The 70,976-nt window shown below is 37.8% G+C and overlaps 4 protein-coding genes and 2 pseudogenes across 11 annotated transcripts; 1 reads left to right on the forward strand and 5 right to left on the reverse strand.

Moving 5' to 3' along the window:
* Positions 1–23,069: 23,069 nt before the first annotated feature.
* Positions 23,070–23,765, reverse strand: LOC147512949 (F-box/kelch-repeat protein At1g55270 pseudogene; annotated as a pseudogene).
* Positions 23,766–26,767: 3,002 nt separating this feature from the next.
* On the forward strand, positions 26,768–28,786 carry LOC147512950 (WAT1-related protein At5g47470-like). Its single transcript, XM_086599506.1, has 6 exons — positions 26,768–26,835; positions 26,989–27,105; positions 27,540–27,754; positions 27,950–28,111; positions 28,198–28,349; positions 28,566–28,786. The coding sequence occupies exons 3-6, from the start codon at positions 27,683–27,685 to the stop codon at positions 28,693–28,695; spliced, it is 516 nt and encodes a 171-aa protein (XP_086455632.1). The 5' UTR covers positions 26,768–26,835; positions 26,989–27,105; positions 27,540–27,682; the 3' UTR covers positions 28,696–28,786.
* Positions 28,787–34,808: 6,022 nt separating this feature from the next.
* LOC147512951 (uncharacterized) lies at positions 34,809–35,528 on the reverse strand. Its single transcript, XM_086598831.1, has one exon. The coding sequence runs from the start codon at positions 35,526–35,528 to the stop codon at positions 34,809–34,811; it is 720 nt and encodes a 239-aa protein (XP_086454957.1).
* A 13,024-nt stretch (positions 35,529–48,552) lies between these two features.
* On the reverse strand, positions 48,553–49,334 carry LOC147512952 (uncharacterized; annotated as a pseudogene).
* Positions 49,160–52,605, reverse strand: LOC147512953 (asparagine--tRNA ligase, cytoplasmic 1-like). Of its 8 annotated transcripts, none has more exons than XM_086595939.1 (6): positions 52,478–52,605; positions 52,224–52,376; positions 52,054–52,115; positions 50,645–50,982; positions 49,804–50,015; positions 49,180–49,716 (listed from the first exon to the last, which is right to left on the reverse strand). In XM_086595939.1, exons 4-6 carry the CDS (start codon positions 50,678–50,680, stop codon positions 49,578–49,580), a joined length of 387 nt encoding a protein of 128 aa, XP_086452065.1. In that variant the 5' UTR covers positions 50,681–50,982; positions 52,054–52,115; positions 52,224–52,376; positions 52,478–52,605; the 3' UTR covers positions 49,180–49,577. The 8 variants fall into 8 exon arrangements, 5 of the variants coding, with proteins under 5 accessions (XP_086452065.1, XP_086452064.1, XP_086452067.1 ...); XM_086595938.1 differs by having other exon boundaries at positions 50,645–51,037; XR_015215142.1 differs by lacking the exons at positions 52,054–52,115; positions 52,224–52,376; positions 52,478–52,605 and having other exon boundaries at positions 49,160–49,298; positions 49,471–49,716; positions 50,645–52,032.
* A 2,185-nt stretch (positions 52,606–54,790) lies between these two features.
* On the reverse strand, positions 54,791–56,441 carry LOC147512954 (uncharacterized). The gene has a single exon (XM_086595936.1). The coding sequence runs from the start codon at positions 56,210–56,212 to the stop codon at positions 55,019–55,021; it is 1,194 nt and encodes a 397-aa protein (XP_086452062.1). The 5' UTR covers positions 56,213–56,441; the 3' UTR covers positions 54,791–55,018.
* Positions 56,442–70,976: the final 14,535 nt, after the last annotated feature.

Below are 70,976 nucleotides of genomic sequence, written 5' to 3' on the forward strand. Positions count from 1 at the left end.
TCATTACTATTTTAGGTATAACAAGTCTAGGGGTGTGCATAAAACTGGTCGAACCGGCAAAACCGATCGAACCGAATCAAACCGGTCGGTTTCGGGTTGGTTATGCTTATGAGTTGGTTTGGTTTGGCTAAGTATATTTGAAAACCAATAGAGTCAGTTCGGTTATCGATTTAGTTTCAAATCCAATCCAAACCAAACCGACCCGATATATATAATATATATTAGAATACATATATTTAATTGATTTAATTTAAAAATATGTAAAAACCGGTCGGTTCAGGTCAATTAATATCGGTTAAACCGTAACCCAGTCAGTTTGGTTCGGGTATCAATTCGGCTGGAAATTAGTTTGGCTCGGTTCGGTTCGGTTCCAAAAAAGTATAAACTGATAGGATCGGTTCGGTTGTCAATTTAGACCCAAACCCAACCCGGACCGACCCGTGCACACCCCTAAACGAGTCTACAACGTGACATTTTTTTTTTTTTTTTTTATAATACATGACATGTCCTAAGTGGAAGGGACCAACCAATCGTGTGGTGGGTTAAGAATATACACAGCATGCGTGGTGTAGCTAAAAATATGAACCGAAAGCACAAGCAAGCTTCCTCTGAGCCTTCCGTTTTGTTGTGAACACTAATTACAAGATATATGTTGGAGTCCACAATCTTGTCATGTGAATACAGGATAGTGTAGCATGTTCCTATGATCTGAGACATTCTCATTATCATCTACTCCATAGCTGTTGCTTCTTAATTTTTCTCCATGGTCAACTATTTGTAAATTTGAAGAGGGGTACCGAGTTTCCTAGACTGAAAAATCCAGGACGATTTTATTCATAGTTTCATACCGTACAGTTTAATAATTAATAGGTTAATTAATGAGCGCCCTAGTCCTTTGTATGGATTACTATAAATTTAATTTAGTAGATAAAATGTAATGTTAGTTGAGCATCAGAAGATTCATATCTTGATTGGTGATTGAAAAGATCTGATTTGAACGCAACATAATGATACTCAGATCTCAGGCCCGTGTGTGTTAGACATTCAGCCCATGAATACGCCAAACATTTTGGCCCAAGAAGACAAGAATCTATGGCAATTGGCATTTCATATATAGTCCAGCCAATTAGTCCAGCCCAACAACAAAACAATCTAAAATCGGGCCCAAAGAAAACCAACTAAGGCCCAAAGAAACTAATCTAAACTGGCCCAAAACAAAAGATTTATTTCGGCCCAACAACTAACAAACTAAGGCCCAAGCCCCAAGCCCAACCGACCAACAGGTCGTCTTCTCTATTAGGCTTCTTCCTCCACCGCACCAGCTCACGCCGGCCACCACCATCTCTCCTCTTCATCCCTTTTCAACCCAGCGGTTGGACTCCTAATGAAAACCCTTAAGACTTTAATACATGTAAAACTCGATTTCCTCTCCCCTACGCACGGACACGGTAGCGAATTAGGCCAAATCAGCGCCATTAACGTCTGTCAAAGCTTCATCCGCACCACTCTCCAGCATCCATACAAACATCACTAACCAACCTCAAACCAACAAATCTAACATCACAACAAAAAAGTTCGAACAAATCAAGCGGGGAGGATTTGGTTTTTTTTTTCAGGCGACGCCATTAACACCTTTTCAGCACTAAATCATCCCCCAACAACCAATAACCAACCCTTACTCCAACCACAATTCAATCCACCTCCAACCAACAAAACAATCAACAAAATAAAAAGCGATTAAGAGTTTATACCATTAACGACTGCTTCCGAAAATTCTAGCGATTTAAACCAGCGTTTCAATTATTAAGTAAAAATAACTATACTAACATCTAACCAATCCAATAATTCGAGCGGATGAGAAAAACAATAACAACATAGAAAAACAGAACAAACAAAAGAAAACCGAGCGGAAGAAAACTTTGACAGTAAAGCATTTCATTCGTAGCTGTAAACTCTAGTTTCGGTGAAAAAGAAAAACTAACTACTCACATATATTAAAAGCTCTACGAATCCATCATACTCCGAATCGTTGCGCTCCACTCTCTAGCAATCGAGTTTCCTTATCTCCGCCTCCATTTTATTTTATTTTTATCTAAAAATCATATTCTCTGAAAAAATATGAATATATACTTGGGTTTGAAACCTAAGCCCAACACAGACTCGGGCCTAGAAATCAGGCCCACATATTCCAAATCCAATCCAACAAATTTTAAATAAATAAACTAATTAATAAATAAATAAATAAATACATATTACAAATACGGGAGTTACACTTCTTGACATATATGAAACCATGATCGTGAATAAAACAGTTAGAAAACCAACAAAAAGTGGTGCTGATTGAAGAAAACCGTTATGATGATCCTTTGCCCTTGTTTTCGCCCTCACCTCGGCATCAATAATAAGTCCTTTCGTAGCAAGGCTGGTCACCACTTTTGTTACCCTTTCTCCGGCCCATTAGCTATAAAAGAAAACAATTAATAATTCTACAAAGTTGGACATACTATCAACATTATGCAAAATATATTCAACTGCAGAAGAACTTTTTTAATTTCGAATAATGGTTTTGCCCATATTTTGAATATTGTTGCCCATAAAGCATTTACAGTTGCTATTTGTGTTTGCTAAAATGCCACGAAAACACAGTGAAGGAGTAAATCGGTGAACTTTGAAGATGGAAATTAAAGGATTATCTTTTTGTATGATGTGAAGTCTACCGTTATGCTTTTCTCTAATTTCGCTTCTATTAAGTTGATCTAACTTCATCTTCCACTCAAATTTGTCTTACCGATCCATCTGCTTTATACTTAGTTTTATAAGCAGTGTTCAACTCAATGAACTCTCATGCCCTCTAAATCAAAGAAAATACCCATAATTGAAAGAGATTATGACAAAAAAAACATTTTGAAAGTTCGTTGTTTTTTTTTTAAATTTAAAAAAAAGTATGCTACTTTTTTTTTTGAAACCAAAGTGAAAGTTGGATGTTTTTTTTTGGTCATAAACTCTAATTGAATTAGAAAGGATTGCCGATTTTCCCGTAAACTCTCTCACCGGCCGAATAGTGTAGTTTTAAACTTTTAATCTCCCTATTTTCCTTTTTTAGAAACACCTCCCTACATATTTGTAAGCCCTTCTTTCTATTTAAATATTTTTTATACCTCCCTGAGCTCCTATTTCATTATTTTGTAGACATAATGATCTAAAAATATGTACTTTGCAGTTTTTTATATCAAATATAATGTATTATTTTTTTGGCCTAAAAATACAACATACTTTCAATTTATTACAATTGATACAGTCTGTTAAATTAGATTCGATGGAACTCGATTTAGCCATTAAAAAACAGTCCCGTGAGTTGCACCCACCTCCCATTTTCCATTTTTGTGTTTTGGAAAATTCAAAAAATACTTGTAGGTTGACTACACTACTTACGTGGCTAAATTCAAGCACGCACCAAAGCTTTCCCTCGTTCTATTGTTTTCCCTCGACATTCTCCCGAATATCTTGAGCCACCATTTTTTTTAAGACTGGATTTTTTTTATCATGTAACAACCACATCAAGTCCTGTGGGGTACTTCCTTGAACGCAGACTCTCCTTCCCGATAGTCAAAGAGTTACTTACAAAAAACTAGAAATTGAAGGGTGGGTTTGAGATAACCACTGACAAAAACCTGTTTTACTTCAACTTCTCTTGTGATGAAGATCGGTCTAAAGTCTTGGAAGATGGGATAGTTTTCATAGCTAGAAGAATTTTCATTCTTAAACCTTGGAATGTTGAGGTAGAAGTAGTCAAGAGGAATAGGTTAGTACAATTCCAATTTGGGTAAAACTAAATGAGGTGCCGAAAGAGCTTTGGACTTTGGATGGTCTCTCTTATGTTGCAAGCTTGGTGGGAGTTCCCGTGTTCATGGATGAGGCTACAGCCAAGAAGAAAAGGTTGTCTTTTGCCCGAATATGTGTGGAAATACCAATGAGTTTCAAGTTTCCTGATATGGTGAAGCTAAAAGTACAAGAGAGGAAAGTGGTCATTGGTGTTGAATATACATGGAAACCAAGCTCTTGTGAGAAGTGTGAAAATTTTGGGCATCAAACGGCTAAATGTTCTAGTGGTATAAGTCCTGCAGGGACTATGAGAAACCAAATTTGGAGGAGAACTCAAGGCAACGGAGCAAGGAGTGTCAATACTGAAGAGGCATAAGGTTCCAGTGAAATTTCACAGGTACAAGGACCTCAATCAGAAGTGGTGGGTGCCAATAGTAGAATCCAGGCCACCTCATGAGGGCAGTGAAAATGCAGGTAGAAGAACTGAAGTTGATAACCATGGGACGAGCATATTACAGAGAACTGGTGCCATCGTTGAACCTATCCTAACCGAAAAGTCGTGCAGCGCGAGGTCTAATATCGCATGGAGTCCACGAGCTGTGCCGATGTCAGTTTTGAGGCCTATCCCAGTACTTGAACGTGGAATGGAAGGAACTGGGAGTAGTAGTCTACAAATACTATCTAGTAGTGTAGTGGTCACTCGCTTGGAAGAAAATATTCCTCGTCAGTATGCAGAAGAGGAACCAGAACAGGAACTGATGGGTTTATGTAGTAGGACAAGGGGTATGTTTGAAGCTTTGGTAGCGGAAGGGGGTGAGTTGGAGGATGACCTCTCAGAAAACAATGTTGAATTCTTTGAGGATGAAATTACTCCAACCCCGTTGAACACTGAAATGCCATTGGCAATGGAAAAAAGGGTCTAGAATGAACAATAGAATCAGCAGCAATAGAATGGGAAACAGAAGAAGAAAAGAGGTAGACCCCCGGGGTTAAGGAATAAGAAAAAACACTAATCTCAATGAGTAGAATAAGCTTCTGGAATGTCAGAGGAATAAATGATGCCACTAAAGCTAAAGAGGTGGATAAATTTAGGAGAATGAATAAACTGGATTGCATTGCACTATTAGAAACAAAAGTTAAGTTGGATCAATTTGATGAGGTCAAAAAGGTTGTTTGCCCCAATTGGGACTCTATGAACAACTATTCTAGTGATGCTAATGGAAGAATACTAGTATTATGGAATCCACTTACAGTAAAGGTGGAGAAGGAGGTAGAAAATTCTCAATTTCTACATTGTAAGGTGTCCATGATGCAACTTCAGGAACCTTTTATGGTGACATTTATCTATGCTAGCAATAACAGTGTAGATAGATTACTCTTATGGGAAGAGTTAAAGAGTCTACATGGAAGCTCCATAGGCCCTTGGTGTGTTATGGGGGATTTAAACAATGTTCTATATACCCATGAAAGAATTGGTGATCGACCCGGTCTTTGCCTAGGGAGACCTCTCCTCCGGGTGATTGCCTTAATTTTTTGAATTAGCGTGATCACAATGCATCATCGATGCTTTTTACTTGGTCAAGTTGTGGTGAATTTGTTGGCGAAGTGGTCCAAAATCGATAGATGTCCTGATTAATCCACAAAGGGTCTTTTGCAAGTAGTGTTGAGTTCATGCCCCTAGGTATATCGACCACTCTCCTTGTGTGATGTCTTTTCTTTGAAGTGGTAAGGATGCCCCACCCGTTCAAATTTTGTAACTTCTGGAAGCTACATCCTTCCTTCTGGGACACCCTCATGGTAGCCCCTCGTTTATGTTGTTCAGAAAAATGAAGAACCTCAAAAATACTCTTAAAGGATGGGCTAGAGAACACTGTCATGGTATCAACAAGAGAATGGAAATAGCTAGACGTCACCTCAAAGATATACAGAGTAGACTAGCTCTGAATTGTCTAGATGCGTCTCTTAGTGCACTCGAATCAAAGGCGAGAGAGAACTTGTGCCTTCTGTTGAAAATGGAGGAAGTAGATCTAATCCAAAAATCTGATGTGGACTAGATGTACTTTGGAGAAAATGCAACTCTTATTTCTTTAATTCCATCAAAGAAAAAAATAGTAGAGGCAGAATATGGGCAATAAAAGATTCTTGTGATATTAGAAGGGAAGGTCAGGAAGTAGCAGATGCTTTCATCAAGCACTACAAAGATTTCTTGGGGGTCGCATCTAATGCTTGGTGTCAGCCTGAGTTACTTGATTCTCTAGACCTCAAAGAAATGAGTCCTCTATATAGTAAACTTCTTACAGCCCCTATCACTTCTGATGAGGTGAAAGTAGCACTATTTTCTATGAAGGACAACAAGTCCCCGAGGCCTGACGGCTTCAATGCGTTTTTATTTAAATCATGTTGGGAGATTGTTGGGGATGATTTCACTAGAGCTATCTTATACTCTTTTTAGCACTATCAGATACATCAAGGTACCAACTCAACACTTCTTTGTCTAATTCCAAAATGTAATATGCCAGAAAAAGTAGATGAGTTTCGACCTATTGCATGTTGTAATATAGTTTATAAGTGCATTACAAAGGTACTAACAAACAGGTTGAAAGGATGCATCTCATCTTTCATCTCTTGCACACAAGTTGCCTTTGTTCCTAGCAGGACCATTCAGGAGAACTTGCTACTGGCTCATAAACTCTTAAGGGGCTATAATAGAAAGAATGATCCTAAAAGATGTACCATCAAACTCGACATTAAAAAAGCCTATTATACAGTGAGCTGACAAGCTTTGGAGATGATCATGCAGAGATTTAGATTCCCAAGAAGATCGATTCATTGAGTGGACTATGACGTGCTTCACCACACCATCCTTTTCCATTATTGTAAATGGTACTCCAGAAGGATATTTCAAAGGCATGAGAGGTCTTCGGCAAGGTGATCCTCTATCACCATATCTGTTTGTTCTGATTATGGAGGTACTAAGTGGGTTTCTACAGATGGGTATCTCTTCCAAAGCTATTAAATCCCATACGAAGTGCAAATCTCTTGCCATTTCTCACTTAGCATTTGCAGATGATGTTCTGTAAGGGGGATATGAACTCCATCTTGGCTGTAAAAGAGGTTTTGAACAAGTTCTCTATGGCTACGGGGCTCCAACTCAATCAGAGTAAGTCAACTCTTATGATCGATAGTATAAGGACTGATGATAGTGTGGAACTTGCAGAAGCCTTAGGTGTTAGTCTTATCAACCCCCCTGTTACGTACTTGGGGCTCCCTCTGACTGCGTCTAGGTTGGGTATAAAAGATTGTCAGCCTCTCATTGAAAAAACTAACAGGGAGGATCTCGAGTTGGAAGAACAAATGTTTATCAAGAGCTGGCAGAGTACAACTGGTACAGTCAGTTCTATCTTCATTTCAAACTTACTGGTCTAAAACCTTTGTTCTACCAAAAATAGTCCTAGAAACAGTTTCAAAGCTTTGCAACAAATTTATATGGGCTGGAGCAGATATAACTAGAACTATGCATCATTTTAACCATGATACTATGAGATTTAGTAGGATGCAATGAGGTTTAGGATTACTTGACCCAATTATTTGGAACAAGGCCGCATATTGTGGTTTGGTTTTCAAGATTGCTCAAAAAGGTGATTCGATATGGGTAAGGTGGTCTTGGGAACACCAGATCAGAGGAAAAAAAATTTGGACTATGAAGATTCCAGCAGATTACTCTTGGGTCTGGAGAGGGATACTGAAGCATAGGGAAGATGCTAGAAAATTCATTCAACACAGCATTGCAAATGGAGAAAGCACAAGATTTGGCATGATCTGTGGTGTTGTGGGCAGATTCCTAGGGCTAGGTTGCTTTTAGCAAAGAAAGTGCCAGAAAATGAAAAAGTGGCATTTGTGATTGACAGAGGAAGATGGAACATGAACCTGTTGCATGCAAGATGGAGATTTGAAAGACATGATCCAAAGTACTGTTATAAATAATTACTTACAGGAAGACCAAGTAATTTGGATGTCTACATCTTCAAGGGAGTTTACCTTAAAATTTGCTTATCTTAGATTGAAAAAAATCAGGGCGTATGTGAAATGGTATAAGGTTGTTTGGGGGAAGTTGTGTATTCATAAGCATTCCTTTACTATGTGGATGCTTTTTGCAGGATGTCTCCCAACTTAGAATAGATTGGTTAAAAAAAAAGGTTCTGAGTCAATCTAAGTGTTGCTTATGTAGTCAACATGAAGAAAGCTCAAAACACTTGTTTTTCGATTGTCTTCTCTAAACAAGTGTGGAAGAAGGTGAAGGAAGTTTTGGGGATGAGAACAGATGTGCTGAATTCGAAGGAAGAGTGGTACTCCATTCTGAGGGCATGTAGAACAAACTCTTGCAGGTCAGAAATTTTAAAAACTTACACATGTGCTACGATACAAGGTATCTGGAGCGAGAGGAACATAAGAACAACAAAAGAGAGGTATGGTACTTCCTTGAAAGTTAGTAACATGATAACAAATAAGATGAAGTTGTACCTAGACATGTGCTTAGATCAAGTTTCTGATTCTCAGGAGTTGAGAAGTATGGTTAACAACTTGGGTATCAATGTCACATTTCGGCAAAATAACTCGACCTGGTGTGAATGGAACAGACCTGAACATGATGAACTGGTCCTGAATGCAGATGGATCGGTGAGAAATGGGAATGCAAAATATGGTGGGTTTATTAGAGATGTACAGGGAGATGTTAGATTGGCGTATCATGGGTCCTCCAAGAAGCAGTCTGTATTGTTCCAAGAACTCATGACCATCTCAACTGGAATGGAAGGAGCAGTTATGATTGGTTGCAAAAGACTTACATGTGTCTGACTCGTTGAGGGCAGTGAACATATTGAAAGGTACGAAGCTCATCCATGGCTATGCAGGAATCTGGTGATGAAGATAAATCAACAAAGCAAGTATTTTGAAAGACTTGGGATTGTGCACTCTTATAGAGAAGCAAACCAAGGCGCAGACTATATGTCTAAGTTAAGTGATTATGAATGTCATGAGACCGCGTAACCTCGACGCTAGATTGTTTGCTCTCGTGGAAGTGGGTAAAATTGGAACATTGTATAAAAGGTTATGTTTTCATTAATAAAAGGTTGGGTATCCTTAACCCCTAACTTAGGGGAAAAAAAAACCACATCAAGTATTTACAATATTTCACATATCATCATTAAACTAATTACTTGTGATAGTCTTGGTGCTGCCGATGAGGTACACAGCTAGTTTTTTGTTCTTTTCCCCACATTGATTATTGGTGATTGAACGCAAACAAATAACTCATTAGACATATAATTCTAGAGAAGAAAGCCAGTAATAATCAATTAATTGAAGCTGATCGATACGGAACAAGATATCACACATAAATAGTCAATTAAAATAATATATGCAATTTATATAGGGAGTTCATCTTCATAACAGGACAACATATAATTCTATTTAGTTTTGTGACTCGATGATGGATGCAAATCGCACTGGATATTCGTGCAACAGACCTTACTTGTCTTGTAATAAGATCAATTTTAGAAAAACTCGTCAATAACTAGCAACAAATACTCCTTCCTGGATTTGGACATTAGTGTTGGGAGATTACACCAATACCAATCGGTTCCCCCACTACACAGATAACTTGTATGAACACACTTCAACTCCAGATAAATTCTAAATATCAACTACAACCTATACTAACATGCCCAACTCGCTAAACAACTATTAACAACAGATAATAATGTAAAGCAGTAAAAGCAAACCACAAAACAAAGATTTACCGTGGTTCGGCCAATGATGCCTACTTCCACAAGAGCCAGTTCTTATTAAAGTGGGAAGGAAGATTACAATCTCTCCTTTTCAGTCTCTCACCTTACTAGATCACTCTTATCTCTTTACAGGGTTGTATCTCTGTAAAGGTTATCTCTCAATCTTGATAGTTTTCAAGATTGGGTTTCTCTCTCTTTGTTTTAGTCTGGATTCCAATCCTCTGATTTTTCTGGTTAGGTTTTCCAAAACCTTGATTTTGGTTTTTATCTCCAAAAACCAAATTTAGCGAATCTTGTAAGCGAAGCCCACGACCCAAAGACACTGGCCTTGGCGCCTCTATGTGGCCAGCGGGTCGCGCTAAGACAACGGAAAACCGCGGTGGTCGCTTCTTTTGAGCGCGAATTAAGCTAAGACATCGACACCGAGCGGTCGCCTCTCTTTGAGGCCGGGCGCATCTTTCCGAATCAACGCCGATTTTTCTCCGTTTCTCTCCAGCTCTGTTCTCTCTCCTCATGTGAGGGATAACTCCAACAATCTCCCCCACCCGAACAGTGAGGGGGGGCTTCCTCCATGCAATTTCCAAATCAACAGGAGGAGTGTGCTGCCATTCCGGCAATAGCACAACAGACATCAAACTTACCTTTCGGTAAGACTTTGGTCATCATATCCGACCCATTCTTGTCGGTATGGATCTTCTCGATACACAAATGCTTGTCCTCGAGTACTTCTCTAATCCAATGATAACGCACGTGTATGTGCTTGGACCTAGAATGAAAACTCGGATTCTTGCTCAAGTGGATGGCGCTCTGACTGTCACATAGAACTACAAACTGTTTCTGCTTTAGCCCCTTTAGTTCGTCGAAGAACCTCTTCATCCATAGCAACTCTTTGCAACCTTTCGGCTGGCTGCAACATACTCGGCTAGTAGTGGAGGGGCAACACACACTTTTGCAACTTTGATTGCCAAGAAACTCCCCCCCGCGCTAAGTAACCCGGATAACCGGAGGTGGACTTCATCGAGTCACATCACCCGCCGTATGCGCATCGGTGTAGCGCCCAAGTAAGGGCTTACTTCCACCAAAACACAAACCGATTTGGAAGTGCCTTTGAGATATCTCAATATCCACTTAACACCTTCCCAATGCTCTTTGCGGTTTGAAAATCGCTTACAACCCCAAACGGCGAAAGCAATATCCGGTCTAGTACACACCATGGCATACACCAAACGCCCATTTGCGGATGCATAAGGAATCTTTTCCATCTGACTCTGCTCATGCTCACCCTTTGGACACATCTCTTTGGTCATGCGGGCGGCCCACCAAAAGAACCGGATGGCCCGCTTCGCGATCCATGTTGAATCTCTTCAACACCTTTCAATGTAGCTTTCTTGAAAGCCACAACTTCCCACATCTTTGTCATGGGTGATCCGCGATCCCAAGTATCGCTTTGCTTGACCCAAATCCTTCATCTCAAAGGACTTACTCAAGTCTTTCTTTCAGCTTGGATATCTTGTTGATGTTTGGGCCAACTATCAACATATCATCCACATCAACAATAGCCGCAAATGAAATCCCCATCCGGAAATCTCACGAACAAACACACAATGATGTCGAAGCGGACTTCTTGTATTCTTGCTTCCGCCATAAAGGAATCAAACTTTATGTACCAATTTGTCGGTGCTTGTTTCAACCCATACAAGCTCTTTATCGACTTGCATACTAGGTGCTCCTTGCCTTTGACCTCAAACCCTCACGGGTGGTCCATGTAGACATCTTCTTCAAGGTCTCCATGAAGAAAAGGCGTCTTAACATCTAGTCTGCTTTCAACCTCTAGGTTCATACTTGCGGTCATACCAATACCACCCCCGGATAGAAGTCATCTTTACTACGAGGGAGAGAAAATCTCATCAAAGTCAATCCACTTTTCTTTGACCGAATCCCTTCCAACAAAGGCGAGCTTTGTGCCTTGGGTGAGGATTGTTCTCCTCATGCTTGACTTTGTATATCCACTTATTCTTGAGAACTTTTCTCCTGTGGGTTTCTCGACTAACTTCATAAGTGTGATTCTTATGCAAAGAATCCATCTTGTCATGCATGACCTTCAACCACTTTTCCTTGTGCGTACCTTCAAGTGCCTCTTGATAGTACATAGGTTCTCCACCATCCGATGGTAAGAAGATGCGTTATGTGGTGGATACCGGTTGAAGCTAGTCTCCTGCTGTCGGACCTCCTTGCCCCCATCTGGCGTTGCCTCGGGAGGATGCACTCTGCTTGCTTTCGGTGGTGGTTCATCCATCTCATCTGCATCTTCTATACCAATAGGTTCTATCCCATCATGAGCAATAGGATTCTCATCATGAGCTTCAAACTCATGGTTCTCTGCATTCTCGATGCCTTCTCAAAGACGCGTTCCGCGAAACTTACGGTTACGAATCAACAAGATCATTGGTGAAAGCCTGTAACTTCTCACCCTCCTCAAAGTCTGCTATGGTTTGGTCTTCTAAGAACACAACATCTCGACTTCGGATTACCTTCTTGTTAATCGGATCATAGAGTTTGTAACCAAACTTTTCATCTCCATAACCCGAAAAAATGCACCGCTTGGCTTTGTCATCAAGCTTGGATCTCTCATCCTTCGAATATGCACAAATGCCACGCACCCAAATACCCTCAAGTATCCATAATCAACATCTCGCCGACCATACTCTCTCCGGATAATCACTATTGAGGAGGCTTTGCGCTGACGAGGTTGATCACATGCACGGGCCAGCGCATTGCTTCTACCCGATGCTTCTAGGTAGCTTAGAGTGAGATAGCATGCATCTCATCCTCTCTACAATGGTTCATTCTCTCTCTGCTATTCCATTACGTTGCGGTGTCTTGGGAACGCGTGCGCTCATGACTAATCCCATGACTCGGCAATACTCTTCAAATGGCCCAATGTACTTTCACCCCCATTATCCGAAGCGAATACACTTCAACAACTTCCCGGTCTCTCTTTCCACCATCTTTGTGGAATTTCTCAAACACGCCAAGTACTTCATCCTTGGTCTTCGACTATATGCCCATATCTTTCTTGGCGCATCATCAATGAATGTCAAAAGTCACGAAAACTCCACGGTGGGACTTCACTCTCATAGGACCACATAAGTCTCATGCGTATTGCACTAGCTCGAGGGCGATGTCCTTTTCGTGAGGCGGGGAATCTTTGGAAAGACACCACAATGTTGCTTTCCTACCAAACATGAGTACATGTATTTAAATGTGTACCTTTAATGTCGGCATGGCCTTTTGCTTAGCAAGAACTTCCATCCCTTTTATGCCCATGTGACCGCGGTCTCTTGTGCCACCGATTCGGATGAAGCTTCTTCTTACGCGCGTTAAACCGCTTTACACAAACTAGCCTGTATGTTTTGTAAAGAGAGCAAGTTTTCTTTCCTCGTTCTGCTACAATGGAACCTCTCGCCGGTTTCCATACCCGTTACCAAACGAGTTAACAAAGCCGGCGTCGTCATCTAATTTCCCGGCCCGAAATTAGGCTTAACCGTATGTCGGGGACATGTCTTACATCCTTGAGTGTCAAGGTGTAGCCGACGCATTGGTTTCTACATGAACATCTCCAATGCCTATAATCTTGAGACTCCATCGTTTACCCATCCTCACTTCACCATATTCACCACAACCTAGGTAGTGGAGAATCCCTCTGTCGTGATGTGGGATAGGATGCTCCTATCTATCACCCACTCGTATCGACGTACCATACTAAGGCGGCCGCACACACCACAATCGACCTGATTCCACTAGGTCCCTCGACCGGTCGCGGTAGTATCTCGCCTGCGTGTTTCCGTTCCTCCGCACCATGTCTTCATGTACACGCTTATTCTTCTCATCCCTCTTCGTGTTTTGCACTCATATCCGAAGTGGCCTTTGGTGGCACAATAGTAACATTGCCTCTCTGCTTTAGGAGTTCTAGCTTCACCCCTAGATTTACTTCCCATCACCTCTAGAACGAGATGGTTTTCTGTTTTGACCTCTCCCCGTTTCTCGTGAAAGGACCTCTCGAGTGAGGAGTCCGCTTCTTGCACTCCTTCTAGTCTCTTCATTCAACAGAGACATGGTAGCCATCTCCATGGTAACAATTCCATCCTTGGTCGCTCCATGTAGAAAACCGCTAATGTCTCCCAACTTTTCGAAGAGCTGCCTAATAGAAACAAAGCCTCAACTTCGTCTCCCAAATCGATCTTCATCAAATGCATCGATTGATGATACTCGTACTTCATTAAGATGCTCGGACGATGAAGAACCTTCTTTTTGTGCCGTGGTTCGCAAACTTCTTAACGACTAGCACTTTGTTTCCACCCGACTTCCTTTCATATAGGTCTTCGAGTTTCTTCCACAGACTGAAGGCTGTAGTCTCTTGGGACACATGGTGAAAGACACTGTCGTCAATCCACTGTCAAATGTATCCAATCGCTTTTCTGTCAAGCTTTTTCCACTCAGCCTCATCAGTCTTTTCTGGTTTTACTCCCTCATTCTCAATGGGAAGTGCCAAGTCCTTGCAATATAGCAAGTCTTCCATCTTGGCTTTCCAGATGGTGTAGTTCTTCCTATTCAAATTTATCATACGAGTGTTCACGGAATGGTCCATTTCTACAAGTTATTTAACCTCAAATCTTCTCTCAGGAATTTCGTCAAACACCTTCTTACCAAGATTCGGATAACACCCTAGGCTATTCTAACCAAGGCTCTGATACCACTTGTTGGGAGATTACACCAATACCAATCGGTTCCCACACTACACAGATAACTTGTATGAACACACTTCAACTCCAGATAAATTCTAAATATCAACTACAACCTATACTAACATGCCCAACTCGCTAAACAACTATTAACAACAGATAATAATGTAAAGCAGTAAAAGCAAACCACAAAACAAAGATTTACCGTGGTTCGGCCAATGATGCCTACTTCCACAAGAGCCAGTTCTTATTAAAGTGGGAAGGAAGATTACAATCTCTCCTTTTCAGTCTCTCACCTTACTAGATCACTCTTATCTCTTTACAGGGTTGTATCTCTGTAAAGGTTATCTCTCAATCTTGATAGTTTTCAAGATTGGGTTTCTCTCTCTTTGTTTTAGTCTGGATTCCAATCCTCTGATTTTTCTGGTTAGGTTTTCCAAAACCTTGATTTTGGTTTTTATCTCCAAAAACCAAATTTAGCGAATCTTGTAAAGCCCAAAAAGACAGGCTTTGGCCACGGCCATGTGGTCGCGCTTAAGACAAGAAATCGAAGCGCGGGTCGCGCCCTCTTTGAGCGCGGGTCACGTTAAGACATCGATGGACGAAGTCGAAGTCGCTCTTTGAGCTGGCGCCGCCCCATTAATCCAACGCCGATTTTTCTCCGTTTCTCTCCAGCTCTGTTCTCTCTCCTCATGTGAGGGATAACTCCAACAATTAGAAACTAATATCTTTCCAATTGATCATGGAAGTCAGGGTGAAGCTGAGACAGCAAAAACCAATAACAACATAGACTCACATCTAACGAAACCGATTTCACCCGATATTGTTGTACTATATTTCCACGAAGCTGATACTCTAGACCAATCATTAGAAGATGGAGTTGATACTCTAGACCAATCATTAGAAGATGTTCTTGTATCCCCGTGATTGTTGTTAAAATTAGTAGGAGTTTGATTTTTGAAAAGAATAATAAATCGTGCATGCACATGCCATGACAGAATCTGCGCACTAAACAAAGATTATAAGCGAAGTTAGGTTATGTGCTAAGTGCTGGAATAAAAAAGAGTAATTAACGCCATAATTGAAATCTTGAATACAAAGATTCGATAAATTGGGGTTTTGGTGGAAGAAGTTGCATTGTGAGTGTAATGAGGTGAGGTGTTGCGTCCGGCCTTCTTTGAGAGAGGTTATGGCTGAATCCACTATTGGAATTTAGCTACGTAAGTAATACAGTCCATCATTCTTTGAATTTTCCAAAACACAATCGAGTTTCGTCCAATCTGATTTAACAAATAGTATCAATTGTAATAAATTGAAAGTATGTTGTATTTTTAGGGTAAGAAAAATAATATTTAATGTAAAAAACAGCAAAAGTTGTATTTTTAGGTCATTATGTCTATTTTGTAATACATACGTCATCGCCCACTATATGTTTTTATGTGGGATGAGTTTCTATAATTTGGGATTGTATAAATTTACAGGATTAGGGTTTTTCAAGCCTTTCATGGAGGTTTATCTAAAAAAAATGTCTCATGAATTTTTCAAGAAAGATTGCAGGATTAACATGACACATTTTACTTGTCGACTGTTGGGTTCTCACATATATATGCCCATACTCATTTTGTTTATAATGTTTTTTTAATATATCATGTTCTTCCCCAAATTCAATTGCATGAAATAATTACTAAAACAAACTTAACCCAATATTGGTCTTCCCCCAAAAAGAAAACCTTCAGTTATCATGTTCTCCTCCAACCAATTTCTTCCACAAATTTGATTATGTTCAATACCCAAATTAATCAAAACACTACTCACATATTGAAACCCATTATTTGAATCAAAACCAAAAAATAAAGAGGGGATAAGAAAAACATATGTAAATTCTAATATTTCCTTTTCCAATATTTTGCTATTGATGGAACCTTGAAAGCACCAAGTTTATTTCTTTGTTGAACATTTTTCAGTGAAAAAAGTGAGAGGAAGAAGATTAGAAAAGCACTAAAGAAAAAATGAAAGATAAGAGAGTTAATAGCAAATAGTAGAAAAGGAAGAAGACTACCCAACATCACTGTTCTAAAAATCGGTCTAGGTGGCCACTAGGCGGTAACCAACCGACTTGCCTAGGCCTAAGTCGTTTAAAAAATCGGTGGACCGACTAAGCGGGTCTAAGTGAACCGATTAGGCAGGCAGTCCAGTCAAGTTTTTTTTTTTTTTTAATGATGAAATGTCGAAAATTAAAGGCCCGTATAGGCTTAAGATTTGAATGAGTTTAAAAGACTAAAGTCTAATATAAATTATATGCCACTATAACAAAGAGTATATTTTTATATGAAGTTGATATTCTTCAACTATTACGTATTTTTGTAATAAGTATCTTTGTTTGTGTTTATTTTTTGAGTTATGGTAAATAATTTTCTTAATTTCTTGTACTATAGGTGTGCATTACTATATATATATTAAGAAAAAAAACTGCCTAGTGCTTAGCCCGTCTATTGAATTTGTTGATTAAAATCAGCTAGAAAAATCAAGCTGAGTGGAACCATTATTTTCTAGGTTTATCAAGGACAACGATTTTTCTCATGATCACGACTTAAGCGAAATACCATGTGTCCAATCTGATAAAGGAAAGTCCAATTGATCCAACATTCATATCTTCCAGAGAGGAAGTCCACCTGGAGCTGGAGGAGGTGCCCCAACTTCCGAAAAAAAAAAACAAATAAAAAATAAATAAAGAAGAAGTTAGTACTATTAAACAGGGCCTTTAAACAATACAACACAAACTTAAGAAATCAATATTAAGAGTCTTACCAGGCCACAATGTTCTTCATCCATGAAATATCCAAAAACAAAAGATAGGATTCAAGTCAAGACACAAAGCACCACTAGTTCAATAAAAGGGGGTAGCACCAATCTCCACCAAGATCTAATTGTTGAAAAAGAATCCCTCAACTGTTTGACTTCTTCCTTCAATCCCAAAATATCAAAGCCAGTAGTACCCGCCAATGCTAAGACTCCAACGAAGATCCCCCAAACCAACCAAGTTAACGTTTTGAGTGCATTACAAGGAATAGTAATGGTAAATAACACGGTTGGAACACCAACAAAAAGAGGAGCTGATTGAAGAAACTGGTTTATGTATTCCCTTGACCTCAAGGATGGAGCCAGGATTCTAAGCCAGGGGGTGCGAGATTATGTGTACGCCCCACCCCACAAAAAAAAAGTATTCAATTTTTTATTTTTATTTTTTTTTGTGAGAAGGTCTAAACAATAAAGATCAACAAAATTATGCATTTATTTCAATTCACAAAACTAGAGTGCGTTGACTACTAAGAATTGAATATGGACTGATGAAGTTAACTACTTAAGCACTTAAGCCATTAATTGATATTACTATGTCTATATATATCTACATAATCTAGTCTACAACAATTCAACAAATTGTTAACGTTCTATATATAATGTTATAAGTCTATATAATCCTACTATCATGTGGAGAAAACTATACAAAATTAACATTGAAAGTAAGAAATTATCTTGTTTTGTTTTTTGTTTTTTGTTTTTTTTAACACGTGGAAATTTTATTGATAATGATAACGAGTTTTACAAATAATTAGGATAAGCGTGCAACAAGCTACACCACAAGTCCTTTCTGATTTTTTTATTTTATTTTATTTTTTGTCTTTTTTTGGGTTGAGGTCTAACTAAGAATTGAAAGTGAAAGAAAGGAGGGAGAGCTTATGGGTTTGTTATGAGTGATTAGAATTATACAAACTGACCGGTTGGGCTTTAGGCCTTTGGTTTTGTTTTAGTCTCATTAACCCATCAAACATTCAAAGACACATTTGTCCCTCTTTAATGGTTTTGGACTCAAAATAAATGATAAATTATAATTTTGTAAAGTTAAAAAGAGAAGTAAAAAAAAATGTTGGTTTATTGGAATGTTTTATATTAGTTTTTTTTTCATACTATTTTTTTTGTTGATTATATTCCCACTATAGTTGTAAAAAATTTGGGGCTGCGGTAATAGAAATTTGTTAAAATAATTGGGGAGTGCGAGTCCTTATAGTTTGAAGATTTTTCTAGGCAATTAGTTATGTGGTAATGGAGCTTTGCTAATCTCAGGGGTGCGACCACCCCCACATGCACCCCTCTATATCCATCTATGCTTGACTTTGCCCTCACTCCTATCTCGGCTTCCAACAATTCCAGACCTTCTTTCTTGGCAAGGGCATCCTCCATCTTTGTTACTCTTTGTCCCATTAGTTGTAAAAAAAAAATGCAATTAATCAAGAATAAAAAAATAAAGATTAAAAGCATCTTAACAATACGTTTCACAATTTAACCTCATTTGATGGTTTTAGATGCCACAACAGTTTGTCCTCATATTATATGCTAGTATCTTTTACCAAATACACAATATTTCAAAGTTACAACTTACAACTCATTCAAACTCTGAAACTCAATCCATTATGTAGCTCATTCAAACTCCACACGACACAATCTCATATATCATCAAAAATGAATTCGATCCACAATAAACCAATTACAACATCAACCAGTGCATTCCATGATTACAAGATCCAAAACTGCCATTCAACAAGAAAACCTCAATCACAAAATGACCACTAGATCCAAAAATGGCATTTTCAACCCTAAACGTTTCATTGCTACCAAACACCCTATTCAAGCTCTACATATCCTTGGTGGGTGGTTTACAAATCTTGTTTGGACAAGAACTGATTTACAATATCACAGTATATGCACTCTCCTAGAATTCCACACTTTTCTACAGTTAAAAGGATTTTGAGATAAGTCGAGGGCACTCTAAATCAGGGTATTTGCTTCCCAAAAGGGATTATGTCTCTAACAACACACTCAGATGCAGACTGGGATGTCTCCCCATCTGATAGATGATATATTTCTAGACAATTGTCCTATAGCCTGGTCAGCTAACAAACAATCTACGGTTGCAAGGTCTTCAACGGAATCTAAATACAGATCTCATGCCCACACAGAAGTAGAGTTATATTGGTTAAGTTGTGTTTGATCTTATCAAGTCTAAAGGTCTATCTAAAGGATCCTCCAACACAGGTGTGATAATATAAGTGCTATATCACTTGCTCCCAATCCAATTTTCACGCTATGACTATGCATGTAGAGGTTAATTATCACTACATAAGAGAACTTGTTGTGAACAAAGCAATTAAGTGAAATATCTATGTAAACTAGATCAACTAGCTGGTAGTTTTACTAAGGGTCTCTCTGCATCAAGGTTTCAAACTCTACCGTACAAGTCCGCCATCAGACCATATCTAGTTGAGAAAGGGTAATGAAGATTATTCAAGTTTCTGACATTTCATATTAGGAGAGGGATAGTGCTTGAGAGAGGATAACATAGTGTAAGTACCCTCCGTCTTATATTCATATCACTACAGCACACGTGTCCACAACTCAGGTCGTATCTCTATCAGCTCGTACCACATGACCAGCACGTCATAACGACTAGAACATAGGTCGTCCCAAATATCAGTTACAACCATATATGGAAGGAAATCATCTAGCGCAATCCTAGAGCTCAGTCAACACACTAATCAAGGAGACATTTACTTTGTAACATCAGAGTAATGTCGAATCATCAAGGTAACACAAATGAGTTAGTGACGTGGTATATATAGAAGGGAATTGATGTCACACACGTGCATATTTGACATAATACCGCCATGACTCACATTAGTAATTTGTTTGATAATGATATTATGATAACCAAATTATGTAAAGGCATGAATTGGATATATTTTCAAAACGCAATCGCAATTATGTTGTTTTATATATTGTTAACCCACACGAGTTGTTTTACAAAATGTTTAATAAAATAAAATCACTATATAGTTTTGTCATATAGACCAAATGAGAGAATATAAGATATGATATAATAGTCCAAAGACCGCTATATCATATCCTCTATAAAGTGGTCAACAAGTCAAAACTTTATAGAGTTTCGGTTTCTAAATTGATGTGTGGTTTACTCCTTAAATAAATATCCTATTACTTATGCCTTAAATGCATTGGCTAATTAAGAGAAGAATGTTAAATGACTTACTCCACCAATTATGGGAAGGGGGAAGACTAAAGGACTTTCTTTATATAAGAGTGGAGAAACTAACCCCATATTTTTCGACTACTAAAACAATCAAGACATTAAAGCTTATAAAGACATTGGAAGAGAAACGGTGATTTGCTATTCATTATCGGATTCTACACATTAATTTTACTATGAATTAAGGTACAACATTTTATTAATTCATTATTTACATTCTTCATATTATGTGAAATAATACGTGATTCATGATCCTCTAAACACTATTAAATTTGTACTAACATGTTACCCTTTGGGAGAAGTGCACCTTTTTTAGCGCATGCGTCTGCTCCAAAGTTTACCTCTCTCCAGCAAGATGAAATCAATAACCAGTCTGCCTTGTCCTTGAATTCTAGGAATTCCATAGGATCCTTACCTTCCTGTGCACCTGACTTTAATTAGTTGAAGGCCTTCACTGCAGAACTTGAGTACGTCTGACACTATCCAGATCTTCTTCCATCCTAACTGAATTGCCTTGGTTAAGCTAAAAGCTATGGCCATGCACTCAGCTTCATATTTTGTCTCTACTCCCAGCCCACCTATATATGCTCCTAGTATAACACCATGGCTCTCTCTGAACAAAGATCCCCAATTCAACTTGCATCTCATGGATTTCCCCATGAAGATTCATCTGTGTTTATCTTGATGACTTCGAGTGGAGGTGGCAACCAATAGCATTCACTCATCTTTGGGGCTTTCCTATACTCCATCTGCAATCTCAACTTGTGTACGATAGCCAACTCATGAACCGAGTTGTCCATAAATCCTTTAGACATATTATAGGCTCTGTATATGGCTTTCCTAATCTGTATTCGGTAGAAGTGATAGCTGGACTGCCCCTTGTCATATAGGACTTTGTTCCTATTTTTCTAGATTGCCACAAAGCTAGATAGATATAGCAGCAGCTTTCCATAGATCCTGGAGTAGTGGGCTCATGCCGTTACTTCTTTGAATTAGATCGCCGTAGTGAAGAAATTCAAAGTATAGTTCCAACATTTAGCAGCGAAAGGGCAAGACAAGAGGATGTGATTCTGAGATTCACACTCCTTTAAGCAGATGCAACAACTCGAGGCCAACCTGAATTTCATACTTCGTAGTCTATCATCTCTATGCATGATTTTCCAACCGAAACCAGCTGTACTAGGGCGGACTTTAGCTGACCAAAGGAATTTTGACCATCTTTGTTGCTCATACTTTTTTCTTGTAGCTTCAAAGGCTGCTGCAACAGTAAATTCTCCAGTGGGAGAGGATCGACAACCAAATTCTTTGGTCTTCAGTTGCTGTGTCTGGTTGGGGCAGTGAGTTGCAATCGATTCCTGCAAGGTTTAATACTTCACTTACGGCAGAAGTAAACTGCCAAGCATTATCAACAATACAATTGCTTAGTTTAGATCTGCAAGTTTCAAAAAATTGCTATCAAGTACAAGTCTGTCACTTATAGCCATGTCACAACACCAATTATCTCTCCATATGTTGATAGATTTTCCATTGCCAATGACCCATCCTTGGTGTTCACCCATTTGCTTTATCGCCCACCTGATGCCATTCCACATAGAAGAGTATTTTGTGTCAAACCACATGGCAGCCGAGCTCGTATATTTGCCTCACATAAAGACTACCCAATCAGTGCAGTGTCTTCAGTTTCTAAGCTCCAAGCTAGCTTCCTGAGCATAGAGGTATTGATTTCTTTAAGCCTTCTCAAACAGCAAGGTTGTGTTTGAGTGGTAACACAGTGCTTTTAAGTTCTCTCTCTGAAACAATTAGTTAGATGGAAACCAGTTCTAACTTGATGCCATCTGATTACGTTACGGAGATCATTTCTTTGTTTAAAAGTACTTAACGCAAAATGTAGGATAACTCGTTAATATAAGTGTTATAAAGGAAAGAGACACGTACTTAACATCAATATCTTTTATATCGATTTAGAACATGGCATATAATCGTAGACGACACAGAAAGGGTTCGGTGGTTGAAAGGTAAGCGAGGGGTTTAAGTCTAGGTTCGGACGAGGAAGAGTGACTTCATGCAATTGGTTCTTGGTTCGCCCTTGGCAGTTCGTGAATTTTAGTGGTGGTCCGATCCGCTGCTTGTTTGGGTCGCCCGACGTACTTCATGCTCAAAATGTCGATGTACTTCATGCTGTTAGTTACCTGCTTGTACTGTTTTCTCAAGGTGAGCATCTTTTAACACCTTCCCTTACCCCCATTGGCTTGCTCCCTAACTAATATTTGATATACAAAAGGGAAAAACAAAAGACTGAGAAGCCAATTTACATACATTGAAATTTAAACACCAATGCCCCGAGCTAATAATACAAGAACCAGCAATTAGCCTTTTGCAACTGTTTTCTGTAGAGAGTACTTCAATTTTCTAAGACAGATTGGATATAAGCATCTTTCAAAATATATAGTGGGGAGTGTACACAACGCTGATCAAGTATCTGTTGAAGTGCAAAATTACAAGGCTTCGTATGAATGAAAAATTGCTAGTAGAGCAGGCGCTATTCCCATTTCACACTTAATATTGAGCTGATGTATGCCAACCGAACAAAATAACCTTTTATGTAGTGTGTCAGTAGGCCGTTTAAGCTTGAAGAACCTGACAATGAAGAATGTGACACTTCAAGCGGTTACGACCAGCAAAACTTGACAAGAGATTCGCGACAAAATTTTTGAACTGCCCCTTTCCAGCAATAGTCTCCCACAGCTGGTCAGCTATGACCTCCCCTGCATTATCAGACTTAGAGACATCCACCATTGTTATCCTCATGTTATTACGAATGATACAAAGCTTCCCATTCAAAGGGAGAAATGCTGTTGCCTCCAATGCCCGGGAACTACCCATGTGCAGCTTGCTATCAATGTGCTTGCTCCAAGAATCAGTATCCGAGTTGTAGATCCTCAGCTTGCACCCATCCTTGCAGTCCAACGCATATAGATGACCATCCAAGAAAGCACTTGAATTCCGCCACCCAGACACCATTCCGTTAGACACAGGATACCAGATGTCATTCTCCGGGTGGTACACTTCACTCGGGACCTGATGGTGAGAACCAAGGCCTTTCAAGAACCACCTCCCATTATAGACAACCCCAATGAATGATACCATTGAAGGTTTGAACATAGCCTTCCATAGAAAGAATGATCATTCCAGACGTTAATAACAGCTTCCAGGCAAATTTTTCACAAGTAAACAAAGATCGCGCAACCAGTTTTTTCATGTAACCAAGATGTTGTGACAAACTGTTTAAACATTTGCTGAGTAGAAGTTGTGATGGTAATTAGATGCGAGTCAAACTTATGGACATTTCCCAATCTACATTTTTGTTGACATGTTATTTACGATTTGAAGATATACAATGAACATTGCTTAACTACTTTTTGATAAAATGTTGGTTAACTGTAGTAATGCATACATAAACGAAAAACATATAATAACTTGAAAAAAATTAATCATAGAAAAAAATCTAATATCTTATTCTTCAATCAACAAAACATTGAACCCATTCATGTTATAATATAAACATGTTTTTGTACATTTCCTTGTTACAAGTAAACAGCGATTAGGAAAAATTTGGCATCAACACACCGTGTAATAATGTCGAATCAACGTTGCTGTTGCCACCAAGCATATTAACAGGTTGAGGATCCTCTTCGAACAGAAATTCACTGAAGTCCGTAAGCATATTAACAGGTTGAGGATCCTGTTCGAGCGCTGGAAGTTCACCGAGGTGCATAGAATTCCAATCAAGGTCTTCACAAAATATTGAAGGATCATAGGCATTATCTAGCATATCACTGGGCTCAGGAGCCTCGTGAGACGCAAAATTTTCATCGCCAGCTTGTTGCATAAGTCCGCCATCCAATGGCACTGCGACCACTCCTGAAGTTGCTTTCAAGTAGACAGACTCCCAATCGATGTCATTATCAAATAATGAATCAAGGTTATTAGACGTATCATTGGGCTGAGGAGCCTCTTGAGACGTGTTCTTTCCAAGGCCGGGTTGTTGCATAGGCATACCGGACATACATGACGCTGAGTACTGATTATGGTCTTGCTGCAACAAATTCCCATAACTGTTTGTCGGATTTGTCGTTACTCCCTCATTGAAAGCTGATGTTGTTGAAGGGGACATTGGTACGGACGCCAATGCTGTAGTTGTCCTGGGACGTTTTTCTCTTGGTTGGTATTCATCATTCTCCTCTAGTCCATCAGAAGAAACAGAGGCACATGAACTTGAAGATGCGCGGTTATCGCTCCTTCCCTTGCTGATCCTACAAAGAGCGAAAACGTCTTTGCCAGGTGGATATTCTTTCAAAGTGTACTCATGCATTACCCAACTTTCTTTCTTACCATTCACTACGAACCTTGCTTTCTCACCTTTTGGCGTAAAACTCAGATTTTTCCGATATCCTATTTCTACAGATTTATCATTAGGGTCATAAATGGCCGGGATTTTGCATCCTCCCTCTGATTTGCCATTGTACTGTGCCGTCCACGTTCCTTTTCCACGGACGGTTCTATCCATTCTCACTCCATGACCAAATTTCTTCTTGAGGACTGTCAAAAAATATAACTCTGTCGCCGTAGTCCCATTAAATATTTCCGTTGGCGATTCGCTTCCATAAAGATCACGCTCCACAATGATGTTCTTCATTATCCCTTGTGGACCTTCTCCATAGACTTTCTCCCATAGGTAATATATGAGATCGATGTCGCTAGGAAGAAAACGTATTCCCACGGGGAACATCTTTACTTGTAAATAAAATATCACTTTTTTTCTATACTAGCAAACAACTCTGACTTCTTCTCCTATAATCTGCCTTCAACCTAATGAGTTATGCACTTATGCTTGTACTTAAACCTAGCTATAGCTTGTAGAGGTTTTTGTGAGAAAGGATATAAGGTGGTCGTATATTTATAGACGTACGTACACTTGGTGGGGTGGTGATGTCGGCATTTCTACATGTCCTAGTTAGAAGAGGTATTGGAGAAGAGTACGCTAGTTTGTACTTCTGTAAGCTACTGTTTTCTCCAAGCAATTACCATTGGCCGTTTGATCTCCATGTCAATCGGTGACTAATCTTTTCTGGAGATTCGGAAATGTGTTGGTGTCCTTTTATCCATCCGATTAGTTTCTCATCATTATATTGATGTCCTCTTCATCCATTTGATCAAGTCTCTCAACACTAATATTGATCGAACTCCTAATCAAAATCATATAACGCGTATTTTCCCAACAAACTCTTATTCTCCAAGCGAAAAATAAGGATTGTTCTGCTTAATTTCTATGCAACATCCATTTCACGTACTTCTCCAATTCGTACTCAAAACTTAATTTCTTTGCTGCCAAGTTACCTTGGAAAATCGGCAGAGTGAGTTCTCCATGGACGGCATGGTGAGTTAAAGTTACTACTTTCTAGTCCGCATTCCGATTTCTTACGACTTTTTCTCTGTTTCTTTCTTTTGTATCATCGTTTATCCTTTGATAGAATTTTGTGCAGCTATCTATATGATTTCATTCTTGCAGTCTGAATATGGTTTAAACTACAAGATTCTGAACCAAACTTGTTTTATGAACTGATCAAAATGGTTCAAAAACATAATAATTAAATCGACGAAAAGTAAAAGGAACCTTTATCATTGAAGATACGTTCCTTGTAGGCTGTAGCCCCGTGGTAGCTTATATAGCCGAGACTACTAATCTTAAGTGAATTTAGAACTGTTCGATAAAAGTAAATGACAGTCATATTGCCCTCATTCTTTTCAGGTTTGATTGAGTTGCATCTCTTATTCAAAAGTGCAAGATCAAGAAGAAGAAGAGGTGGAAGAAGCATTTGTAGAGATGTTCCGGTCATTCACGATGGAGTTCCTTGAGGAATTTGCGATCGTGTTGGCCCTAGTAAGCACACAATTTGTATATGTTGTTTATGCTGTGTTTACAAGTCATTTAATGTCTATAGGTCTCACCCCTCTTTTTCTCACCATCTATGGAAGTCTTGCCATCTCCTTCAATTCTTCCTTTTTCCTCTCTCCATTTGTTTCGAAAGGTTTGCTCCACCATTTTCTCTTACATTCATTTCATTGTTTTGATATTTGTTTATCGTAGAAACATGTACATTTTGCACCTACCCTTCTTTGATTCTGTTTCTTTGTGCCCTGCATCCCATACTAGACGGGGTCCAAGGCATAATGTTATTTGATGTAATATAATGCAGGACACGCTTTTATACCAAATTGTGAGAATTGATGTTGACATGATTTAATTTTGTGTGTTACAGGAAACTTTGGCCTATGGAATTCAGTTTAAAGTTGATGGCACAGTTTAAACTTTGTTATCGTTTGGAGGGTAAGAATTTTACAGAATTATGTTAATTATGAAAATCGTTCCTTTAAAATAATTATCGTGTTGAATGTATTTTTATTTTTTGATGGACTGAAATGGTTTATCACTCCTTAGAGCAGATTTAATGGGAGGATTATGGCCCCTTGTTTTTTTTAGGGTCACATTGTTTCAAGTCCTGTTGCTAAATGGTGTTAAGAAAACCTCTCCTACACTTGCTACTGCCATGCCCAACCTTGCTCCAGGTTTCATCTTCATCATTGCTTGGGTGCTCAGGTAATTAGTTAATTTAATTACAAGACAGCCTCGATTGGTGTGTATTCGAGTTCAAAGTAGCTCTAACACAACCTAATTCTTTCTTTTTGTACAAGTTGAATAGCAAGTTAAATATTTAATTTGTTTAAAGACAAACTTACGAAAATATACATTCTTTTATCAGTATAAGTATGAGAGGTAAGGAGTTCAGTTGGGTGTTTAGAGACAATTCTTTCAAGATGTATATGTTCCTTGGCATTATTACTCAAGAAGTATATCATCTAACCTACAAAAATGTTTGATTATATAAGAATGGGATACCCATAAGAATGTATCACATTAGACAAAAATGTATTCCACACTCATGGTGGGTACCAACTAAGTCAGCAGTACCCTTGGTGCCTAATAAGCAAATTATACAATTATGATTCAGTGCTATCATTTTTTTCTTGTAGGTTTGAAAGGGTCAATGTGAAGTGTATGTATGGTGTAGTCAAGATTACGGGTACTCTAATCTGCACTGTTGGAGCCATTTCAATGAGCTTATTGCACTCTACTACTGCTAAAGCAATAAAAGCTCAATCAGATCTTGTTGATCATGGCAAAGTCATTGGGACTATATATCTCATGGGCGCCATCTTTGTTTTATCTTGTACCGTTTGTTTTACAGGTACAGCAATTTTTCAAACTTATTAGATATTGCTCAACAGTTTAGGGGCTCCCTGTTACAGTGACTAGAGGATTTTTCGCAATATTAACCTCTCTAGCATAATTAGGTTTTCTAATTTCAAGTTAACATAAATATACTGTTTATTTAATATATTATATTCTGATCAGTATGTGTGAATATGTGTTTTATTCACAGGCTGCAACTTTGGGCGATTTTCCAGCACCAATTTCCCTTAGTGCAGTAACAGCGTTTGTAGGTGCAATTATAACTGCAGTTGTACAATTGGTTCAAAAGCACAACTTGGAAATCGGTACACCACTTGTGAGTGGAAAAGATCTCGTTGGCTATGCTCTAATGGTAAGAACAAACCTTTTTTATTCATGATTCTCTCCTTATATATTGTAGTACATTAGTGAGAATTCACTGAAGTTTTTGATACGCAGGGAGGTGCAGTGAGTGGAGCATGCACTACTTTTCAGACATGGGCAATGAAGAAGAAAGGCCCTGTTTTTGTCTCAACCTTCAGCCCAATTGTAACTGTTTTCTCTGTCATTCTTTCTGCCATCACATTAGGAGAATCTATCTCCCCGGGAAGGTAGTCAATGCAAAACTGTAATCTGAAAATTTTCTAACAATCTAACACACACATATGACTTAACCTTGACAAAAGGATTAATTAGGATTTAGGCTCAACCGATGTACGTCTTTTTTTGTCTGTGGAAATATATAGCGTTTATGGGACTAGGTTTTTTTGACAGATTCTAATACATTGGTTCTTTCTAGCAATCAAAATTTTTCATTTTTATTGCAGCTTGTTTGGAATGTTCCTAATGTTCAGTGGCCTCTATTGTTTGCTATGGGCTAAAAGAAGGGAGTATTTTGTTTTGGAGGATGAAGAATCACTAAAAGTTCACGATGAAAAAAAGCCACTTCTAAGTTAGATGAAATACCAAATTGTTGTAGAACATGAAAGAAAACAAAATCGTGTTATGTAGAGAAGCCTCTTGTAAACTATTCATTTTGTTTTCCTTATGTAGCTGATTTTCTTAACTTTTTTACTTGTATCCTACTTCTTCAAAGTCCACATTTCCTTCGTACAAAAAGACTTTTTTTTTTTTGAAACGGTTATGAGTTAAGGGCTTAATGCAGACCCCCACCTGTTTTATTAAAAGTTGATCAAACTTACAAACCTTCGTAAGAGTTAGATCATTAAAAAGAGGCAAACAAACACTTAGCATAATCATTGACTCTAGCCTTATGCAGTTACGCCCTTAATGCCTAAATTTGGAAAATCCATCCTTGTGATGGGGTTCAATATGAATATGTGATATTTTAGTTAGTTAGAACTCTAATTTCTGAAACCTTACGACCTTAATACAATAAATTTCTCCACGGGAAGAAAAAAATTTAGGAAGGGAAAACAGATGACTGCCTGAAAAAACATGTATGATAGATGTATCAAAAAGAGTTTAGACGACAAGACCAATTTCGTGCTATGCAAACAGAAAGGACGTGGACAGTTAAAGCTTCCAGGCATTTTGTGCTGGTGAATTGGCCGGTTTGGTCAGGCCCAATTTGTTGAACCAATCATACTGTACAGCTCCCACCAGCAGATAACAAACAAACAGCAAAGATAACTTGCTAGCAAAGTGACAAACAAACAGAGTTTGAACAGAGGAAATTACTTGTGAGTTGCATACATGCCACTTCACTAAAAGACACTTTTTGTCTTGAGATTTTAGATATCAATTACAATTTTACAATCTCAAGATCTAAATTCGTGAAGGACCCAAAGTTTTCCTCTAAAAGAATGATAGGGGGCAGTGTTATGTGGAATCCTCATTCAATTCAATCATCTATGTGGCACCCAGTTTTCAACAATTGAGTATAAATTGAGTATAGATATCTGAGTCGTATCTGAGTCATATAATATATGTGCACACCAAAATACAATTACTTTCACTAAATTTTGTGTATCTAACTAAAGAGAGAGATTCTGGAACATATTTTATAAAAACATATAAACAAATTCAAATTCGTTAGGACATTTATAAATTTTTACTTATAAAATGTTCCTAGAACCCGTCCCCTAAGTAAATACTCTGTTGGCGGATAAATGGACCTGGCATATTTATCTGTTTATCGTTGATAATCCATGGATACGCACTTGGCAGGCTGTGTGAGGGTTGCACCACATTTATAAGTTTTTACTTGTAAGATGTCCCTAGAACCCTCCCCTAACTGGCTAACTAAATACTCTGTTGGCGGACAAATGGACCTGGCGTATTTATCTGTTTATTGTTGATAAATCCATGGGTACGCACTTGGCAGGCTATGTGTGAGGGTTGCACCATACAACTCTGTTCCTTACCATTTTTTTTGGGGAAAAAACTGCCTATATGTAGACAATTGGCAAAATTTGAAGGAGCAAGGTGATGAAAGTCAGGAGTCGAGTTGAGAAAACCAGCGTTGATTGCAAAGCCAAAGAAAATGTATGCATCCTTAAACAACAAAAATAAAGAAAACTTGGTGGTGTTCGGGGGCACAGTTAGTGTGCAATTCATCTACGCTGTACATGCATTATATATATTTAATTTATTGTCCAAAGGCATTACTCCTGTCTTCAACGTCATCTATGCAAACTTGGGCAGTTCATTATTTTTCTTGCCGTTCTCCATTTATCTTGAAAGGTATGGGTTTCATATTCGGATATTCCCTATATCAAAATTTTCATATTTATTTTATAGGATACAATGAGATCGACTTCGAGACTTCACAATGTTTTGTTGTATGTCGAAGGAAACAATGGCCTAGCAATTCAGTATAAAGTTGTTGGGTCAGTTTCTGTTGATTTCCATCGGAGGGTAAGTTTTTCTGATGCCTCTTTGAAAACAATTAAGGTTGCACAACACGATATATATTGAGATGGCAGAAAATGGAATCTCAAATCTAAATTCAGATGGCTGTTTGCAAGGGGGGGTTGGGCAGCAGTAGCTAGAGATGGAAATGGGCAGGTCATAGTGGCGAGCAAGGGAAGATCGAATAAGCACTCTATTGAACTGATCGAATTGAATGGGGTAGAGCAAGGATTGAAAATGGTAGTAAGGCATGACATCAAGAAGGTACGAGTGCAAACTGATTCCAGCACAGTGATTTCGTTCTTTAGAAATAAAGGGCAGCACCCATGGCAGACCGAAAAGATGATGAGGAGTATTAATCAGTTGAGGGAGCAACTAGAAGACTTCTCCATCACTCATGTGTACAGAGAAGCAAACAAGCTAGCCGATGCTTTAGCTAGTAATATTCCGACAGTTAGCTACATAGAGTTAATTCCCAGTTCTTTTACAGAGGATGTAAAAAAAATTATTTATGATGATGCCATAGGTAAAGAATATGTAAGAATGTAACAAGCTATGATCTTTATTATTTAATGAAAAGGGGTAGGGGACCTCTATAACAACTTCGCTTTTCCACCAAAAAATAAAAATAAATATATATTGAGATTTGTATTGCTATGCTTCTTTTTTTTCCGATAAAGACTCTTCTTCTTATATTAAACGGAAATCAAGTTGTTTACACCATTCAGAGTCCAACAAAGAGGGGGACATATGGCTGCATAATTTAAAGCCCACTTGCTTAATTCATCTGCCTCCTTGTTATGAGCTATCCTAAACCAATAGAACAACAAATTACAACTAAACATCAAATAAGACTGTTTAAATAAAACATCAATTCGTGACATGAAGTCATCTTGCTCCAATCCAACTCGATTGTTTCTAAGAATCTGCATCAAGTCTCTGCAATCCCCCACTATCAACACTTTGTTAAGTTTCAATTTGTACAACAGGATTGCAGCTAGCTCCGCACCATGGCACTCTACTTCATAAGGAGTTTCTGCGCGAAACCTTCTACACACTGACCCTAACAACTTGCCATCTGCATCTCTACAAATTGCTGCTACTCCTCCTTTTCTAGTCATCCTTTCAAAAGCCCCATCAAAACTTATCTTAGGCCTGGAACTATAGAAATCAATGCCTAGGTTGTTCAAAGCTATATGGTATTCAATGGGATTATTTTTGTTCCTACTAGCTTGAGCATTGCTAATTACTTCCTTCTTATATGCTTCCAAAATACTTCCTACTTTCCTTGCAACAGTCCTAATCATTTGCTCCATGTTAGGTTTAATTTTCTCAAATCACAACTGATTTCTGCACCTCCATATCTCATTTATCATCACTAGAAAGTAGGTACTCGCAAATCTTTGTACCTCTATTTCAGCAAAATCTTCTAAACTATTCCAACATACTGCCTCTCCAATCCATTCATGTAGAGTCTTCCCTTCATGTTCCTCCATACGTATACTAAGAGAAGATCCAAACCATAAACATCTTATCCAGGCACATTGGAGAAATAGATGCTCATCTGTTTCTATCGCTTTCTGGCAAAAAGCACAAGATATGTCCCCTTTAAATTTTTGTCTTCTTAATCTATCTCCAGTTAGCAGACCTCCATTATAAAGTTTCCATACAAGCAACTGAATACTAGCTTCCACCTTAGTCTTCCACATCTTTTTGACAGCTTGCTCATTAGCAGTAGAAGTCTCTCCCTGACAGTCTGTCATGCTCAGAAAATGATAAACAGATTTCACAGTGATAATGCTTTTAGTACTACCTGACCAAATAATTTTATTAGCTATATTAGGATTGATGACAACTTGGTTAATGCTATTGACAACAGGTGAATTAATTTTTTGTCTTCTTAATCTATCTCCAGTTAGCAGACCTCCATTATGAAGTTTCCATACAAGCAACTGAATACTAGCTTCCACCTTAGTCTTCCACATCTTTTTGACAGCTTGCTCATTAGCAGTAGAAGTCTCTCCCTGACAGTCTATCATGCCCAGAAAATGATAAACAGATTTCACAGTGATAATGCCTTTAGTACTACCTGACCAAATAATTTTATTAGCTATATTAGGATTGATGACAACTTGGTTAATGCTACTGACAACAGGTGAAGGAAACAACTCTCCTAACCTATTTTGATTCCAACTATGGTGATCCTGATTTATAAGGTGACTGACAACAATATACTTGGGATTTGTATTGTAAATAGGAGGTACCAAATCTTTAAGACACACAGTTTTATTCATAAAGGATAACCAAGGGTGAGTATAAATATCAATTGTAGAACCATCCCCGACCTTCCATATGAATCCTACTCTTATACCATCCATAGTTATGTTGATCCCTCGCCAAAAATAAGAACAAGGGGCACTCCTTTTCTTATTCACCACCTCTAACCTATACCATTTGTATATACTTGTAAAAGTTTTCAACCATATAGACTCTTCTTCCTGTAATAATCTCCAACAATGCTTAGAGATCATAACTTGATTAATTTCTTTAGCCTTTCGGAAACCCAATCCACCAGCACTCTTAGGCTTACACAATTTCTCCCAACTTATTGTATAATTAGTGTTGGAATCTGAGATCCCATACTACCAAAAATTCCTATTCAGCTGATCCAATTTATCTGTAATGTTATTCGGTAGTAGATAAGTACTCATAGCATAAATAGGGACAACTTTCCCTACAGTCTTGACTAGGGTAGTTCTAGCTGCCTGAGATAGGATTTTGGCCTTCCACCCAGTCACCTTCCTGTGTAAACTATCTACTAGGTAATCAAAATTTTCACTCTTTTTCCGAGTGAGAAGTATCGCACCCCCAAAATACTTATCCCTCTCATTGAACTTCCTTACTCCCCAAATTTTTTGCTAACATCTTTTGGTGTCTATGACGGACATTACTGCTAAAAAGCACTTGATTTCCCACACCGACTTCTTGCCCAGATGCCTTACAAGATAAAGTCCACAATGCCTTTCATATTAACTGCTTCCACCAAACTGGCCTTGCTAAATATTATTAGATCATCAGCATACAATATATAGATGACTAATTGGTGGGGATTTTCTCCTAACTTTGATACCACTAATATTATTGTCTCTTTCCCCCTTGTGTAGCATCTTTGAAAGTGCTTTTGTAACCAGAATAAAGAGGTAGGGAGATAATGGGTCCCCCTGTCTCAACCCTCTCCGTGGTGTAAAATTATCCAAAGGAACCCCATTCAATAAAACTCGAAAAGAGACAGTTTCTAAGCATTGTTTGATAAGTTCGATCCACTTATTACCAAAACCCAACTTGCTCATAATCTTATACAAAAAATCTCATTCAACTTGATCAATTGCCTTCTTCATATCCAGCTTCACTGCTATCCAACCTTTTTTTTCTCTTTTTCATCTTTTTCATATTATAGAATATTTCACTTGTAAGTCCTATATTATCACCAATACAACGACCCTTCACAAAAGCACCCTGAAATGGGGAGACAATCTTATGTAGGTGTGATTTTAGTCTATTGGCAAGCAATTTAGAAATAATCTTGTAAATAAAATTACAAAGACTAATGGGTCCAAATTTTACAATATGATATGGATTAGGGATTTTTGGTATTAGAGATATGAATGTTTCATTTAAATTGGGTTCTAGGATACCTAATAAAAAGAAATTCTTCACAATTTCCACTACAATTTCTCCCACTCTATCCCAACAATTTTGGTAAAAAACTCCTTAGAATCCATCAGGGCCGGGAGCTTTTCAAGCCCCCATCTTTTTTACTACATCCCAAATCTCCTCACCAGTAGGAATAACAGTAAGCATACTATTTTCTCTATCTGTGATTATAGGTTCAAATAAATGGAGAATCTCATTATTAGGTTCTAGGTTACTTGTCGTAAAAAGATGTGAAAAAAAATCATTGATTGTCTCTCCCACCTTCTCCCTGCCCTCCCTCCATACACCTCCATCATCTTTCAATTTCGTAATGTTATTCTTCCTCCTTCTATAAACGGTAGACAAATGAAAGTATTTGGTGTTCCTAGCATAGTCTTTTATCCAATTATTCCCTGACTTTTGCCGCCATAGGCTTGCTTCTCTAGTTAACAATTCCTCCAATCGTATACGTAGTTCCATAGTCCTTTTATACTTCCATTCATTCACTTAGCTTCTCCCAACATCATTTTTTCTAGTTCTTTCTTCACTCTTCTAATTTCAGATAGCACATTCCCAAAAATCTTTTTGTTCCAATCCTGTAATCTTTCTCTTGTAACCCCCAACTTCTTTATGACATTATCTCTGCAATAGTCTACACTATCTATTGAACCCCATGCATTCTGAATAACCTCTTTACAAGTCTCATCTCTCAACCACATCTCACAAAATCTGAATGGTTTCCTAGGGGATGGTTCCACATTACTCAAACGTATAGATAAGGCGAGGTGATCAGAAGACACATTAGTTATAGTTTTTACACTGGCATGGGGGAAAGATTCAAACCAAGACACCGAAGCAAGTGCACGATCAAGTCTTTCAAGTATATGATTATCAAAAGACCTATTGTTAGACCAGGTAAACTTTGAACCTCTAAAACCTAAGTCAATCAATCCTAAGTCACTTATAAAATCATTAAAATCATGCATACCTTGGCTTAAAACACGATGACCACCTGACTTCTCATTTAGGCTAGAAATAGCATTAAAATCCCCAAATAATAACCATGGGCCATGAATATAGGGAGCAAAGTCCCTGATTTCATCCCAAACCTTTTTCTGTCTACATGAAACAGGCTCACCATACACGAGTGTGAAAAACCAATCACCATGATAACCGAAATTAGTAATTTTACTTGAAATATGGTTCTGTGTAGCACCAAGCATTTCCAACTGTATGCCTTATTTCCATAGTACGGCTAGCCCTCCTCTAGTTCCTTCTGCTGGCAATATAAAATTTCCTTGGTATTTTAGCTCTTTCCTAACCACTTCCATTCTCCTCTTGTCAGCCTTTGTCTCTGAAAAACATAGAATGTCCGGCTAGTGTTTACGTACAAGGTCTTTTGTTATTAGAATCGTCGAATCCGTACCCATTCCACAGCAGTTCATTGTCATCATCATCGTTATGGAGTTGATTTGTTCACATATGAACCAGAAAGCTCTTACATATACACTTTTCCAAAATAAAATAAGAGAAACTAAGAACAATCATAAGCCACACAAATCCCAAATCAGTTCTATCTCCGGCGTGGCAAGTTGTTAAAACCTAAAACCCAAAACACGGAAACAATAACACAAACCCATTTCTACTGTGAACAACAAATAAAACTCAGCACTGCAATCACCAACTCCTCAACTCAGCACAGAATACCAAGAACAACAACAGAAGAAAATTTTGGTTTAATCTGCCATAACATTGGGATATACTACCACCTTAGGCAGGCACCGGCCAAACCCTCAACGACATATCTTTATCTAAGCAACCACATAGACTTCATTAATGTTTCACCACCAACATAAGAAAACAAAGCAAGCAACAACAGCTACACCAACTCCAATAACGGAATCTGGAAATTCAAAACCTTTACCCCTCAAAACAAATCAAATCTCAATCAAACCCACTACAAAACACTTGTCCAGAAGCTAGGAAAATAACCAAGACCATCAATACCCAGAAACAACACTAATCAGATCTATTCCGGTGGAATCAATCAATTAAATGACCAACCTTGGTTTGGTAATCAGCTAGTGATTTGTACCTGTGTAGATGAAGATACCTATGATGGCCAGAATGATGTAGGGATTTGGAGCTACTATCCACCAACAACTTCCCCAAAAAGTGTCTTCTCTCCCATCAACAACACAATCATCTTATTGAAACAAATCCAAATTGGATTAATGTGACACCCTTCCATAAATAAACCCAAAAGAAGCTAATTTGGTGATTGGGTAGATTTTAGTTTTTCTCTTGAGTGACATGAGTTTATAAGTAGACCCTGAGATTGGAACTCCTTCCCCACTTCTCTAAAGATAAGCTAGTAGCGAAACTCGGGCTGGATCGGCCAGAAATTCATAAATCGGCATGAACTCAGTTGAAAGTCGGTGTGAACTCATTTGAAAGTCAATGTGAACTCAGTGAATTAAATAAACCCAAAAGAAGCTAACTTAGGATAATATTGTTTCAAGTACTCATGTTAAATGGAATGAAGAAAACTTCTCCAGCACTTACTTCAGTCGTGCCCAATCTTGCACCAGGGTTCATTTTCATCATTGCTTCAGTTCTTGGGTACAGAAGTGATAGGGTTATATACTAAAAACATTACTTTTGTATTAACTCTAATTCTTTATATTTTGAATGAGAATCATATGGGCAAATGTTATGCATATTATATATGTTATTAGTTATATGCATGTGTCTAGTACTTTATGTTGTAGATTATATGGCGTGGACACACAGAAGATCATATCATTAGTACCTTATAAAGTATAAGTAATCGTTCACAACCTAGATGGATTTGGACAAACCATTGGTACGGTTGTAGTATAATCTGGTATTAGTCTATCTTGACTATAGGATTACACTAGTACACTTTGTGTGTATTGAACAGGACCAAGTGAGGTTGTTTCTCTTTATATTGACTATATAAGAGAATAAACACCTATGTTATTATGGATGTTTGTCCTCTTAATCCGGATATAATAACGGGCACTTACGTGCATTGTACATTACTTTAAATCATTAATGAGTGAGATTCATTTGTGAATCAACAAACTCGATGGATTGGATAATGACATTGTATGTAAGGTGTGCTGTTGATTATAGAAGGAATCCGTGTCCCGCAAGAAGTTGGGCTGATGATGTCCCCTTGAAGAGCTCATAAAGATTGTCATGTAAACCCTGCAGGTGGATTTGATCCGACATGACAATGAGGTTGAGTGGTACTACTCAAGGACATAAGAAGTTGATTAATGTAGTTGTCAGTAACTTGACTTAATCAACGGGCATTCAATATCTTAAACACAGGGAGATCAACGAGCATATAATATAGAGCCCATAAACGCTAACACGTAATTTGGGATTAGGGCGGTAGTGCAACAATGGCTTTTAGTGGAATAAGCCATTTGTTGACGGACTTGGGCCGTGTGTTCTGGGCGAACATGGGAAGCCCAAGCCCGTCAGGAGGCCCAACCCTAATTTCTCCTCATGGTCCCTATTGTAGCCTATAAAAAGAAACCTCTTTCTCTGGCCATTTTTTACACACTGAGCTCTCAAGGTTTCACTCAAGCAAAAACATATCCAAATTCGGTTCTAAGGTTGTGAGAGAGAGAGAGAGGCCAAGAGAGAAAGAAGAGGTTGGAAGATCGTTGCCCACACAACGTCCACTCTGTGCATATGAATACAACAGAAGATCAAGAGGTTAATTTCGGATTTCATAGCTATTGGATTCTCAGAGATATTAAGAAGCTGATTCAAAGGTATGTTTTCTATCCAAAATCGTGAGAACTATTAATTCCGCTGCGCGTGGTTTTCACGGTTTGTAGAAATTTACATTATAAAATAACGGTTCCTACAAGAAGTATACTATCTGCTTATCATATCAAACTCTTCTTTTATAACATCATTGAGATCAAGATGATTGATATTAGCTTTTCCTTACGTTCGAGATTAGAATCTCTAATTTGGTACAAAAGCAACTCAAAGTTTCTTACTCACGATTTTTCGTTTTCGTAGAGCTAAAGTAAGGATTCGAACCAACCTAAAGTCTAGGACAACTACAAATTGTTTGTTACTCTTAGGAAACTAATGAGTAAGGTTATATTACTAATGCTAGGTTTCTTTCCTACACAACATTAAGAAAAACATTAAAGTTTGAAATCATGCACTTAATACAAAAGACAAATTACTAAAGAAAAAAAAGTAGAGAGCTAATCCTCCTCATGTGAAACTAACATTTAGTTGTTGATTTGAAAAGTTTATTGATTCTTCCTAGACTCATAGACAAGGCCCTAATGGAAGAAAACTTGATCCCTAGCATGTACAACTCACTTAAGAGCTCATACATGCTAGCAAGTGGAACCAAGCAATGACTTATCTCTAAGCTCATTGCTTTGATTCCTAACTAGACACTACACCAACTATAATTTTGGGATAGGATGTAGAGCTAGTTTTTCTTCCTAATAACCTACCAAACCAACAACAATTGTTTTTCCCTCACATGAGTTGGATTAACTCCCCAAAAGGGAAGTTAGCTCATGATCCTTGGGACAAGGAAATTACAACTAGAAAAACAAAAAGAGAGAGAAGAGGAAGAAGATAAACAATTAAACTCACTTGCTTTTTATTTTCTAGAAGAAAACAAATGTTTCCTCCATTAAAACTATTACAAACTTTCTTACCAAAACTAAAAACTAAAAACTAAAAATGGCTAAGGAACTAAAATAATACAAGGTAAGGAAAAGAAGTCAAGGGAGTAAATGGATTGTCCCCCCCCCCCCCCCCCCTTGTTTTGTTTTCTTCTTCATTTGAGAGACATCTCATTTTCTCCCATGTGAAACATCAAACCACATTTACTTCATTTTTATCCACCACATTAAAACAAAGTGACACCTTGCCTTTTTGTCACTATTAACACCTAATCTAATTAATTACATGCAAGGTGTCAATTTTGCACCAATAATTTGTCATTTTTGTCTTGACATGCTCCATGATTGATGACTCATCCAATCTTGCGGGCCCATATGGTGGGTCCGATGTGCAGTCCAGTGGCGGTCCGGTCTTTGGGCAATTTTACAACTTTCCGCCTATGTGTAGAGTTCATCATACGATTGTCCGAGCAGCTCACTTTGTCGCGATTCGAGTCCCGGTTCAAGAGGTAGGAGCTTGGGAAGTTTGATGCTTCTCAATGGATTTGGAAGAATTCATATACATGTCGCTTCCTCGTGCTTTATTGCGTTTAAACCATATTTCCATGTTTACTCGCGAATACACGCAAAAAAGTATGAAAATATATTTATTTTATGATTATTAAACACATAGTTAACCAAATTTATATGTCTCAACGGGGTTTCATAATACACTTTTGGGTGCTTATCAATGATCATGGCTTTAGCTAGTCCTTCTGATTCAATTTAACTAGTATTACCCCCCTAGATGAGCCAATTAGGATTTTCCCCCTATTAGATGGGGAAATTAGGGTCTCTTCCCTAAATACACACAAAAAAAAAAGTCAACTTGGGTTGACCGTGTTTTTTGTGTGTGTATTTGGGGGGGGGGGAGACCCTAATTGCCCATCTAGTTGGGGGGAAATCCTAATTGGCTCATTTAGTGGGGGGTAACACCAACTAACCTTTTTTTTAAAAAAATATATATGCATGTCCAAGAATAATGAAATTCAAATGGTTTTTAATATTTTCCTTTTTTAGGTTCGAAAATTTTAATATTAAGTGCATGTACAATCAACTAAGGATCGCAGGGGGGGGGGGGGGGGTGCTTCCAGATTGATGGGGAAGTAGGTGTGAGAGAGAGTGATGGAAGCCACTCCAGAACCCCCCAACCCCCTCCCTCTTCAAAACCCTAACCCAAATCCTAACCCCTTCTCTCCTCAAAACCATAACCCAATTACCATTTCTCATCCAGCTCCTTCTACCCAACCACCAGTATCAAATTCTCACCCTCAACCTTCTCATATCTCTTCCCAAGCTCTTCAAACAAGAATCTCTCTCGAGCAAAGAACATGAACCTCCCTCTTTAAAACCCCACCACCATCTGCGGGAGTGAAGAGCTATGCTACATCAAACCCACCTTCTTTGATGATGTACGTATTGGTTATATATTGAAGAACCTATACTAGAAGAAGGAGTGAAAAAGTGGGAAGACAGAGTTGTGGGTTTTTTCTTGATAAGAAACTGCCCTACACTCTAGTCAAAGAGAATGTGAAGAAAAGATGAAAGCTTTTGGGAGATAGCCTTGGATGGGGATATCTATTACTTCATGTTCAACATTGACAAAGACAAAGAAGATGTACTTGATGGTGATTCTTTCTACATTGCAGGTAAATTGTTTGTCATAAGGCCATGGACAAGAGAAGTCGATGACAATCGGGGCTCAATCCAAAATGTACTTATATGGGTTAAAATTTTCAATGTACCAAAGCAACTATAGAACAAGAAAGGTCTGAGCTTGCTTGCTAGTACTATGGGTAAACCTCTTTTTATGGATAAAACAACATAAGGGAAACAAATGCTCTCTTTTGCAAGAGTTTGCATTGAGATTTCAGTTGAAAAAGATCTCCTGTCATCTTTGAAGATAAAAGTGAACACGTACTAACAAGGTTATTTTTATTCCTCTAGAGTTTATTTGGAAGCCTTTAATTTGTTAAGATTGTCAAATGTTTGGGCATAACAAGACTGGTTGTGAAAAACAATTACCAAAATTGAAACCCAATAACAATGCTATTACAAAAGAAAATGTAGGAAATGGTGAGAAGAGGTATGTCCAACAGTGGAAGATGAAGGAAACTAAGAGCGCAGAAGACATTGGTAGTGCTGAACTGTCTAACATCGTGATTAGTTCTAGTACACCCCAACAAGTCCTTAGTCAACGCGTGATTGAGAGTGGAAGCAACTTGTTGCTTGCACATGGATCTCAGGGTAGGCCATCAACTACAATTGTATTAAGTAACCAAGGTAACATATTTGCTAATGATACAACTGATGTCCAACCATCTGCTACTATACTTGGAGACTGTGTAATTGTTGTAGAAACCAAAGCTAGTCTCCTTGAAAGTCCACCTGTTCTTGTTAACAAACACCATCATATGTGTGAAGCTTTTGTGGATACAAGTGAAGATGAATACCCATATGCCATTGATGAGGAGGATAGTAATGAGAAAGAGATTGAGAGTGTCTTCAAAGACCACTTTACTTCGGATACAACTAACAGAGTTGAAGGCATTAGTTCTCAATCTGTTGAGGTTGGCTATAAAAATATGGCAACAACACCCTCGATTATGGCGATGAATGGAGGACTGCTATGAAACCAAAGAAAGATAGTAAGTATAAACAACATTCTCCTGGTGGTATTGATGATCGTACCATCGCTATGATGAAAAAAGCTTCATCTATGACAAGAAAGAAGGTTAATAATCTTGATGGCTTCATTAAGGAGGTTTGGGATGACTCAATGAGATTGACATTTGCTTGCATCCATTGTTGTAGCTTCTTCCGAGAATTTGAGAAAACCCAAAGGCACATTTTGAAAGATCATCCGGCCTTGGTTACACAATTTGTAAAATGAAGTAGTTGTGATGTACTTCTATTATAATGTTATGCTTTGAAGATTCAATTGTGTCAGGCTCGAAGCCTTTGAAAGTGATGTATGCCGAACCTTCCTCTAATGACAGAAGGCATGTGAATTCCTATGTTTTAATGATACAGGTAGGGGTCTTGTAACGCCCGTATTTAAAATATGCATTTATTAATTAATTAATTAATTTATTTATTTAAAATTCGCTGGATTGGATTTGGGATATGTGGGCCTGATTTCGGGGCCCGAGTCTATGTTGAGCTTAAGTTTTAAACCTGAGAGTATATATTCATATTTTTCTAGAGAATAGGGTTTGGAGATAAAAAAAAAATACAAAAAATGGAGGCGGAGATAAAAGCTCGTTGGCTAAAGCGTTGGAGCGCGACGATTTGGACTACGAGGCATTCGTGGTGCCTTTTTAATACAAGTGAGTAGTTTAGATTTTCTATTATTTTACGTCTATACAGAGATAACTGTACTGTCTAAGATTTCCGCTCTTGTTTTCTTCTCATTCCCGGTTGTTATTCTGCGTATTGTCGTAGGGTTAAAACTTGGAGTATTGTTAAAACCTGTTATATATTGGTTGTTGTTCTTAATTACCAAAATTTATTGAACTGTTGGAATTGAGGTCGTTAATGGTGCGCGAGCCCTCACGCCCAAACAAACAGTGGTCCTGTATATGATTTGGAACTGTTTGTATTTTATTTTTTTGGTTATACTCTTGTTGTGTTGATTGAATTACTGATTGGTGGTAGTGGGGGATGTCGGGATTGAAATTGGGTGGGCTGTGAAGCTTGAAATGTTCATTAATGGCGGCACTAAGAAAATCGCCAGTAAAATTTATGGGAACAGTTATTGTTGTTTTTGTGTTGATTGAAGATTGGTGGTAGTAAGGGGTTGATGTTTGGTTATTGAGGTTTGAATGGGTGTTGTTAATGGGTGCTGTTAAAGCTTGGAAAAAGCTTGGAAATGGCGTTAATGGCGGTCGGGGGTTGAGTTTGAAGGTAAGGGGAATCGGGTTATGATGGTATCGGTAGATGGGGGTTTTTCATGTGGTTAAAACCGCTGGGATGAGGGTGGCTAGTGGTGGCCGGAATTCGCAGTGGAGGCGGCTGTTGAGGAAGAAGAAGTGAGGAAGGCGAACCTGTTAGTTTGCTTGGGCTTTGGGCTTTGGGCCAAAGCCTTTAGTTGTGTTAGTTGGGCCTTAGTTGGTTTTTCTTTGGGCCCGATTTTAAGTTGTTTGGTTGGTCCAGTTTTATTTTACTTCTTTTGGGCCCGATCACTGAATTGTTTGGGGCCAGTTTCTAATTTTTATTTGGGGCAGCCCATAAGACTTAATAGAGATCCAAATGGGTCTTTCAACATTTAGACTTTTGGGTTATAAGATTTGGGTTTGGGTTTGGCTAGTTGGGTCCGAACCATTACCTTAGTCATGAGCCCAAGAGCCATGCACCTTGACCTTAGCCATGAACCAGGGATATGACCCTGAACCTGTTGAATATGGAAACGACAGTTTGACTTTGACATTGACCGTTGACCGTTGATGGTTGACTGTGGAATGTTGACTTTTTCCAGATTTTCACATATTTAAGAATATGGACAAATGTAGTAATAAAATAGTGTCGAAATTTTATAACCTTGTTTGTCATTATCTAATTAAGATTTGACGTAAGTAGTGTGTAAAACATATAAATATTGGCACGTAACAAGAAGGGAATTCTGATAATAAGGCTTAGATATATATGTTTTTATGAGTATTAAACTACATACGGACATAGATTTATGGACTTTAGATTTTTGGGCCTTGATTGTGGACTGTGGACTGTTTAATTGTGCTACGTTTTATGTTGTAAATTGTATGGACAAATCAAATGCTAAAATGCTGTGGAAGCTTGTATAAATTTGGTTGTCATTATCTAAGAAAGATTTGACTTTGATATTGTGTATATTTTGACACGTGACAAGATAGAAACTTTAGGAGATATAATATTCCTAAAACGCTATAAAAATGTTATGCGATACGTTCGAAGCAATTGTGACATTATATAATATGTTGGGACATATATATTAAATGCAATAGTTTTGGAGAAATAAATGTATAAACGCTCCATTATTTTTATCTGTGAGATGCTACTAGGAGGTAGTAGAGTATTGGTGGATATTTCCCATGGGATTGTGGTGTAGTGCAATAATATATTGGCACGTGAAATAATGAAAGTGGTTATGAGATATATTGAGATATTTTTAAATATTGTGGCTTAGTGCAATAAGGTATTTGACCTGCACGTGATATAGTGGAATGATTATGAGATATAAATGTATGACACTTGAATAAATTACGTAACGAAAATCCTAGAACCTAGCTACCACAACTCATGTGATTTGCCTTTGTATGGGCGTATGTGATATGATTGGCCCTTCTGGCGTTTCAGTGAATCTGAATGGCCTTACGGGCATAAGTAATTTGATTGGCCCTTCTGGCGTAGCCGAATAGTGGCTTGATTATTCCGTTCGCAAAATTAGAACGAGACGCGCGATATTTTATGCAGTATAATGGCAGTACTCACATAATGGCTTTCGTGTGAGGGTTACCTGGTGTGCGGCATCCCGCTCAAGATAGTTACGCACGGAGTGGTTCATTATGTGAGGGGAGGCATGTGGATGTACATGTTCGGCGTTGAGAAGCGATTGTGGTAGCTAGGGAAACTAGGTAAGACATAGATACGATGTGATTTTAGGGACACGCAAAGAAAGCCTTAATTAATATAATTATGGTAATATGTTGATTAATGATATATCTTTAGATAGATGATTGTATATGATTTTGCAGAAGGGTGGGTCAAACTAATTACTTGTGCAGAGACGACCCACTCTGTAATTGAGCATGAAATGCGGTAAGTATAGAATATGCTTGGCTGGTTAGTAGTTTAGTTATAACCTAAAACCTCGGAGGAGAACTAAATGTCTTTGTATTATTGTTGGGAAGCTAAGGCGCCTCAGTGGAGGAACTACCTGCCTTAATTATTGTATTTAAAGATATGATGTTGTATTATTCATTGGATGTTAAGGCGCCTCGGTGGAGGAACTAACTGCTTTATTTAGTATGTCAATATATGTATAAGTATATATTGCATTTTAGAGCTACTCACACAAGCATTTTTATAATGCTGACCCGATTTGCATGTTTGCTTATTGGGTGTGTTCATTCAATGAACATAGTTGATAAGTCTTGACAGGTTTAGTGTTGAAGAAGGTTGGTTGCTGCTTGTGGTTTGCGTTAGCGTCGCATTTCAAGATAAATTTTGTTTTCCCTTGAGGTGATATAAATTTTCAGTTGAGACAATGTTATTTGTATTCTCATTTGTAATTTTAAATAAAGAGTTATTGAAAAGAGATTTGTAACCTAATCTTATTTGTGAATTTTTGTAATGAAGAGGACTTTTGTTTAAGTTAAATTTTTTATTGGTTTTTAATTATCCGCATATTTAAACTGTTTATGGGTTTTTGGAAGTTGAGAGTGCATCACACCTCGAAAATCAAGAGTCGGAGCAAATATTATTTTTTCAATTTAATTAAATTGGGGTGTAACAGTCTGCCTTTAATCCCAAAATCTATTAAAAAAAAATCTTAGGGACCTTTGTGTGCACATTTGGAGCCATTTTAATGTGCTTTATGCACTCAACTGCCTCGAGCTCGATCTTACAGAATGATCAATCAAATCTTAATAGGACTGACCACGAAAAGATCATTGGCACATCGTGTCTTATTGCTTCAATTGTTGCTTTATCTTTCACTGTTGTCTTGTTGGTAACTACAATAGTAATTTTTTTTCATTGAAGTCATTAGGCATTAGTCATGTTTCTATTTGGGTTTATTCGATTTTGGCCCCACTTTTAATAGGGTATTCATCGTTTGGCTCCTATAAGTTGCTTAATTCGTTTTTGGCCCGAGTTTTGTCAGTTGACTGAGTCAACTTTAACTGTTCTGTATCATATTTTCATAATGGCAATTTAATCCTTTACGTGACTTGCACACGGAACTTGTAAATTTAAGTTTCGATTTATTTCGATCTTGAATTCCAATACAATTTCATTTCGTTGATTTCTATTTAAATGACCATCTAAATTAAAAAAATCGACGGCTTGGATGTTAGTTTTTACGTACATATCACGAGAAGTCAAGAAGGAGTTAGTTTATAATTAGGGTACTAAAATGACTAATTAACAATTACCCTAACAATTAGGGTTTAAGGTTACTTACAAAATTTGGTGGTTTTTTTTTTTTTCAATTATAATTTATTTGTAAAATTGAACATAAATTGGCCCAAATTATACTATATAAATTGGGGCTTTTGTCAAATTAGACTTCTATTGTGCATATTGTACATAAATTGGCCCTAATTACATGTACACAAATAGGGGCTTTCGTCAAATTAGGGTTATATTGTGTATATTATTGAAGATAAATTGGCCATAATTACACGTAACAAATTAGGGGTTTTATCCAATTAGGGTTCTATTTTGCAAAGTGAACACTATGAAGTTTATTGAATTGTGGGATTTTAGTATATTTTAAAAAAAACTATTCAATTTAAATATATTTTTATTTTTGGCTCATCTTTTAACAAAACTTTTAAGCTTTTAGCCCCTCCTCCATTAAAGGACTATGGGAACAACATTCAAAACTCCACCCTTGGATGCTAATGGTAAGATTTCAACACGTGTCATTGTATTTTATTTTAAAAAAAAAGTCACGTGTGGCACATGTGAGGGGTATTTCGGCTATTTGGAAATTATAAGGAGCAAAACACACGAAACAGTTAAAATTGACTCAGTCAACTAACAAAACTGGAGCTAAAAACGAATTAAGTAACTTATAGGAGCCAAACGCTGAATACACTATTAAAAGTGGGGCCAAAATCGAATAAACCCTTTCTATTTTATCTTGAGATTCATTTTTGTTCTCAATAATCTAGAGGCGAAGACGTTGGGTGATTTCCCTGAGCCTATGTCTCTGAGTGTTGTAACGTGGTGTCATTCTTACTGGCATTCTGCAATTGATACAAGAACACACGCTAGAAATAAGTGCAACTTTTGCAAAAGCAAGAGGTCTCGTTGGATACGCCTCCCTGGTAATGTAAAACAACATAGGTCTTCTTCTTTTACTACTTAATTACTCATTCCTTTCTAACCATTAGTCATCATCTCTACCTCGCAATATATATCATATATGCACAGAGCTAGCTTGAATGTAATTTCCACGCTTAGTACATATTTCAAGTCTCAATTATTAATTTTTATAGCAGAACTAGATGTTAGATATAGTATGTAGAAGGGTATTTATGTATATTCTTAGTGTAGGGTTTAGTATATATACTCTCAATTGTAATAGTTAGTTAACCAAGTGCATATATATGCAATGTAGCATCTTTCCTAATACTAGAAATGTATACGCATCTATTAGTTATCTATTAGTAGCTAACTATTTATTTCTTTTTTGCTCGATATTAGTAGATCGATAACTAGATGTCATATGAAACTTAGTACTTTGATGAATAAAAGCTGAGTTTAATCGTACAGTTTTTGGTTATGTTCTCTTCCAGTATGTGAACTTATAACGAGCTGGTTTTACAGGGAGGTATAGTAATTGGAGCATGCTGTAGCTTTCACTTATGGGCAATGAAGAAAAAGGGTCCAGTTTTTGTTTAAACCCTTAGTCCCATTAATACTGTCTTCTCTGTTATTCTTGCTGATCTTGCCTTAGGAGAGTTCATTACCATTGGACGGTACAAGTAACTGTTCCCCATTACTCTCTTTATTAATTGATGAAACAACGCACCTATTGTTTTTGCAGTCTAGTTGGAATGTTTCTCATGTTCCTGGGCCTCTATGCTGTCCTATGGGCAAAATCAAAAGAAGACATTGCAGTTGAAGATGAACTAACAACTAAAACTACAAGAAAACAAAACCTTTGGAAATGGTTTAAAACCTATCAATAGCGACAGTTTTTGCGTCAGCCATAGTACAAAATATCAGGATATGGGTATTTATCGATATTCAATTTATAGATATGTATCGTAGATATATCTCCCTCTTTGGAGATATTTGACATTGTTTCACATGCAAATATCGTAAATATATCCAAAATATCAACAAATATCGTGGATATTGTAGATATTTCTTAATATATCATGATACATTATTTATATTTATTTGAAATATAATGGTAAATATTAAATAAAATTGTTATATACACAAATTATCACCAAATATATCCAAATATCCCCAAATATCACAAATATTGTTGAAATATCACCGATATTTATAGTCGTATATATCTCTGAACATATCGTGATATTTATATATCTTTCTCTGAAATCTGGATAGATATCCCCAAATATTGGGATATATCGGGATATTTTGTACTATGGCGTCAGCTATTGCCACGGCAGAAACTATTGGATAATCCTTGACAAAAGGTCAATTTTTCCTAAGGTTTTGGTCTGCGTGGGAAAAGGTCAGTTTTTCCCACGGTTTTGGTTCGTGGAATCTGCTATTTTTGCTACAGCTATAGATCGTGGGAAAGTTATTTATTTAAAAAATAAAATAAAATAAAATAATAATAATAATAATTGATATTTCAATTCTTAGATCTTTTCACTTGCAATCCACAAATAACCACCAATCACCTAGCAAAAAATTTACACCTACAAATAACCACCAATCATCATAACCATCCTACACCTCATTAATTATCACGAAAAGATTTACAAAAGAAAGCTAAGGATTGAATTAACCAAGATCCCGAAAACAAACATGTTAATATTAGGTATACAAAAGTTAATCATCCATGCAGGCAAGCCCAAGCCACTTGTCCTCCCATTAAATATCCCACCACATAGAACTTAGAACCCAAACACAACTGATAAGCAAGTTCTTCCATATCCAAAGCAGTGCTCTTCACTGTCCGCTTCGGATTAGGATCACTCTCTCCATAACCAGCTCTATCGAAAGACACCAAATAAATACCTGGCTCTTCCGCAAATTTCCTATAAGTACTCACATCCAATCAATCAATTCAAGTATCAAAGAAACATACATGCACCCAAAATAATAACCACGTTCAATGAATTACCTTGGACAAGAACGGTACATCATGACAGCAAGAATCAAATCAATGAACAAATATAATCTTATATTTGGCCTAATCTTTCGATACACCATACTCCTTGTATGCTAAATGCCTTCCATCCTTGAGCTGTATTCTAGGGGCAGTAACAGGTGGACCACCAGGGGTACCACAAATTTTAGGTGGTGGTGGTTGAATGGCCTGATAAGTCCATGCCAAAAATCCTACCAACAAAATCACTAATATAGTCTTAAGCATCCCTTTACATGTACAATCACAGATCAACTCACTACTCCAATATAATGGGAAACCAATTATTGCTGAATGAAACAAGAATTTAAAAGATACCTATTAACTAAAATCATTATATATAACAGAAAATGTATAAAATATTACCTGAAGGGAGAGTAAAGGAAGATTTCTGCTTTGACTTTCTGGTATGGGCCCTTGCAGATGCAGTTTAGACGATTGAAAGTACACCATTTCCCAAAGAAAGACATAAACTAACATACCTTGGGTACTAGTACATCCATAGCAGCCACTGTTCTCAAGTCATCATTAAGCCTCATGTAAAATGCTTTAAAATCTTTGGGATAGTTGTACACGATAACATGTTTTTTGAACATGACCTCTGTGAGGTATCTGCACCATCAGGAACACAATCAGCTTAGAAAGTAAATCAACAGATTAACACAAAACTAGCAATCATTTCACAATATCTTCATCTACCGTTCATGTTCAGATGCTAGATCTATTCCCCATTCCACCTTTTTCTCAAAGGTCTTGACCTTTTTCTCAAAGGGAGTTGAAGAAACCATTTCCAGATGGTCTATCGTTGTTTTGTCAAAATTCTTCACCATGAACTCCATATCATCCCGACAATGTTCTAGTAACCATTTACAGAGAAATTTAACATATTCCTCCACACAGTTCATATCATCCTACAAGCACGGAAACTTCAATAATTGCCCACTGAAATACCAAAATTCTTCCAAACATAAACATTAGAACCATCAATAGGAAACTATAATGCAACATTCCTATATTAAGTTGTCAAACAGATCAAGAATTTTTTACACTAACACGGGAGCATGATCACAAGAGATGAATTATGGGTCTACTTGGTGAAGATCGTCAAGTCACTAAAAAGAATTTCCCCATAAAACATCATACTTTTGAACTCCTCAAGCTTCTTGAAATCGGGCTGTAAAATTAAAAAATTTGGGCTGTCTATTATATGGAAAACTGAAAGATGTAATTACGAGAATGACCCGACTAGGGAGGGGTAATCTGTTTTACTCAAAACTGAAACTATGGGTTCGATGGCGTTAACAAAAAAAAAAGGTTAATCTAGGGAGATCATGAGATAATTTTTATTCTGTGAACAGTGGACTACATGAATATCTGACTATGTTTGATACAAACATTTTTTTGGAGGTTCAACCAGTGTGTTCTAATGTGTGTATGCACGTGTTGTTGTATATCATGAACATTTTATAAAGCTGGAGTGTAATCATTGAGTCAGTTTTATGCTAGTACAATTGAAATGACGTAAAATAACATCTCATACCTCTAAATCTGCAAATGCTATCTCAGGCTCTACCATCCAAAATTCTGCGAGATGCCTTGATGAGTGAGAATGTTCAGCTCGAAAAGTTGGTCCAAATGTATAAACATTGCTAAGAGCACAAGCAAATGTCTCAACCTGGAGCTGGCCCGACACTGTCAAAAATGCTTGCCGGGCAAAAAAATCACAAGTACAATCAATCTTCCCATCCTTCTCTGGGAGGCCAGGTTTGAGTTTAAATCTTTCTTCTAGACGTGTCAGATCATCCTTGGCCTTCTTTAACTAAGTCACCAAATCAGTTATATCTTCCTTTTTCGCTTTAGCAGATTTGTCTGCCTCTCCTTTCTCCGAGACAAGTTTTTGCCAAAGAAAATAAAATTGAAAACCAAAACCAAACTGGTTCCCAGAACAAATTAATTAAAATAACGACTGTTAAGAAAAACGAAAATTACTCTAACCACTTCATCTAATGTTTGATTAAAAGCAAAAAAATGAAGCAGAAAAATTGAAAAATTCTGTTCTTCCAATTTTAAAATTAAACCCTAGAAAAAAAAATCGGTGCTTAAAATTACTAATAAAATGGTAAGTTCTAATAAACTTACTACATAATCATGAAAATAACAGATAAAAACCTCATACTTGAATTCCAGATAACTCATTCCACCGAGAAATTGGCTCAATACCAGCATCATCAAACAGATTTTGACGCAAAGACAACATTTTAATGTTGATAATCTATTAGCTGTTAAATCCAACTCAATTAAACTAATGGAATCTCAATTTGATGGGACTGGAAACCCTAGAGTGGTGGCCGGTGAGAAAAGAATAGAACTGTCCAGTAGTTTTTTCTTCCAAGTGTTTTAGTGTTGGGGTCTACCCGCACAATCTTAGAGATTTAGAGCCCTACCCCCACGGTCAAAATGGGTGGAACAACTGTCAAAGTTAAAAATAACGTACCCACGGCCCAAGTAAACAATTAAACCGCGGGCTAAAAGAATTAAAGATACGAAACTAGGAGAAACCTATTTGCTACGGTCAAAATTCGTGGGAAAATATGCAAGGGTTTATGACTGGCAAAAAATACCGGGAATCCGTGGGCAAAAGTCCATTTTTTTGTAGTGAAAGCTTATGATATAGAGAAGCCTCTCTTGAGCTAAATTAAATTTAGTTCGTGAATGTATTACGTCTATTTATGTGTTGTCTGGGCATAGAATTCCTAATTTCCTGTGTAGTTTCTTATAGTCACACCAATCCACTTTCAAGAAATTCAACGTAAGAAACCCAAATTTCAAGAGATAGAAACCCGTCCTCTTTATACAATTACATATATATAATTATATACATAAAGAAATGACTTATGTTTGAAATCTTTCACATATGTGGACATTAAGAGTGAGTGAAAGAAGACATACATTTGTTCAGCAGTTCCATGGGCCGTGGGGGGTGTGGTGCGCTGGTCATTACCACGCGTATTCTACGAAATTACAGAAAAGAATAACTCAAGTCGTAGAAGTAGGTAAAATACATTTATGGCCCAAATGAAATAGGGAAACAAGAGAGAAACGTGGAGGGAGATCAGAACCTTCGACTCCATTATTTTTTGTTTTTCTTGTTCCTTCTCTTAAACTTTTGTTTTTCGAGTGGTGGAGTTGGCGGCATTAACTGTACATTGAGAAAAAGTCGCCTCCTTCGCAGCCTCGGCCTCATTTTCTTTCTCAATTTCGTTTACATGCACCTGGATATATCAGAAGAATCCAATAAGTAAACCTACACTGAGAGAGTGAGAGGGGTAAGGTGCATACAACCAAGCAGCAGTGACATCAAGGCAGTATATACCGGAAGGTATGACTTCACAAGAGGTAACAGAACTGCCGTGTAGTCAGCCTCAGCAAAGAGGTTGATTTTGGTCTCCAGATTACGCATTTTCCTGAGCAAATGCAAGATCAATGCATCGCTCTTCATGAGCCGCAAAGGAGGAGCAAAGTGATATAAAACCTAATGGCATGGTCCAGGGAAACAGAGTATTGAGTGGAAGGCGCACCTCCAGATTGTAGCTTTCACTAACTCTCCTGAATGTTTCTTCTATGCAATTGTCAACAGGAGTCCATACCGCCAAATAATCAGTATGAGAAAATTCACGGTAAGAGACACGACCGATCAAAGTTTTGCTTTTATGTTCGTGCGCGGCACCTAGTTGTCGTGTATGTTCTTCAAAAACACCAAAACAGCTCTCAGCTCATACCATTTGTCAGAAAAGATGTGTTTCGTATCTTCAGAAAAAAGACCTACAATAATCTCTAAGATGTCTGTTTTGAGCTCCTTTATTGTAGGAGAAAAGTTGTTCATCAACAATATTACTCCCAAAAAAACAATAATTAGGTAAATTCTCAGATGGCTGTCACTACTCACCAATTCTTCTGGGAATGAAGACTAGGATAAAGTTAAAGTACAAAGCTAGGTAAAAACATATTCAAATGTGAATACCTCGAGGAGTTTTGCATATGTACATGCGTCAGGAAATGTGCAAATAAAAGGAAAGTTCATTCTTCCTAAAAGATTTCTACTCCTTCAGTCGATAAACGAGAAGATCTCTTTCCGGCAAGTAGGCAGGCATGTATTGGCATGTGAGTTCATAATGTAGATTGAAGTGGCGGAAGCAACACTTAATCGAAATCTACACTTTATAAAACCCTAAAAGTCTCACCTTTATTGATAATCACTCAATAATTCATAACACACGAAAACACAACTAAAAAAAAAAAACCCCTAAACCCTAACTATAATCCCTTATTTATACTAACCCTAGAAAGCATAAACCAATAGGAACCGCGACATGTGTCACAACTAACTAATAGACTCAAACCATGGGCTTGGACTCGACTAAGGGAGCATGCCCATGACACTGAAAACAACAACTAATGTTCTACATCAGTTCAACTTTAGGGCTTGCAAGGTTTCAATCTTAGAGGATTTAATTAGAGAAGTTGAAGCCAAAGAGAAGGACTGAAAAGTCCAATGCACTAAAAGGTGTTCTAATCATAGGCCAATTAGCCAAGTTTACTCAACCTTAGCTATAAAAGCATAAATTGGAGTTCAAATAAACAGAAGGCATCTCAAGTCATTGCAACGTTTGCACGAAGGATCTGTGTTAAAGAGCCCTTCTTGTATAATAGTGAAGCTTCATAATTGTGTTCTCTGGTTAGGTTTATATAAAGTAACACATAAGCATCAAAGTGCTTGGATAAACAGCTCTGAGAAGTCGACTTTGAATAACTCCACGGTTATGTACAATGGGAGTTTGTAGATCTATTGACAATACAATAGCTATTTCTGTTATGAACTAATGATAATGCTTCAAATAAATGTAGTATGTGCTCAAGATGATTGAGCTTTAAGAGTTATAACTGATGGATGAAACATAGAGAAAGAACATACAAGCTGCCAGAAAAAAGCAGAATCAAAGATTTAGTACTGCGAATTAACTTGACATTCTCTTCCAATGCCATTTTCTCCATATTTAAAAACCAAACCAAATACTTGAAAATGAGTTGAAAAATACCTATGACAAGTCGATCTAAGTACTCTCCACCGTGAATGTTCAAAAATTGCAGTTTGAGATATAATGGAATCGCAAGCTTAGATAACCATGTCAAACAGAGAAGTATTGATCTTTCACTAAGCGTAGAGTACGTACTCCAGTATTTTTCAATCCCAGGTCCATCTTTCGACCAAGCTACAAATTCTTTACTTGTTTACTTTGGTACAACTTCAAGAGTTCGGTTACCTCATTCTTATATTTGATCACAAACCTCTCCAAGAACACTTTCGACTACAATTAATGCTTTACCCATGCTAATCTTGCTTATCCAGGCCTTTGACATAAGCGTTTGAAGAACATAGCATCTGCTATGATTCTCTTTTCCACATAGTGTTAATACAGTTGTGTTCTTGGAAATATCACTGCAGCCCCAGTTCAGGGTATTCAATTATTTATGAAGAAATCCATTTCTGAATTGATCTTCTTCATTGAAGCACCATGATCGTGAAAATCAGTTCATTGGATTTGTGATTTGAGAGACAAAACTGAAAATGGGCGAAATCATGAGAAACTACTACATTTACACACAAGCTGACAGACAAAGCACAGAATGGTAAACTTCTACAAGTTGTTTATAGTTCAGAAACTCGCTTCTTAGAGTGATGCACATAATGAAATAGAATATTACAAAAATGAGATAATAATACCTCTGACAAGTTAGCAAAGAGCATCCATCCAAGGAAATAGCATTCTAATAGAAACATATTATTGAGCCATGTGTTTATGGAACCAAGCAATTACTGTCAAACTGAAAAAGTGTTGATATTTGAAGTAGCAATCTACAATTCCTCAATCTCAGAACCTTCTTTGGAAGAAGTCTTCGAACCTTGAGTACCCAACTCAATGTGGTACTCCTCCAAGAGTGTGGGTTCCTTGTGATGAAACTTGGTCACAAACTTTTTCAAGAACACATCTTCTGCTACTTGTAATGCATAGCCAACACGAGTCTTACTTATTAGACCCTTTGAGAGCAGAATTTGAAGAACATAACATCTAGGAATGACTCTCTTTTCCAGGCTGTAACTGATAGCAACTGGGTACGTGGAAAAATCATCTGGAGTCCAATTAAGTGTATTCATGAAGAAATCCAGTACTAAATTGATCTTCTTCACTGAAACGGCCATAATGGAGGGATGCTTCTTGAACATGGAAAGAACCTCATCTATTGAGAAACCAAAACTCCTATAAGCCTCCAACTTGGTGTCCCACAGAGGCTTCTTCATCCCACATAGCACACTTAATCCGTTAATGAACGCCTTACTTGAAGGAGTAAAACCCATTTTCTTAAGTTGTAATACCATCTCACTTAACTTGTTGGGTTCATATGATAGAGTTTGAGGGCTCTTCACCATCAATTTCGAGATGTTGGATTTGGGCATGCCATGATCTAGCAGGATTGCTATGTTTGCTCCCATACTGCCTTGAATATTACTGGGCCACTTTAAACGGTTAAGAATGACAGCAACATCACTGTCTGTTGCCCCAAAGTTTCTAAGGAAATTGATGGAAGGGACTATATTCTTCTCTAAGCTTACCACCAAAAATATCGGGTCCCTAGAGAGGAGTTTACCAAGATTGGGTCCTGAAATGCCAATGTTACTGAAATAGTCAAGCTTTGGTTTCAACGTTTTCTCGGGAGAGGCTCGGAGAAATCGAGGGTGGGTAGAGACGAGTTTTGAGATGTGGGCATCAGTGAAACCATAGGATTTGAAGAGGGACACAACTGAGTCAGGTTGGGTGGTGCCTTTGTTGAGAACAATTATTTTGGAAGCTCTGAGAGCTGATTCTGGGGATAAGCCACATGAGTTTGTTAGGTAATCTATTGTCAAATTTGGGTTTTGAGTAGATAGGAACCTAATGAGTAGTGGTGATAGGTTATGAAGAACCAAATTGTGGTGGTGAAATTGGATTACTGAACTAGGCACACTTCTGACTCTAGAGATTAGATTTCTAGAAACAAAATGATAAAACATATTTCAGATACAAGAAATTATTAATTGGAACTTACAGATTGGTCAAAATGAGTGGATCAGATCTGAAACGGTGAAACCCCAATTTGAATTTTATAGGTGCTACGACACAAAATCTGTGCCCTAAATCGGCGAAAATCAAATTCTATGGTTTACAAACTTTAGGTTGGGCCCAAAGTTTAACCACTTGGAGCGGGGGTTGGGTCAATGGGTTGCAATGGCCAATGCCGTTAGATATTCGGATTGGCTGCCAGGAGTCCAGGACACTGTTGGTTTGACTCGTATTAGGCTCCCTTGGGTGCAAATGAATTCTTTGGAACAACAAGGAACCAAACTGGGGCGTTAGTAGTAAGGCTGAGTCCAATGGTCCAAACTCTGTATCTGCAAAACTGGGAAAAAACCTTGTTTTAAGGATAAGGAGTATGAAAGAGTGCTGTATTGGGCGCCACTGAAATTAGATCGGGCAGCCTCCAGCCCAGCCCAAACAACAAGGTCCAAACAAGAAAGCCCAGTACACCCCCCCCACCAAATTGCAAACCGGAAAAACCTATTCCTTCGGTCATCTTTGTCGTCCAAAACCCTTCGACATTTGTTATCGCAATTGTATGAGAAACCAACGGTATCCTCCAGCTGTCACAATAATTCTGTTAGTGTGAAGAGGTGATGAGAAGTTAGTGTAAAGAAACGTCGACATAGTGTGAAAGAGCAGAGAAACCAACGGTATCCTCCAATAATTCGACGTTTGTTATCGCAATTGTAAGATCATCACTCTTCGGCAAGCAATCCAATTGAACCCTTCAACAATCTAATTGAAACAATCCATAAACGAGGCGATCCAATTCAGTTTTAGTGAAGTTCTTCAATCTCTGCGAATTGGTTGCGAGTTCTTCAATCTCTGCGAATTGGTTGCGAGTTCTTCAATCTCTGCGAGTTTTTCAATCTCTGCGAGTTCTTCAATTATTTGCCACAATATGTGAAGCATATGTGTACAATTTCTGCCATTCTTCTGCGAGTTCTTCTGCGAGTTCTTCATGTCGAACCTTACCTCGTGAGAAAGCTGTAAGTTTCTCTTCTTTTTTTTATTATTTCCCCTCCAATTATAAGTCATGTCTGTATCATTGAAGAAAATTTTTCTTGTTTGAGTTGTTTCAAAGAAATTATTGAAAACACCTGCATAGTGAATGCAAACACGAAATTGACTGTTTTTGATGGATTAGAAGGAAAAAAAAACACGAAATTTGATGGATTAGTTCTTCATCTTCTTCATCTTCTGCATCTTATTTTCTCTTAAATTTCACGTCAATTAGAAGGAAAAAAAATTATATGTAGAATGTTTTAAAGTGTTGGCTGTTTTTTGTTTATGCAGTTTGCATTTTTTATTTGGGAAGAATTTTGAGCGTGCAACTAGAATAGTTGATCAAAGAGGTGTTAAGAGAATTTCACGGTGAACCCGATGGTCGCTTTTTTTTTCGGTACATTACATAAATCTTAACTTTTGTTTTCTCCAGTTTTGTTGTTTGTTTATGATATTATGATGTTTGAATCTTTGTGTTAAGGAGAAGTAGTTGGGTTTCTTTACAGTTCATGAACTTTTACTTTCTCTCTTTCTTTATGACCTTATTTAATCCTATATTCTACTGCAAGAACCATATTCCAAGTGATGTTGTACACTTGTACATATTTCATGATCCCAAGTATTCCACTTTATCATGTTAGGCCGTTCCAATTTGATTAGACTTAGAGACTGTAGATGATTGTCTAGAGCATCGATGATAAGAGTGTATATAAGTACCTAGAGTTCTGTTATTAGGTACTTATGGTTTTGGCTTTAATAACACATAAAAGATAGCAGCTATAGCATTTTGTCAATGTAACCTAGTTCTGAAGCAAATAAGAGAGGGAAACTTACAGTTGACATGATTGGATTGACCATGCTACCTCCATGCAGAGATTCCGGATTTGAGTGTTCAAATGAGGTTGGGGTGTTCAAACCAGTACATCTACAATAGATCTTGCGTGTTCTAAAATTCGTGGGGTTTTTCTTTTTCTTTTTGTTTGTATTACGCCTTTCTAAGTGTACAACTACAAAAATAATAAATTATCATCCCAATTATCTGAGGTTGGCAGAGTCCAGCTTTTATGCTGTTCACATTAGAATGCCACTATGCCAAATCTAAGCCTGCGTCAGACTGAAAGTTTCCTTCAGGTCAGCAACCACTTAAAAACATGAATACTGAACCAGTATAACTAGTATCAGTTAGTCATATAACAGTAATTGATATGAAAAAATCTTCTAGGGCTTGTATGTCATTCCGTCATTGCATTATTTGATACAAGAAAAAGAAGTATTATTTTTTTCAAATTGTTTTGGTATCAAAATTGATGGACAAAAGAGTACACGATATACGCACTAATTCCATAGTGTTTGTGAATTGTTAATATTGTACAAAAAGAATCAATGGAGATAATGAAAGTGAGGCCCCTTTCTCGATATTTTTGCATGTTTTATGTCATTGTCGTATGCGCCACTAGGTGTATTTGCCTTTTCTATGAACTTTTCATTGAACTCATATTCCGCATTGTCTTGATGGCGCTCTGCATATCTGAAAAAACCTTTCTACAGTTGCATGTAATTGATATGTCTAAGGCATGGATTTTGATTTTTGATTACTATTGAGAAAATGAAAATTTTCTTCTTAGTAACACCCTTGTTAAAACACAGAAGTTCCATATAGAAATGGTTAGTAGGTTTTTAACCCAAAAGAGCGAAAGCGGTCCAAGAGAACCCTTCGAGATGGTAGAGAAGAGTACAAGCATGTCGAGGTTTTGAAGTTGTAGTGTTCCTTGTGCCATATGATGATACAGTGCGTAAAGTAACATGCAGAATGCATTTTACGATACAATACCGTGTTTTGTTTGACACGACGAAGACAGGATAAGCATTAAAGATTTGTATTATATTCTTAAAAATAGAAAATACTTAGAAATGTATTATGTGCTATAAGATACCAACAAGGATGTGTTTCCAATAGTAGTGTTGTTCTTTATTAGTAACAATTTGGTAGCCGTTATAAGCATGATTTAGAAGGTTGTGGTCTCATTACTTCATTCGTATTTGCTTGTGCCCATAAGTGGTCTAGTTTGTGAATATGGTATATGTATAACAACTAGTATTGTTTCTTCTCGTAATTATCTAACAATATAAGAAATCACTTGAATGTCGCATGCATTACTGCCAATCAGGGTTGTTAGAAGGACTGCTTTGCTGTGTTAATTATCCAGATCTGAAAATAATGCTTTGAAACAGCGATGATTTTGCTTTTTGTTCCTGTTTTGAAAGGTTAAAACAGAACACTTGGTTGGTCGATAGCTAAGACAGATTGGGGTGGCTAGGAGGTTTTTCCTCATCAGCCCCGTCTCTAATTACTTTCACCATTTTGCTAGTGTAGTAAAACTGTACAGGTGTCAGGTGGCTAGAAGGTTCTTGCTCTTCGAAAGCTCCTTCTCTTATTTACTTACTTACTGCCACCATTTTGAGCCCTTGCTCGTGTTGTGTCAGTTTTAGAAACTTATTCAGGAATTCCTTTTGGATAGTAGTCTTGCATGAGCATGAACACCTACTTAGTTTCACTCAGTCTGTAAGTCGGGGGAGAGTTGAATTTTGGATGATGCTCTTTGGAGTAGTGAGTAAATATAACCTCCAGTTAAGTAAAAGTGTGCAGCACTGTCTGCATGAATGACAAAGCGTTTTGCTATTCCATCAAATGCTTCCAGTCAAAAATAGAACTGTATATCATTGTCTTCAAGAATGACGAAGCAGAGGAGTATGTCAAGCTTGAATAAAAATTGTAAAATGAACTAGGTAAAAGAGGTCTGAGATTGTTGTGGTTCACTTGAGTATCGCTTGTAGAGATTAATGGTAAAAGAAAATAGTAAGTGTATTATGAAGTGTTCAAGCTTGGTGGAAAGTGTGTAATAGCTTCTGTTTTCGGTTGTTAATATAATTCGTGATAGCTTCACTATTTGAAGAAATAACTATTTGTAAATTTGTACAAACAACCAATAAGATAAATTAAAAGGCTTGCCTTCATATCGGAGTGACTGTAAGCCGTTGAAGGGCATTTCCTTGAAGCCTTAATGGAGATTCATAAGCTTTGCCTTCTCGCAAGTCATGGTGTAAGCCTCCACTGCCTTCTAAATAGTTGTGCATTCAATTAAATTTCGACAATACTTGATGGTACTCGGTTTTCAGAGGTATTAACTATTAACTCACCTATTAAGGAACAGTTTACAACTGCAATTATGTAACTGGTTCTCTGGTTATGCATCCTTGTACACAGACCTGCACCTTAGTTTCAATTCTTGATTGTGTGACATCTAAACTCTCTGGCAACTGGTTTCTACTCGACGGATCGCTGCGTGAAGACAGTTTGCCTGGGGTTGGGACTTGGGAGTTTGGGACATGGGGTTGGCCAATGCTAGGCTTCGGAATGCAAGTCTCTGTTCGAAATGTGAGGTCCTAGCCTGGCCCAAACAGCAGTAACAACCTGTATGGATTCAAATCCTTTTACCAACCTTAATAGTTGAAATGGAAAACTACCCTCAAAACCACAAATGAAGTAAAAAACAAAGAAAGGTTATATTCATCCGATCACGATTTGGGATGTCCGATTTGTTTTCCTAAATCACGGTGTTGGACATCGAACTTGATTTTGTTACAATTCTTGGAAAATGACTTGTTTTCTTCTTTTTGAGTTTTCTTTTTTCTGGTAATCAAGGATCACAATAAACTCGTTTGTTCTGAAAATACAAATTCAGATTCAATTGTAAATTAGTTTTACAAGCAATGTAAATTCAGATCTCATTGGAATCTAATTTTTGGTGCATTCGATTTAAGATTGGCCCCAAGCTAAATATTTTTTGTGGTATGGTTAGAACTTAGAAGTTAGGTTATATGTACATATGGTTGTTGGAAGGATGTCATTATTGATTTCCAGGTTATGACAGGTTTAAGTATACGAAATGTTGACCAAACAAAGGAAACTCTGCCAAAATTCGATAGAATTTGGATAGCGTAACATACTCATTCTATTTCTTCATATATACTTGGAGTTATCATAGCAAGCTTATAAGTCTATTAGTTTTACGACTGGGATGATCTCTTTTTTCTAGTGGTTTTCTTTGTACATTGTTTATTTAAATATGGTTTACTAATACTTGTTTTATTTTTCTTTGTAGCGATGGGTCCTCGATCAAAGAATGTGAAGAATGTAGCGAAAACTACATTCAAGGGTGTTAAGAAATTGTTTGGTGGCGGTTCCTCTAGCGTTGATGCAGTTGGAAGAAAAAAGACATAGAGGCGGGCGGCTTAACGGCATCATCGTGGCGTAGAGGGACCATTTGGAAAAAGAGGTTCTTGAGGTTCCCGAGGTTGATTAGTTTAGTGAAGATAGTGTAGATAGTGTAGATAGTGATACTAATATAGGTTTAGATGTAGGTTTAGACAAAGGGAAGAGTATAGTAGAAGAGGAGAGTGAGGAGGAGAGGAGGAGGAGAGAGGAGGAGGAGGATGAAGCGGGATGATGATGTTGAAGAATATGTGGTAGAAGGCGTGCCACCGGTGGAAGAAAGCACCTCCGGTATTGGATTTAAATAAGAAAATCCAATGATGATTTGGAGTTTCAAAGAGGTGTGTATGGGGGAGGCCCGTATGAGTCAGAGTTGTTGTATGACTATGCGGTGCATGTCGCTCGCGATGTTTGGGAGAGAAGGGTAATATTTTGTTTTTCTTGTGTACTTTGATTTTCTTTTTACAAAATCTTTTGTTTTACGTTCATATATATCTAATCGTGCTCGGTTGTTTTGGGAGGATCGCGGGCGTTGAAGTGTGTTTCACACTTAGCGAGGTTATCCCAATGGAATTTCAAAATGAATGTGAAAGGTCTCCTAGATTTGCCATGTAGTTGAGAAGGATTTGGGTTGTTTGATCTCGTGGAAGGTTATCACGAGCATATGGATCCACCATTGATCTCTGCGTTTGTGGAGAGATGGCATCCGGAGAGACCAACACCTTCCATATGCCGGTTAGGGGAGATGATCGTGACTTTGGGCGATGTTGTCCAAATCTGTGGAGTCCGCAGATTAGAGGAAGAAGCGGTGCAAGGGGACAAATGAGCTGAATTTACAACAATCGATAAATCTCTTACATCTTGATGCAGGGCTCCCTATTGATTTGATTAGGGCTGGAGATGGAAGCTAGCAAGTTCACTTCAAAAGTAAGGCTAGAATTCATCCGGAAGCATTTTGCGAACAAGATTCATGATAGCCCTATATGTGACGCTATTTGAGAATGTGGTAGAGAAGGCCTCGAGTTTCCGGGATGTTCAACGGATTTATTAGAGCTTTTATTCTTTTTTCTTTGGATGTGCCGTTTTCTAACGACAAGTCTGGGACCGGAGTGCCTATATGTTATCCGAGGCCGTTGTTGAAATTCAGTGAGATAGAAAGAGTATGCATGGGGTCTTGACAATTTTGGCGTTTTATATAGAGGTCTCGGGCTGCCACATGTCTGCGAAGGTGAAAGGGTTACAGCTATATGACTCTTCTGGCCGTGTAAAACTTGAGTATTTTAGAGTTTATTTTTTTTTAATGTTAATTTTATTACTCTATCAATATGTTAACTATTTGTGTATATCTAGGCATGGATCTATGAGTATTTTCCGGTATTCATGATGGTCCCAAACTTCAACTATATCTCGTCTCCGGTACCGTGCTCCACAGACACATCCCAGTCGCTCCACACTATTACGACCTGGCGTATGCATTCTGCGTTTTATCGGCGATAATTGATGATTTGAATGAGTTCAATGTAAGTATTAAATTCAATGACAATTTGGTATTTAAGTTTCTTTATACTTATTCTTTAGTAATTGATCATTAGAGTTAATGACACATTTGATTTTGTTTGGTTGTTTGGCATCCCTACAAAAATATCGAGATACAAACCCGTCGATGACATTGCATTTTTGAGGGATTGCTATGTTTTTTCAACATTGTCGAGCTTTCTTTTTGTCGCAAAGGGTGGTGCGTCGGTTAGGTCACGTGCAACTTGTACCTAAAGATCCTCCAATGCCAAATTGGAGAACAAGAACCGTATGGCGGGACGCTGGGTATGAGGTGAGTTTGGACCAATATTGGGCCACTTTATCGGAGTCGTGGCAGAATCATTGATTCAACTCTGCAACCGAGGACCTATTTCGCCTTATCCATGGGAGTGTCATCAAAACTACATGACTTGGTATGCGAGGAATTCTCATGTAGTTTTGGTGAACCCCGAAACTCTTCCGATTCATCCCTCCCCGGAGACACCGCCCTAACTGTTCACCGATTGTAAGTATTGTGATTTTTAATTGAGTTTTCTCTAACCGTGATTTTTGCATTCGATTGGTAACTTATCTTGATATTTCTTTTTTTTTTTAAGACGTCATCGATGAAACCAGTCGTTTGCTAGAGATGTCTGCAATTGGTTGGGAATGATATGCCAGAGGAAGCAAGGTCCTCATTCGAACAGGCGTACAACTTGACTAGGTGCAAGTACATTGGTGGGCGCTATAGTTGATTTGTTTAAGTTTAGGGTTTGTAACTTTGTAATTTAGTTTGATGGATGTAATTTGTTTCAGTTTAGGATTTGTAATTTTGTTAACTTCGAATGAATTGATGGATATGATGTTTGCATGAATGTTTGAATGGAATTTAATGTTTAGGGTTTAGGGTTTAATGTTTGGATGTAATTTGTTTCAGTTTAGGGTTTAATGTTTGAATGAAATTTTATGTATGGATGAATTTGATGAATGAGAGTGTTTGATATCTGATGTTTGAATGAAAAAGTGGAATTTGATGAATGAGAGTGTTTGATATTTGATGTTTGAATGGAAAAGTGGAATTTGATGAATATGAAAGTGTTGTAAAAAAAAAGCGAATTTTGAAAAAATTTTCTTCCAAAATCCCCGGCCGCATCGTTTGGCATAAAGGCCAAACGACCTCGGCAGATCGTTTTCCTTTATATCTAAAGCGACCACGGCGATCGTTAAGCTTTTAATCTCAAAGCGACCCGGCCAAATCGTTTGGTCTAAAGGCCAAACGACATGGCGAATCGTTTGGTCTAAAACGCAACGACATGGCGGTCGTTTGGTCTAAAGGCCAAACGACATGGGCTCGGGTTTTTGTAAAAAGCCAAACGACCTCACCGTGTAGTTTCGGTCATTATTGACAACATCTGAACGTTATTTCAAATCACTTTCGATTGCGGTCGAATCAACTAGTCGATCACTTTCGATTGCCATCCGAATCAACTTAGTCGATCATTCGATTTCAAAATCACTTTCGATTGACGTCGAATCAACTTAGTCGATGCGGCTCTATTTCCAAATCACTCGATTGCCGTCGAATCAACTTAATCGATCACTCGATTTCCAAATCAAATCAAATAAAAGCCCTAACATTATTTCCAAATAACAAAAAAATAAAATAAAATTACATTTGTTCCAAATTACATCAATATATCACTTAGTCGATCGCTCGATTTCAAAATCACTCGATTGCCGTCCGAATCAACTTAGTCGATTACTCGATTTCCAAATCAAATCAAATAAAAGCCCTAACATTGATAACATAAAAATCAAATCAAATTACACTTGTTCCAAATTACATCAAAATACAAATTACATCAAAATATCATATCGACAACATACAAACAACTTAGTCGATAACATGTACTGTTGGGTCTTCAACAAGCTCCTTTTCCCATATTAAATTGGGAATGTTCAATGCCATAAATTGCAATTGCCTTACTGTCAAGGCCAAATTCCAACTTTCAGCAATATCATATCGAGCTCTAAGCCATTGGTATTCTTGGAGGAACCGGACAATCTTCAACAAGTTCAACATTGACAAAATGATTTCCACCAACATAATGCGCTACCCAACACTTGGGTCACTCTCTCGGATTTGCTTGGGTTCTCGGTGGCATGAGAAGGAAGCACCGACGAGCTCCTAAATGCATAAGGACAACATTAAATCTTGAAGTAAATAAGTATCCAAACAAAAGGCATGCTCATCCACTTATTTAAGGGTCGTAACCTTCTTCATGTAGGATTTCCTTCATCGAATAAAAACCTCACTTTGATTGTACAAAGTACAATAAAGGGGGAGGTTGTCGATAAGCTCTTCGCACAACTCCCTTCTCATCTCGTGGCCATTCTTCTTGACTTCTTCCTAATGCAATGCAGAAAGCTCTATAACCGCTAGGTTGCCATCGCCAACATGGTCATGGACTCTAACAATGTATTTATGCATTTCTTCAGAATATCCAACCCGTAATCCTTAGGACCCTCGTCTTTCCAAAGTCTAAGCCATCTCACATTTAGGGTGTGACTATTTTTGGAGAAGGCTTATTTCGTGGTGTGGTTGTTTTGGTGTTTTGGGAGAAGGTTTATTTCTTGGTGTGGTTGTTTTGGTGTTTTGGAGAAGGCTTATTTGTTGGTGTGGTGTGGATGTTTTGGGTTGGTAGTTTTGGAAAGACTTCTTTCTTGGTGTAGTGTGGGTGTTTTGGGTGGGCGTAGTGTTTGGTTGTGTGAGACCCACTCTTCATGGTCACGTTGAGAATGTTCAAAATGAGATGGATCTCGCTTTGAAGAGTTATCATCTCCGGTTTGAAGCTTTTCTGCTGCGGCTACCTTTCGGCCGACCTTTGGTTTTGCTTCCTCACAAAGGCGGTACTAGCCATGTACTTTTTGTGCGGCAATCTCCATAAGCTTCCTAATCATAACCTCTGCTCTTCTTGAAACCATTGCAAACCTATTCATGAACAAGTCCATCGAAGGTGCAACATCGGGACCAACACCCACCCGACACATTGGGAGAAGCGGACAATGTTTTCCAAAAGGGGTCGATAGCGGACAAAGGGATGGACCGCTCTTGCTCTTCAAACTCAATTAATTCATGAGCACATGGCGGTCCATGACTTCGTCGCCAAATAGCACCAACACCTTATCTCTCCATCTTTAACACGCTTTTTCTGCGGGTATCTATTTCTTCAAATAACAAGTCTAAACACTTTCGCGTGAGACAAGGCCTCCGAGTTCACGAAACAAAGGAATCCGTGGTGGTCTTTGAGTTACAATCATACTTCTCTCGAAGGTAGCTCTAATCTCGGACATCCGGATCTCTAGAATCGGGTGGATTAAAGCTAAACATACTAAAAAAATCATGACGGTTTTGCATTTCCTAGTACACGCTTCACGAGCATGAGACCGCTTCAACTCTATTGGTCGCGTTGTACTCCCAAAGTGAATGTGTTGGTCAGTCCAACAACATACGAATCGATCCCTGTGAGGAAACCAAGTCTCTCGCAAATAACAAACAAAATTGGAGTACTCAACCCTGTAATATTTTTCCAAAGCATCCCATCTACGCTGGAAAATAACCTCTGGTCTTCGATTTGACTCCGGTGTTCCACGGAACTGGGCCTTCTCTACAAGTTCTGTAGTTGGAAAAATATCGTAACATTTTGAAAGGGCGCGACGCGTAGCGATATGCCATCTACATAGATGCTTGTGTGTGCGTTAGGAAAAACTCATCGTCGGCACTCATCAGGGCTAAGTCCCTGTCAGACACGATCACAGATGGGCTTATGTCACCAAGCAAACCACTAAAATGATGCAGGGCCCACTCATAGTCGACTGTTGTCTCAGACTGAAGCAGCACCTGACACACGGTGAAAGATTTCCACGTTGAAGTCACCCCTACAAACTGTACGAAAGGCCACCGATACCTGTTAGTTTTGTAGGTAGCGTCTAACATGAAAACTGTTGGAAAAGTCTGAGCCAACTTAACACCTTCTGGATTGGCCCATAACAATCCTGTTATCTCCTCGGTATTCTCATCCTGTCTCAACTCCTCAAAATAATGTTCTTTTGCTAACAACTCACGCAATCTCGCGAATTGTGTGAGACCGCTCATATCCATTTCCTCCTTACGCCTTTGCGGTAAAACTTGGGATATACTAGAGATGTTATCATGATACCTATTCTTGATGGAATCCATATTTGTTTAGGTTTTATTCAACACTTACTCATCTCGACAAATACTTAACTCGAACGGTTAGTCGAGTAGCAAATGCATGTCCTTCAAGGGTCTTCGCCAATGGATGGTTGTGAACACCATTAAGAATCGACAATTTTCCAACTATCGGCGGTGCGCTTGGCGTTGGAAACACCTTTTAACTTAAATGGACATCCCGATTTCTTGGTTCCCGACCTTCTCTTATTAGCCCTCTCTTCTTCCTTCCTTCTTGTGTGACCGATACACACCCGAAAGCACTCGCAAGCCAAATTCAATCTTGCTACTCGGTTTCCTTTGGCACACTCCGACTTTTCAATGACCACAACAACATTAACTTGTCTTCCTCTAGCGGTTGCCCAATCGATTGCCTCGTTCGTGTATGAAAGACCTAAACACATAAAAACAACAACTATTATTAATACACTAATAAAATTATATTTAGAAAATTTAAAAAAAAAAAAAATGAAATCAATGCCTACTCAATCATACCTCTTCCGTAGTAAAAATTTCATTGTATCACTTAAAATCGGTTGACAATCCACATCATTCGAGTTTGCGTAAGATCGGTTCCCGGATAGCGGCAAAGAATTCTACATATAGAAGAATAAAACAAGAGTCTCAAACAATTTGCATTTAGTTTCAAACGACCCGACCCATGTAGTTTCATCAAGAGTCCAAACGACCCGCCATGTAGTTCTATAGTGTAATGAAACGACCGCGACCATGTAGTGCTATAGTGTAATGAAACGACCCGACCCATGTCGATTACGTAGTGTTCTCAAACTACACCGCCATGTCGTTCAGTAGTGTTCTCAAACTACAGGCCCATGTCGTTTTGATAGTGTTCCCAAATGACCCGACCATGTCGTTTGGGCTCGGGTTTTGCATTCATTCATTTTGCATCCATTCATTCATTCATTCAATCAATCAAGTGTTTTGTATTCATTTTAATCAAGTGTTACCTCATTATTTAGGTTTTGCATTTTGTCGTTCGACGATTTCTCGAATTTCATTTGCTTTCGACTTTGTCGCGATCTTCAAATTCTTCACCTTGACCTTCAACATTTTGTTCCACTTCTTCACTTTCAACATATCTTCTATTTTCTCGTTCTCTAATTTGTTGTTCTTCTCTAATTTGTTGTTGTACCTCAAACATTACCTCAAATACTTCTTCTTCATCTTCATGTTCCATTTAGAGAAACTTGAGTGTGTAGAGAAAGAGAAACTTGAGTATGTAGAGAAACTTGAGTATTCTATGTAAACCCTAAACTCTAAACTGAGTGAATGAGTATTCTATATATATTTGAAATTTTGATATATTTCGAATAATTGAGTGAAATATATTTGTAAACCCCCCAAACTAGTTTATTATTTACAATTGAATAAAAAAAAAAAGGAAAATAACAAGTTTAGATATAAAGCAAATTATTATTTTAGATTTGGATAATTTAGTGAAATATGTTTGAAATTAAATTTTTTTTTATGTCGGTACGAAATTTGTAAACCCTAAACCCTAAACCCTAAACCCAAACCCCAAACCCCCAAACTAGTTTATGATTCAAAATTTGAAAAAGAAAATAAAAAATAATAAGTTTATAAATAAAACAAATTATTATTTTGAATAATTAAGTAAAATTTGTTAACACGAAATTTGTAAACAACTCTAAACCCTAAACCCTAAATCTCAACCTAGTTTATGATTCACAATTTTAAAAATAAAATAAAAAATAACAAGTTTAGATATAAAACAAATTATTATTTCAAATAATTAAATGAAATATGTTGGTACGAAATTTCTAAACCTTGAACTCTGAACTCTAAACCCCAAACTAGTTTATGATTCACAATTGAAAAAATAATAATAATAACAAGTTTAGATATAAAACAAATTATTATTTTAGATTTTATAGCATGTTTGATTACATGTAGCATGTTTGATTACATGTTTTAACTTGGTTATAAAGATACTATGTCATAACGGATAAAGAGTGTAGAGTGCATGTAGTTTTATTGATGTAATTGTGTTGTTTCTAACCCAATTTTTAAATCGGATTTCAATTTTTCTAATTCAATTGAAATCATTTGAGTGCATTTGGAATCGTTTGAGTCGCGTGTCCACGCGTCGTTTGAGTGTACACTCAAACACGTGACCAAGTCGTTGAGTGTATACTCAAATTACATGTCCAAGTCGTTTGAGTGTATACTCAAAAACTACATGGACAAGTCGTTTGAGTGTTAGAGCACTAACACACAAACTACGCGGCCATATCGTTCGCGGCTATGTCGTTTGAGTGTACACTCAAACTACGCGGCCATGTCGTTTGAGCGTACACTCAAACTACTCGGCCATGTCGTTTGAGTGTATACTCAAACTACATGAACCCGTTGTTTGAGTGTTATTCACACTAACACTCAAACTACGCCATGTTGTTGTTTGAGTGTACACTCAAACTTCTGTGCGACCATGTCGTTTGAGTGTACACTCAAACTACGCGGTCATGTAGTTTGAGTGTACACTCAAAACGACATGGCCGCCAGAAGTTTGAGTGTTAGTGTGAGTAACACCGAAACTTCTGGCCATGTCGTTTGAGTATACACTCAAACGACTTGGTCATGTAGTTTGAGTGCACACTCAAACGACATGGCCGCATAGTTTGAGTGTACACTCAAACGACATGGAAGCGTAGTTTGAGTGTACACTCAAACGACATGGGCGCGTAGTTTGAGTGTTAGTGTGAGTAACACTCAAACGACTTGTTCATATCGTTTGAGTATACACTCAAACGACTTGGCCATGTAGTTTGAGTGTAACTCAAACTCAAAGTAACACTCAAACGACACGACCATGTCGTTTGAGTTAATAAAATGTAAAACGGCATGACCAAGTCGTTTGAGTGTACACTTCGGCGACATGGTGTCGTCGTTTGAATAGAAACGTAAACCAAGGGTTCGTTTTGGCGATACCGGTTGAATTGGTTCTTTGGGCTTGGGCTTGATGGCAAACTTGTAATATGGCAAATTTGTAAAATTTCTTTTTTTTTTTAGGGGTTGCCCAATCCAATTTGATGAGTGCCCAATGGAATCACCGTATGAAATTGGATCTAATGGTTTGGTATAGACACTTTACACACTTAGACCAAGTCAAACACTTTAAAGTTTAAACAATTTGGTTTTGTTCATTCAGTCATTCAGCCCTATTTCAACTCGCGCATAACACACTTTCTTCATTCAGCTCCATTTCAACTCGCTAGAACGCTCTCTTCATTCAAATATAATTCAACTCGCTTGAAACACACTTTCTTCATTTAGCGCCAATTCAACTTCGCGAGCGCTCTCTTCATTCAATGCTAATTCAACTCGCGCGCGAACACCCTTTCTTCATTCAACACTAATTCAACTCGCGCAGAACACCCTTTCTTCATTCAGCGCCAATTCAACTCGTGCAGAACGCACTCTCTTCTTTCAGCCCCAATTCAAATCGCGCAGAACGCACTCTCTTCTTTCAGCGCCAATTCAAATCGCGCAGAACATCCTTTCTTCATTCAGCGCCAATTCAACTCGCGCAGAACACACTCTCTATTCCTCAATGTTATTCTCTATATATAGAGAGTAAAATTGAGATAGGGAGTCAAATCTGCCTGTTTGG

The sequence above is a fragment of the Coptis chinensis genome, chromosome 3 (assembly GCF_015680905.1).
Source record: "Coptis chinensis isolate HL-2020 chromosome 3, ASM1568090v1, whole genome shotgun sequence".
In the NCBI taxonomy this organism is placed as follows: domain Eukaryota; kingdom Viridiplantae; phylum Streptophyta; class Magnoliopsida; order Ranunculales; family Ranunculaceae; genus Coptis; species Coptis chinensis.

What these genes read in the sequence shown, in the direction of transcription:
- LOC147512950 (XM_086599506.1), top strand. Translation starts at nt 27,683, where the DNA reads ATGGCAAAGTCATTGGGACTATATATCTCATGGGCGCCATCTTTGTTT. An exon ending in TTGTACCGTTTGTTTTACAG is followed by an intron (nt 27,755 to 27,949) that starts GTACAGCAATTT and finishes TTTTATTCACAG; the next exon opens with GCTGCAACTTTGGGCGATTT. An exon ending in GAATCTATCTCCCCGGGAAG is followed by an intron (nt 28,350 to 28,565) that starts GTAGTCAATGCA and finishes TTTTTATTGCAG; the next exon opens with CTTGTTTGGAATGTTCCTAA.
- LOC147512953 (XM_086595939.1), bottom strand. Translation starts at nt 50,680, where the DNA reads ATGGTAGAGCCTGAGATAGCATTTGCAGATTTAGAG. An exon ending in TAGCATTTGCAGATTTAGAG is followed by an intron (nt 50,016 to 50,644) that starts GTATGAGATGTT and finishes CCGTGCTTGTAG; the next exon opens with GATGATATGAACTGTGTGGA. An exon ending in CTAGCATCTGAACATGAACG is followed by an intron (nt 49,717 to 49,803) that starts GTAGATGAAGAT and finishes CTGATGGTGCAG; the next exon opens with ATACCTCACAGAGGTCATGT.
- LOC147512951 (XM_086598831.1), bottom strand. Translation starts at nt 35,528, where the DNA reads ATGCTTGGTGCTACACAGAACCATATTTCAAGTAAAATTACTAATTTC.
- LOC147512954 (XM_086595936.1), bottom strand. Translation starts at nt 56,212, where the DNA reads ATGTTTTATCATTTTGTTTCTAGAAATCTAATCTCTAGAGTCAGAAGT.